Below are 59,024 nucleotides of genomic sequence, written 5' to 3' on the forward strand. Positions count from 1 at the left end.
ATAAAAGTGGTACCAACCTTATTGTGCTTGCTAATTTAAGACTCGGTTGAAACAAAATTAAGGATCGAATGCATTTTAGTGTCAAAAAAGGCAAAATTATCGTCAAAGTTCTGCGAAATCGGCACCCTTGCGAAGGGTTCAGAATTGAATCGGGAACGAAAATATCCGATCTTTGCGATCAAAACCACAAAATTACAACTTTAAACATACTATTGGCAAAAGACATTATTACCAAACAATATAGAATAGAAAATTTGACATCATTTTCTCAAAATATTGAAGAAATTTGCTCACTAGACATCGAAAAAGTACGCAATCCAATTCCCGTTCAAACGCGTGAGAAACTGAAAGTGCATAATCCCGACTAGGTAAAATTATCATGGCTTCATGCATGTGCAATATACTATAGTTTTCAGCAGAGAACTTCTGCGGTCTGCCAATTTAGGGAGCACGGTGGCCGAGCGGAACGGGCACTGACTCATAATCGGAAGGTTGCGGGTTCGAGCCCGGCGACGCCATCGTGTTGTGCCCTTGAGTAAGGCACTTTATCTCGATTACTCCTCTCCACCCAGGTGTTTAAAATGGGTACCGGCATTCTTAAATGCTGGGAAGGTAACAGACTCGCTGTAGAGGAGGTGTAGCGATCCCCCTATAGCAACACTACATGGAGGAGTCTGGCCCAATCGCCAATGAAAGAGAGATGGGCACTCCGATCACTGTTTGTACAGGATCGTCTCCTTTACCTTACCTGCCAATTTGGCGCAGTTTATGGCGTATACACAACCCGGATACACAAGTGTGCTTCAGATTGGCTAATTGAATCACGTCATCATCACATCGGCACCTCATTCGCTGGTCAAGCTGTGTAGCACTAGCAACCAGAGTTTTCTGTAAGCATTTTGCTGAAAGGGTTATTTTCAAATTTTTTGGACCCTTTCAATTGCAAATTTTTCCTCTGAAGGGGTCCAAAACATTGTCCATGGGGTATTTGTATAATATTATTTTTGAACACATTTTTACTATGTGTGTGTTTTTGGAGCAGTGGCGCACAGCGTCATCATCCCTATATCTTCGTGTCAAAAATTGCCGTGATAGTACGCCGAATCATCTCGTTTTTCAACAGCTACACATGGCGATTTTGTTCGAGATAGGCCGAGCGACTCAGGCTAAGCATACCATTTACACGATATGAGATACCACAGAGTCTGCCACAGAGTTTCTATTCTATGTTTTTACGATTTGCGCATGATCAGTACCTCATATGATATTGCCATTATAAGAAAATTTGATTTATTGTCAGGTAAAACCCAGGTTTTGTTTCCAATACACTAACTCGAAAAGCAATACACTAATAAGCGGCGATTGCTGTTTTTACTGCAAAATTGTGATATATTCAAGTGTTTGAGAATTACAATTATATATATAAAGGTGCTGTATAGAATATTAAATCACACTATGCCACTTTCTTTATCTGCGTCAATAATAGAATACTGATTTCAATCGAATTGAATACATCTCTCCATTTTGAGTTTGTACTTCCCCACTGAACGATCTAGCGATCGATTTCTAACCAATCAGATAGGACTCCTTTTCTTGCGTTCTGTGAAACACCAATCGCCCGTCGCTCACCAACGGAGTATTAAGTTTATATTTATAATACAGGGTGTCGACACTGTGTGGCGGATCTAGAGCAGTCAGAAGGGGGGGGGGGGGCAATTTTAGGAGAAAATAATAAAAATGTAAAAAAATGCCCCCTGAGAAGTATAAGAAACTTTTGCAAAATGAAGACCTAATTAATGCAATTTAGTGGACCATTTTGGCACTATTAATGTGTAAAATTTTAGTTTAAAGATGCTGAAAATTTGTGAAATGAGCAATCCATGGAGCCTTTCGTGTTTGGCACTATTAATATGTAAAATTTAAGTTTGAACAGTTGAAAAAGCCAAAAATTTGTGAAATGACGGTCCATGAAGCCTTTCGTTGTCACGTTTTCGTTTGCCCTATTATCGTAGGCCTATAAATTGTGTTAAATATAGGGCCTAAATTGGCAAATGTCGAAAGCAGAAGCAATAATGGCCACTTGTTTATCCACTACGCATGGGGTGTATGTGGGGATGATCCCTGAGTGGGAAAATTTTGCAAAATTTAAGTCCAATTGAAGCCATTTGGTGCATCATTTAAACAGAAAAAGGACCCGAACTCAATTTGCAAAATTTCAAACTGACACTTTTCGAGTCTTGAGACTCGCAATCGATGCTGACAAAGTGTGCTGGGCCCTGCATATTTGGGAGTAGGTCCAAAATGCCAAAAGCCGAAAATAAATTCACAATTTCGGGTGTTTCTCTATTCAAATCTTGCAATATTTGAATGCATACGTTTTCAAGATTTTATACGTGTTAGACTTTGGGACTTTGGATTTGAAGGGGTCTGCAAAGTGCCTGAACACGTAAATATGTGTGTTTTGTGCGTTAAAGTAAACCCTGGTAGCAACGCGTGACCCAAGTTCTTTTTCGCGATAATCAGACAGAAGTTGACAGAGCAGACGAACACCGCTGAAGTAATTCCATTCTATTCCATTTCCTATTTTAGAGCTAAAAGCAAAGGTAGGTAGGAAAAGTGAAAACCTAGGGAGGAAAATTTGAGGAAAACTTGGAACAACAATCCTCTTCAAAAGTGTTGGGACACTTTCAATAGGATGAATGTAAATGACCCCCCCCCCCTTTCCCCTGAAGAATAGGTTAGACTTAACACCAAAGAAAGCTGCGCATTTCAGCATGTTAAAAATAATGGAAATAAGGTCCCAACAACTATTGATAAGGATTGATTGAGGATTTTCAATGACTCCTTAGCATTAGTGTCAATCCATATTGAAATGTGTGTGTGTGGGGGGGGGGGGGCAATTAGCCTGAATGATCAAAAAGTGGCTAAAAGAGCAACAAATTGGTCATTTTGTCAAGGATTGATGCCCATGCTCCTTAGCACTACGCTTCTGTTCTGTGTTTGAAAGAAATTTATTTTGCATAAACTTTATGTGATGTTGCTTGGTGTTTTCCAGAGCCTTAAATTCATTCCATATAGCACAATCTTATTTACATTTTGGAAATGGGTGATCATGCAGATGAATGTTACAATTCTACTATTACAATGATGTTCAATAACCTATTTGAGAGGACAGGTTAGTGTAGTGGTCTTCTCACTCGCTTCTCACCGCTGCTTCCTGAGTTCATTTCCCAGCGTTGCCAAATGTGAGTTTGGTTGCTGATCCATGCTTGTCCTCACAGATTTTCTCCAGGTGCTCCGGTTTTCCAACTGCTTCCAAAAAAACTACCTCTTCCCATATCCCTGTCCCATCATATTCAGATTGCCTGGCTTTAGTGGAATGTTCTAAGGCCAAATTGAAAAAAAAAGGTTTGTCTCAAAGCTCTCCAACTCTGAAAAACTAATTCAAAATATATTTTGAAAAAACCTCCTATTCTACTGTATGAAGTGTTACTGAACAATTAAGTGATGCTGTTATTGTATTGAAGTGAAGTAATCTAAGAGCAGGGGTCTGTTGGTTCATCTCCATGTACTTTTCTCCCCCCACCAGACCCAAGTACAGGGATTAATAGAGGAGGACGTATTCAGTTGCATAGTAAAACAATAAATGAAATCCGGAGGTTTAAAAAATTGTCAAAATGGTATTTCGATCATATTTTTTACACATTTTCAGGAAAAAAATTAAAGGAAATTTTTTACTAACGCTGGTAAAAAAACTATGCGTGCGGGCGCTTTGAGACAAACCTTTTTTTAATTTGGCCCAAATAAAATTGATGTTTATATCTGGTCTCAATCTTACCAGGAGTACATTCACAGAGCTCACCGGATCCTACTATGACAATGTTTAGTACAATAACCAATCCTGTGACTGATACCAATCCAACTACAATGGAGACAACAGATAATGCTACAACCATTAATGCTACAACGGAGACAATTACAACAACCAAGCCTACAACCACAAAGCAACCAACCACAAAGCAACCAACTACAAAGCAACCAAGCACACCAACAAGGAGCCCCACACCTAATGATCCTATCAGGGAGCGTGAAAGTAAGTGTTAATTGGATGATATTTAGCTACTGTAGCTGCCAAAATTTGACATTATGTGATGTTGTGGATGTAAATTTACAGAACACTGTATTGTCTGTTTATTAACCTTAACAGTACCAGGTACTACAAAATACTACTTGATATATGCACTGCGCGTGCGGGCATCCCACAAGATGTGATAACACAATCACCCTAAGTGATACACACCGACATCGCCTGGTTAATAATTACATTGTACAGCAGAGACACTAAAATGAATACACGGGATCGATACACGTGAATGTGCTATGCACGATTTGATATTCAGGCGATAAATCTTTGGATACCGGGGTAGAAAATGATGAATATCTCCGTAATTTTTTGTTCTAAAGAAGCCATATTTATTTCCTTGCACCTGAACATATGTGTTGAAAGGATATGATAGTCGTTAGCTTACGTATTGAGAAAAAAGCGTGCGTCTTGAGCTCAAAAACTGACCAAAATTCTGATTTTATATGTGCCGAACTATAGTGCAGCGTAGGCTAGCTGTACTCACTCATGGAGGCAGTCTAAAAGCAGATGACCCCATGGCGTATACATGCTCACTCACACACAGAGAGGTCAATTGCCAGGCTATTTTGCCACAGGCGTTGGGCTTCGCTGGCCAGCGAAACTGTGCCTATATAGGGCGATTGCATCATCACACCACATGGCATGCACGCACAAACAGCGCATATATCAAATAGTATTTTGTAGTACCTGATACGGTTAGGGTTAAGTGGTGTGTCTAAGTAGTGACTTTTGGGGCTTCAGGACTGAGGTTTTCTGTAAAACTGTGTAAAATTATCCTTTGGGGGGGGGGGCACATGTCAGCCACTCAGCATACTGTAATATGGTTTATGAATATTGATGTCAAACTTTCCAATAAAATAAACAATAAAACATTTGTTTTACATGCAATGAGATCTTCTGTTGTTTAATTAACAGGGCTAATTGGGATCTATGATGATGAAGAGAGGGAGTATGAAGGCTACGATGGATGGTATAACAACTTAGCTCACCCAGATTGGGGAGGTGCTGGTAAGTACCAGTAATACCCAGGATTGACTCCTCAGGATTTGAACAAGGGGGAGCGATCGTGATTTTGGCCTCATACTTTGAGGCAGCTATTTAAAGTTTGTTTGGCTTATAATTGGCGAAAATTATTCAGTTTTGTTGCTGCGCACATCAATAAAGTCCCAACTCACACTTGCGTAAATTCACATAAGCATGCACCAGTCATGCAATATGCAACTAGCATAAGTACTGCACCCATCTATGTGCACGCCATTCTATATCAATACACAATTCTATATCAATACACCATTCTATATCAATATCATATATTTGTTTTTTCCACTTATAAGCCTAACAAACTTTAGCTCATGCATGGTTGCAACTTTAAATATAACATGTGTGTAGTGTACAGGGGATCCAGGTTTTTGACAGGGGTGTTACAGCAAGTATGACTATTGGCCATTGGGAGGGGGAACTTGAGGGGTGTACCACCCTCAGAGGTGGAATGTTTTCAAAGATATGCGAAATTGGGGGCAGGGGAAGTCCTAGTATACAGCTCTCCTTGGCTGTTACAGAGAGCAGCTCTCATGTACCTTGGGGACTCAAGGAGAGCTCTTTAAATGACAGAATAATCTTTTTACCAAATATTTTTACATAATTTCTCTGATAATGAGTGTTTTGTTCAAATTCACTGATTTTCCTCAATGTCAACGAGATGTTACATCAAAATGTGATTACCCAGCAAACACGTAAACGTTTTACAGAAAACATTTAAATATCAGGTTATATAAAGGGTATAAAGCATTTTAATAATGTTCATAAACCATATTTGAAACCTTATAATGCTATTAAGTGTTGACAGAAGATAGTTTGCAATAACATTTTGACATAATTTTTAAAATTTGTAGTGTTTTTTTCATATAAAAAGTTTTTAAAATGTTTTCATGACCTTCATATAACCTGGTTTTCATGACCTTCATATAACCTGGCATTTAAATGTTATTAAATGTTATTATAAAGTTTGACAAAACCAAAATGCATAAATGTAACTCGTTTATAACATTTTCAGAACATTTTTGTGTTTGCTGGAATGTAAAATAATAGTGGGAAAGTTCAACAGTTTAACATTGTAATTTCTATTTATAATGTAGATCTTCCTTTGACCAGACGTCTTCCAGTGGCCTATGCAGATGGCGTCTATGAAATTGCAGGACAGGATAGACCCAATCCATTTAACATTACCACCAAGACCATGAAAGGAATGACTGGCAAGCCATCTTTCCTCAATCGGACAGCTTTCATGACTTTCTTTGGTAAATCAAAATGAATTACATCTTTTAATTATGTTGCATTTTATGATTCAGACTTTGAAATTTGAATTATGTGTCATTGAAATCAATTATCATAATTTTACTTGATTCAGTCATGATTTAATTTTCTTTTTAGGTCAACAAGTTGTGGAAGAAATTCTTGATGCACAAAGAGGAGGATGTCCCAGAGAGTATGAGAATGTGCCCATCCCAGAGGGTCATGAGTTTAGAGATGTCCATCCTGAGCTAAAAGAGATGCCATTCATCAGGACTCGATATAGCTTTGATACTGGATTCTCGCCTAATGTACCTCGGGAACAGGTATGTAAGTTAGAACGGCGCCCTCAATCGTTAACATTTTGTGTTGGACTTTTCCCAGAATTTGGGGAACAGATTTGGCACAGTTGTGTTCAACTCAACCTTTTGACCACATTCATTTCTGTGTGACATTTATTTTAGAATATTCAGCCGGCAATCTTCTCGTAATAGCCTGTCAGTTGTCAAGCGGGACAGAGATAAAGTATGCTCCATTGTTCCCTGTTGTCAGTGGGAGAGCGTGGAGCAGTGGTTAGGGTACTTGCCTTTAGTGCATGAGGTCCCGGGTTCAATTCCCGGCGGTGGCGATTTGCTGGGATATTGACTTGGAAAAAAAAGTCTGAAATTAATTGGCAACCTCTGTAGATTAAATTCAGACTTCCGCTCTCCCCGTGGTTCATTTAGAATTGGGTAAATGAATCATGAAAGTACTCCGTCCTTCGGAGGTGACGTTAAGCCGTCGGTCCCGTGTGCAGAGAGCCATACCTGTACATGTATCTCGAAGCCAGTTTGGAAAAGAGTAGGGTGTTAACCCCTGACTGTTCCCAACCCGTCCCGGTGTTCAAATGGACCCCAATGGAAATAAGCTTCAATAGAGGCTTTCTTGGGTTATCCAGGGTTGTCAAAACCCGAACAAATCAAATCAAATCAAATCAAATAAACACCTACTTGGCAAATTTGTTTATACAGACTGTAAAGTTGTATAAAAGACTTTACTGGGACACTATAATCAAGTTGAATTTTGGTTTTAAAGAAGCCAAAAAAAAAGATGCACACTGCAATTTTGTTCAATTTCTGCCCCATAGAAGTTTCTGTAATATTGTTGTGATTTCTTGTATGCTAATATTTTCTTAGTGGTGGAAAAGTTCTCCAAGTTTCCATCATAAAACACCGAAAGTTTAAATCACATTACAGCTTCCTACATCAACTGACAAAGGTAATTTCTTGTTTTCAATACAGCTTAATGAGATCACACCATGGATCGATGGAGGCCTGATGTATGGTACAACTAAAGCTTGGGCTGATGCACTCCGATCATTTGAAGGAGGCAGATTAGCAGACAATGGTCAACCAGAATTTCCAGAGGAGAACACTATCGGCCTGCCCTTGGCTAATCCTCCTCCCCCTGTCAACCATTATCATAAAAATGCACGGAGATTTTTCAGTAAGTGAAAAAGTTTTAATGCTTTTAACACCCTGAGCACTACCTGCTGATCTAACATTGCCTCTGATTGGTCAATAAATGATATCTTCATTCTAATCACCAATCAGAATGGAGCTTTGCAAATAATTCACCCCAATTTTTTTGTGTTGTGAAATTATTCTAACAATGTTGCTGATTGGTCCAATTGATAATGAAAACTTCTTTTTGACCAAAAGGCAGATAGTTCTCATATGGAGTTTTTAAGCGATTTAATTAAATGGTGAAATTATAGTAAGGGCAAATATGCCCCCCCCCCTTCCCGGTTAGCTTCCAAATTGGAAACTGCTTGCTGCACTTGAATTTGCTGGGGTATTGACTGGGTAAAGAAATCTTGATATTTTCAGATTTATGCTTTTCTTATCTCATATGCTTCGGTACATGGTATATGGATGGGTCTTTTTTTCAAATTTTTTTTCTGCAAAATAGCCCAATTTTGCCTAACTGTAGCCAAGATTTACAGAAAATTTTGACAATTTACATGAAATTTGGCCAAAAAAATTGACTTTTGGTATAGCGATGGGTCAACATTTCTTGTAAAATTGGTATATGGATGGGTATACTTTCAAATTCTCAACAGCACATTCCTACTCAAAACAAATTTCAGACCCCTCCCAGGCTGACCAAGTCCATCCCAGTTGCATCCAAGAGACTAAATAGATATAAGTACAATGTACCGGTATTCATTCTTTCACCTAATTAATTTAATAATAAACAACAGTCAACCTCATTTTGTTGTTAAACATCTGACCAACTTTGCAGAACTGGGTAATCCCCGTGGCAACGAGAACCCATTTCTCCTGACATTCGGCATCTTGTGGTTCAGGTGGCATAACTACTGGGCTGATAAATTTCATGAGGAGAATCCGGAGTGGTCCGATGAAAAAGTATTCTTGGAAGCAAGGAAATGGGTGATAGGAACATACCAGGTGAGGTTTTTCAATATATTCAAATATAGAAGTTTCAGTTTTGGTAAATATTTATTATTAAAAGTCACATCATACAAACATCAGTGACCAGCCAAAAGTGATAAGCATTTATATCAATTTATTAAAAAGTAATCAAAGGCACATAATTATACATCAAAACGTTTCAACATAAAAAATGATGCACAAAAGACATTTTTATCAGAGGAAGCAAGTGCCAAAACGAATATTGCAAAACAAACAGAACAAAAAAAAAAAAAACCAATTGTCATAAAAGACACATGTTTCAAGTACAATATTATTTGATGCAATTGCTTTTCTTTGCAATATTACACACAAAATATTGTCTGTGCCACATATGTTGTGGGAAACTGCAGAGAAACTATAATGCATAGGCAGACTGCCAGTTTCGTGGAAGCATATAGCTGACTTATTGACAAAAACTACATGTATCATTTATTGATTTATGCTGGATTTTTTTTAATTCCAGAAAATTGTCTTCTATGATTGGCTACCTGCCTTCTTAGATATGACAGAGGATGAACGAGTTAAAAATATATATTCAGGTAGGTCAATTTAATAATAAAAACACAAAGCACTTAAGAAAATAAGCTGAAAAAACATAGATAAAACAACCACAATTTACAAGGTGAACACAATTTTATCATCAGGGTCTCATTAGTCCAACATGTTAACCTGTCATGACCAGGCTAAGGCAGGCAGTTTTCGGTCGGATTTTCGGTTACCCAGAAATTTTTAGTTTTAAAATTTTTTTAAGGTTAGGTTATTTGTATTTCGGGTTTGGAGTGTGCCTGGTTCCCTCAAACTAAAGCTAAATGCTAGGATCATTCATGGTTGACCAACAAAAAAATGTTTTTTAAATGTTTTTAATATTATTATATTTCAAAATGCATTGAATTTGTATCATTTTGAAAACATGAATAGAGTTATGACATGAACACAAATTATCACTTTGCATATTAAAAACACGAACATTTTTGTTTTTTGTAGGTCAACCATGAATGATCCTAGCATTTAGCTTTAGGTCCAGGGACACTCCAAACCCGAAAAAATAAATTACCTAAACTAAAAAAAAACACCCACAAATTTTTATGTTGCAATTTCGGGTACCCGATTACCTGCCCGAAAAAATGCATCAGGTACCCGGGTACAAAATTACCTGAAAATGCCTGCCTTAGACCAGGCAAAAGATAGTACATGAATTAGATGATACAAAATTATCAATTATAGTTTTTACCTTTTGATCAGTCATGTCATGTTACAATCATCATATTCAAGTTACACTAACCCTTAAACTTGGCCATGTTATCTTTTGTAGGTTATAAAAGTTATGTTCATCCAGGTATTACTCATGAGTTCCAGTCTGCTGCTATGAGATGGGGTCATACTTTGGTACCTCCAGGGGTTCTGAGAAGGTAAGGTACCAGAAACAAATTTGTTCGATCTTTGGATCGACCGCTGATGCTGTTTTGATGCTTGTTATTTATGAACTATCAACTAATCAATCAGAATTAACCCTAAATTTATATTGGTCAATATCACTACAGGCACAAATTACTATTTTATCCCAATTAACAATAGAAAATTAATTGATTTCATAAATAATAAGGATCGACCAAGCATTGATGGGCTATCGAAGGATCAAACTAATTTGTTTCTAATCCCCAAGCAATGTAATTCTCATCATAGTATAGAAAGGTAGAGATATCAAATTTGTTTGATCCCCACAACAATGTCAATTTGCTCGATCATGAAGAAAAATAGAAGCACCTCTATTCTTTTGGATAAAGAATTATTGCCCAGGTTAATACCAGGTTAATTTTTTTTGTCAAATATGGTTTAAAGACAGGTAGTTTTTCGGAGTCCTTGCTGCACATCCCACCCAAACCAAAGTTAAGACCCCCTTGGCTTCTGTATAAGCTGCAGAATATAGTGTGACAAAATTGGGTCACAAATCTGGCTACTATCAACAGAATTAGAGAAGGAGAGCCGGGACTCGATCGCCATCTTGATACAGGCATGGAGCAAAAATTGGGGGAATTTGGTTTGCCTCGGAATGCGCTTGAGGCATTCATTGTCATGCACGCGCGACATGGATGACGGACGCATTTGAGAGATGCACTTGATGCCACCTGCACGTGAGTACCAGATGCTTCAGATGAGATGCAGAATTGTCTCCGTGCACAGTCGGCAAGGACCCGAATACCCTCAATTTTCAACCCATAGCTGACGTCCCGGTTCTCCTTCTCTAATTCTGTGCTACTATCTCATTTTATTTTATTCAATATATGTGGCTTTTGTTTTGCAGGAATAACATGTGTGAATTCAGGAAGACTACCAACAATTCTAGTGACAATCCGGATGGAGCAGGTCACTATGGTGTCAGGACTTGCAACTCATTCTGGAATCCTCAGGTAATGTGTTTCTACACTATGTTAACCAAGGCATTATAACAGTAGTTATCTGTATAGGTAAGACTACAGACAGATTAAACATCTGCTTGAAGATCAGTGGCAGCACCAGACATTTTTCCGGGGGGCATGGAGGAAGGGGGGGGGGGGTTAAAGTAAAATTAAGGGGGGTCAAAAATCATAAAATTTCAGCAAAATTGCTTCACAAATTGTAAATTTCTGATTTTTTATATTTCTTTTTATTGGTGGACATGACCACTGAACAGAAAAGTGTAGTTTGAAATTGTATAAGACTTAATAAAATGGGAGTAAACCCACTGTTGTTGCTGTTTGTGTTGTTGTTGTTATTATTGTTTTTCTTCAAAGAAACATTGAAAGTTAAATTTGTGTGTTTTGATCTTTCACATAGCTACCTGTGGTAGAGTCTGGTATTGAAGAATTCCTGATGGGAATGGCATCACAGATTGCAGAGAGGAAGATAATATCATCACAGAAGATTTACAAAGTTAGTTTACATTTGATTTAAGTTCCCTAAGGATGTAATAATCAAAGCGCTAGTTATGTAGAGAATAAAAGTATTGTTTTGAGATGGAGCTGAGTATCTATCGCCTGATGGGAGAACATGGGAGATATCATTATTTTAAGTGGAACAACGAGGCAGAACGCCAAGTTAAAAAAAAAAAAATACTGGTATCTTGTGTTCTATCAGGTAATAGGTACACGGCTGGGTCTCAAAACAATACTTTTATCGTCATTCTTAAACTGATCAAGTGTAAAATCATGTTTGTTTGGATGTAATTTGAGTCAACTTTTTATGACATGTCACTCCCGTTGCACAGATGCGAATCCATCGAGTCCTTCATGCGCACGATAACTGTCAAATCATATTTATCATCTTCTTGTTGATCACAGGACGTGTATTTGGGCCTCTCGAGTTCTCTCGTCGTGACCTTATGGTACTGAATATTCAAGCGAGGTCGCGACCATGGTCTGCCAGATTATAACACTGCCCGTGAAGCATTGGGACTAAAGAGAAGAAATAGCTTCTTAGAAATCAACCCTTCTTATAATGACACTGAATTGTCAGATATTGATGAAGAAGTAAGTCACTTTATTTTATCGAAGGAACAGATATGTGACCCACTCTGACAAAACCAGGAACAAATCGCATTTTTGACATTTCATGATTTGAATAAAAATGTCAGCACTAGACAATAAGCTTTAAAATGATACCAAAATTATATAAATAGCATCAATACTTTTCAAGATATGGATAATTTTGTAAATGATACCTTGATATGTTTGCCAAATTCTGAGTAATGGGCCAATTAGTTTCCTGCCTTATGCAGGATTGAATAGGGATTATCATAGTTCAACTGTTATTTATTGATTAAATAAACCTCTTTTTAAAAGTACTTTCAAGGATTTGAAAGTCCCCTTAGTCCCACAGTCAAATACCATTAAATTAAGAATTCCAAAATTTCATTTTTATGGGAATGTCATCTTTAAAGGCCTATACCTAAAAACCATGTCTGGCGACTTGTTCCGGGGTTTGTTGGAGCTGGTCACATTTTTGTTTTTCTGAATTACATGAAACTTACATTATAAAACATTAAAATTACACTGGATTCACATCGACAAATTTACAATATTATGAAGATATTCAAATATAAAACATTAAAATGACTGAAAGGATATGAGAATTATTGGTCAATTTGAGAAATGTCGGCTTTGGAATACCCTTTACATAATGCAGACTTGCAATGACTCAACTCAAATAACTACTGGACTCGATATTTGGTGACTTGTGTACTTAACTCAAGAATTGCCCTTAAATGATTCAACTCAACTCTCAACTTGACTCATGACTTGGCCAGATTGATCCCTTGATGACTTGTGATTCAATGACTCTTTGATTTTGTGATACAACTGTATACTAACTTTATCTAGGGAGTTCACACTCCATGTGTAGCAAATTAAGGTCATGTCTTCCATTGGAGGTGTATGGATTTCAACAGGAATCACCTATTGTCTTGAATTGCAAAATTATGAAAATTTGTATATTTATGTGCATTTTTAGGTTCTTGCAAACTTGGAAGAAGTGTACAATGGTGACATTGATAAGGTAGACATCTGGGCAGGAGGATTGTTGGAGACTACTGCTGGAGGTCCGGGAGAACTCTTCAGATACATCATCTTAGATCAGTTTGTCAGGACCAGGGATGGGGATAGATTCTGGTTTGAAAATGAACGGAATGGGTGAGTTTCTGACCAAAGTAGTGGGCAAGTTTGCTCTGAGTCAGTAAGGTGCTATACTTTTATCGATATACCAAAATTCAAAATTTCGGCCAAATTTAACACAAATTGTCTTAATTATAACAACTTTTCCTTCAAATTTTATGAAAATATCAAAACTTTTTTGTTACAGTGATGCAAAATTGGGATATTTTCCGAAAAAATTGAGAATATTTTGGAAAAAAGACCAATCCATATACCAAAATTGGCAAAGAAAAAGGGCCATTGATACCAAAAGGCGAAAATATTACCCATGTTTTGCGGCATGTCCCCGTATGGTCATTTGTACTGAGTAACCCCCCCCCTCCCTGGGATTGTACATATACTTACAGTAGTGCAGTTGTGGTTACCACAATTCACCATGTTTTTGTTCACACCATCTAAATGAAACATATCTCAGGCATTTTATTTTACTGGGGAATTAAAAAAAAATGTGAGTTTCAGATACCAAAATACCAGTTTTTATGAAGCCAAAATGCTGTTGATCGGGTCATACCTCTTTATAGGGCAGTGGCCTTAATTACAAATTAAATTTATTGTATTGAATGCATGTTTATTTTAAATTTTCTTAACAGACTCTTTACCAAGGAGCAAATAAAATATATTCATGAACTAACAGTTTGGGACGTGATTGTTAGGTGCACAGATGTTCCAGAAGATGCCTTACAAAAAGATCCATTCCATTTTAATGAAGGTAAGATGCAATTTATATATCAACAACAATAAGTATTGTATTCTCTCTAATGAACGCTGCCCTCAAATAAACGCCCCTCCTGACATAGTGTTTTTAATATTAGTTACCGAAATACACAAATTGTCATGCCATAGTACATAGGTAAGCTTTTGTTGGACATCATTAATACAAATTAACTACTGCAAAAAAAATTATCCATCAATTTTATAAGCCTCAGGACCTTGCCACGGGGCATAAGGGGGGAATGGTCACCAGCCATTCTGCCCCCCTGGAATGCTGAATCATGAGTAATAAGACTTATGTTTAAACCCTGGGGGCACTCAACTTACTAAATTTGGTAAGGGTGTGTGGTGTGGAGCGCCGAACTTTGGGAACTAAGAACAGGCAAAATAGGAGCTTGATGAACTAAAATTTCAACATTTTTTTTTGGAGGGGGGGTCTAGCAAACTAAAATTGGGCCAAATTATAGGCTGTGGACTGTAGAGCTAAAAAAATTCAACTTTTTCCAAATTTGAGCTAAAGAGCTACAATTGTCTGAGTTTGAGGTTAAAAAACTTTAGGAACTGCCGGAGAGCTTGAAAGAGGGACCCTTGACTGCCGCACTTGCCCAAACCACCTCTACATGTAAGTGCCCCAGGTATAAACATACTCCTTTTTCAATTTTTATTTTTAGGTGACCCATGCTGGGAAGAAACACAAGATGAAGATATTGGTCATGGAAATCCAAACCGCACAGTGTCAGAGGACGATCTGGATAATTGCACCAACTTGGAAACCTATGATTATTTCAGGGGTAGCGAAGCATCTTTTGCAATTACTTTCCTGGCAGCTGGTCTATGGGCCGTGGGTAAGTGACTCTTCACTGATAGATATACGCCTAAGGAGAGAGGACCTTAAAATAGAATTGGGCTATTCCAGTTGAAGTCCATACACGCCCTGTGGAAGACATGACCTGAATCTCCCACACAGGGGTTTTGAATTTCAAATGTTATTACCTGAAAGGGTAACTCCATTTGAAATCTACACTCCCTGTGTGGGAGATAAAGTCATGCCTTCCACAGGGGGTGTATGGATTTCAACTGGAATAGCCCATTATACAGCTATGTTTCCACCATTTACTATAGTTACTTTTCACTGAAATCAGACCCATCTCGTAATTTTAGGTTTCTAAGGCAGATTCATTTGTTTGGTCTGGGAAGAGATAGTGGTACCAAAATTGCTAAAATGCACACCAAAACCTAGTCAAATCACTGTATACAGAGTATAAAACAGGAAGAGACACAGATACCCCCCATGACAAATAACTCTTTGCAACTCTATTTTTATCTGCCTGATTGTATTAACCATAAAAGAGGATCTTTTGATGGTGTATTCCTTCTTTGTGTGTCGGTGTTTGCCTGCATACGAGGACACACACAAGAATTTTCACTCTAAACTGTGGACTTACCTGCAACCAAGGACAGTCCTCAGCCTCAAACTACTGCAATAGACCTCAAATGCATGCTAAATGCATAAAAGCGATACTTGGTCAAAACTGTGGACCATGTGTGTAAAAATTCAGTCAGCAGTTGATGGCGAAAATTCCATTTTGTATCATACACACAAAAAATCTGCCATTTATTCCATGGTTAGGCAATGAAAACCCAGTTCCGAAAACCTGTCTACGCCACTGACCATGGGAGACCATGGGAGTATGGGAGATTAAGGTTCCAGGATTTCACCTGGAATAGCCCAGTCACTCACAACTTATCTATCTTCTATTCCAACAGGTTGTGTTATTATGCTGTTTGTGCTTGCACACAGACGATCACAGTATTCAGCAGAGAAACATAAACAACTGCACCAAAAATCACGAAGGGGCAAGCCAGACAAGCTGAAAACATACAGTGGTAAGGACTAATTAGAGTTTAACTCTCTCCATGCAGGTGTCGACTGCATGCATGCAGACGACAAGTTTCATTTTTTTTAAAGTTAAAAATTTCGGAATTGTAAATTTTCATGACCATATTTGGAATCAGCATAAAAAATGCATTAAAACAAGTACAAACAAGCCTGGTATTGGCTCAGTGGTTCTTAAGATAGTTCTTGATATTTTGAGAAAATATCTCAAAGCTTGGGACTTTTTATGTCGAAGGCTATGGCTAGCATGCAGAGTATTACTCCAAGCAAAAGGTGTAGAAAATGAAATGATAATGCTAACAAGTAATATTTGGGAAGACTGGTTAATGTAGTGGTCTTCTCACTCGTCTGTCACCACTGCAGCCTGGGTTCAATTCCCCACGTTGTCACATGTGAGTTTGGTTGCCGATCCATGCTCCCTGTCCCATCATATTCGGTTAGCATCCCTTTAATTTAGTACCCTCTGAGCACTATTGGGCTTTGCCTGACTTCGGATGTTATAAATAAATTCAAAATCAAGAAATCCTCGGCAAATCAATCTATAATTTTTCAAAATCTTATCAGTGGCGTAGCATGGGTCATCACATTGGGGGGGGGCACCGACCATGATTGGGGGGCACCAGGTCTGATTGGGGGCACAAGCCATTTTTTTGGCAATTTTCCTATGGGATTTTCTAAATTTTGAGATCGATTGGAGGCACATGCCTCCCTGTGCCCCTATGACGCTATGCCACTGAATCTTATACTCTTTTGCACTGATTTGAAAATAAATATTTGTGAAAAGATGACTAAATTTCCATGTTTAATTTGTTCTTGATCTTCTATGTGTTCATAGCTATTGAATGGTGTGGCAAAAAGGAAGCAAAGCGAGCAGTTCAAATCATGCTTGGACCTGGCAAGCAAATCAAAGTACAAAACGAGCGTGGTGATAAAAACTTCCGAACAATCGATCTGAAAATGGTCAACAAGCTGATGCTTCAGGTCGCACCTGATCGGGAACGCCGGTACTGCGCAGTGAAATTAGATCGTGAATATGATTTAGTGCTGAAATTTGATGATGAGGATTTGCGTACTGAATTCATCAGTGATTTTGAGAACTGGCTCGGAAGCCCTGAGGTTGGCATCGGCAGGGAGAGGCTTGAGGTTCGAGAGGGGGATTTGCTGAAGTGTGCCGTTACCAAGGGACAGCGGCAGAAAATGCTAGAAAGATTCTTCCGTGTTGCATTCGCTCGGGTAATTCATGTTTAACTTCCTATTTTTCTTTTCATATTTTCTATTCCATTTTCTATGCATATAAACATTTTTTAATATAGCAATAGTATAAAATGTGTTCAAAAACAGTTCAGGCCCATAAATTAGTCAGTGAGGTGCTAAGTATATAAATGTTAAACAATTACCACAAGAAACAAGCAGACATGTGCTTTATAATAATAATAATAACAATAGACCTGTTTAGCAGCTGATCTAAAATCTTCGCATATTAATTGTTCAGAAAGATGTTGTGTGCCAAAACATACTCAACCAATCAAATTTTAGGGATTTGAACACATATTCGACCTTGCAGTGGACATCCCATTCAATAAATTGCAACAAATAAGAGCAACGCAGTAAGTGATAAATCATACTACACTACGCAAAAAAAGTTTCTTTATGGTTAGGAAATTTATCCACTATTAAAATCTAGCGAATAATTTTGTACGTTTGCTCAATAATCGCATGCGGGTGATTGTCCTGCACATTTTAACACCTCAAACACTACTCTACGACACTCCTGAGAAAAGATATGAATGTTTAAGTAACACGAGGTCGAAAAATGAAAATTGCAAAGAGGCCTATTCAAGTTTTCAGCATAAAAGAACACAAAAATCAACAAAAATACAGATAACATTTTTTGTTTAATTGCTGAGTACATTTCAGGCATCATACTGCCGTTTCCAACTTCACTTGAGATTAATCTCTTTCTTTACCCGTCTTTGTGTGTCCACCGTTGGCTTCCCTTACAGCAGCCACGTATGGCCTCATGCTCCTAATGAGGCGCGTCGAATGTTACCTTGCTCAACCCCGTTCCACTCGTTGATAACGATGCGATTTAATCCCACCAGAGTTATATCTGCCTTTATCTTCTTGTTGACTCGTTTCTTGTGCTCATCCCAAAGGTTCTCCAAGGGATTAAGATCACGGCTTCTGGAGGGCCACTCTATGTTATGTTATGTTCTAGTGTCTCAATTCCTTCTGCTTCCAGGAATGCAGCTGTAATCATGACCTGTTTTGAATCCCTTTTCCAAATCCATCTCTCAAAACGTAAATGTCTTAGTACCCGCTCACCTTTGTCTTTGATCATTCATCTGCATAATAAGCAAAGGATTATCCAACATGCATCAAGGAAAATGCTTTAAATTTAAATTTAAAAGGCGGGAATAATGAAACCGTCTTGGATCAGTGAAGCAGCTCTAAAACCGCTGAATAGGCCTCTTTGCAATTTTCATTTTCGACCTCGTGTTACTTAAACATTCATATCTTTTCTCAGGAGTGTCGTAGAGTAGTGATTGAGGTGTCAAAATGCATGAGGACAATCACCCGCATGCGATTATTGAGCAAACGTACAAAATTGGTTGCTAGATTTTAATAGTGGGTAAATTTCCTAACCATAAAGAAACTTTTTTTGCGTAGTTTACATCACAAATTCCTTGAATGCTCTGGTACCAGTGTGTGTGATTTGTTGTGGTGTTTTTGTTTACCGTAGTCATGCATGATCAGTGTTTTTTCAAATCATCCTCAAGATATATTGTTTATGAATGCGCTCTGTGTACCTAAACCATGTGACTTGAGGATGATTTGAAGTGACCTCCACTTGAGATGAGTCTGGTATTTATTCCAAGCTGTTACATAAAACGAGACACATGTAGCACCCGAAAAGTGCATCCTTTTGATATGGATGTACACAAATGTTGAATTTCAAGCTTCTTTAATTTCAATATATTTTGCAGGCGTATGATTTAGATTTTGATCCTGATGACATCCATGAGTTAGAATCCTCCATTGCCAGAGATGTGTTGACTTGTGAGCTGACCAAGACAGAGTTTGCTGAAGTCCTCTCCATGAATCCTAGTAGTACTTTCATTACTAGCATGTTTGACTTGGTGGATAAGGATAAGAGCGGATCCATTTCCTTCAGAGAGTTTCTGGATATCATTGTGATATTTGCTAAAGGTATGAAGATTTGAAGTTTTAACCTTACATCTCTGCTTATAATATGATGCTTTGTATTTTCCCCAGCCCCCCCGTGTCAGTAAAAAAATCACAGAAAATCTACTATTATCATATTTTGGGTGAAAAAATCATCCTAGGCCTATTTGGGATGAAAATTGACCTAGATTGGGCAAAAATCCATAATTTTTGCTTTCCCCCTCCCAAATCTCACTTTACCCCCTTCCTCCATTGCCAACCTGAAAAAAAAGAAACAACAGTGGCTGCCCCTCCACTTGAACATTGGAATACTACATATGCAGACTACCCCCTCCATCAGGGGTCGCATATAAGGAGTCTGCGCGTCCAGAGACTCCTTACTTTTTTATTTTGGCCATTTTGGACTCCTTAAATCACAAGTTGAAAGTAACCAAAGGGTCAGGTAAAAACTGTATGGACTCCTTAATTTTACGATGCACAGAGGCATAAATCAGTATAAGAATCGTTGATTAAAAATTAAAAAAATAAAAGATCAGTAAATCTTGCGAATCGCCATAGGCGAATGACACTATTAATTTCACTGGAATATTTGATAAGTTCAAAGTTTAGAATTTTGGACAGATGGACTCCTTAAATTCTCATTGGACCCCTTAAATGTTGCTTTTGCAGGTACCAAAGGGTCCAGAAAAATTAAATTGAACCCCTTGATTTTTTGTGCTCGCGCTACCCTCCATAGCATGTCTTGGAACGATTCTAATGTATGTTTCCTTCAACTTTTTAATGGAAATTAATTGATAGAACTCTTTTTGGAGATTAGTTGACCAAAAGATTTGTGACATGATCAAGAGGAATGAGTCACATGTCGACCCTGGTTAAAAAGGGGTTTACACATGTTTCTAAAGAGGACATTTAGAGCTTTTATAAACTGAAAACCTCATGTTGATGCGACTTTTCTTTGCAAAGTTACGTCAATTTACCAATCGCTGAACAAAATATCAAACAAATGAATTTGAACACTTTTCTTTGCCAATATCTCAAAATCAATGTTAGCGACATCCGACTCATTTCCCTTGATCATGTCACATTTTTCTACATAGTTGTTTGTGACTATGGTTTATTGTTATTGTTATTTGTAGGTAAACCAGAAGACAAATTACGCCTGTTCTTCAATATGTATGACATCGATAAATCGGGACACTTGTCTAGGGATGAATTCAAATCAATGTTAAGGTAAGTATTAGGCCTGCTCTATACTTTTTTATTTGACATAGAATATTCTATGCAACATGTCTTCATTATTTAATCTATTTCCATTCTATTTCCTGTCATGTTTAACTTCTAACGAATGATGCCGTAAAATCGATAATATATTTCCACCAGAAATTCAACATAAAATGTAATTGATTTTCTGTCGACAAACATTCGTTAGGAGACTGATAAAAACTAAATTAGTTTAGAAAGATGTGGTGTGCGGCAAACAAAAATACTACAACCAATGTTTGATGTGCGCATGGCATGGTATGATTGCTTGCACCAATCATGTATCGCGTTGCTCTTACTAGGCACAGCGTGTTGAATGCGGTGTCCACTGTTTGGTTGAATGCACATTGAAAACACCAGAAATTGATTCGTTGGATCTGTGTAAGACTACAAGCCAAAATGTGATGCGATCAAGCTAAATGAGTCTGATGTCGATCAAAATGAAAATTTAGTTTTACATGTGTCATTCTCAAAGATATTTTTTGCTGTAAACTCCATCATTATCAAACTTTTGCTGTAAACTCCATCATCATAATCAGACTTGCAATTTTAGAGGTATGGCTATTTCAGTGTTGCTCAGAACAATAAAATACAAAGGAAGTTGTTATTGGCTATATCTCAAAATCAATATTCCCGCCATCCGACTCATTTTGCTTGATAACATCACAAATGGTCTCATTTCCAGTGTCAAAGTTCACTTATCCTCATAACACAAAAGTTGACCTCTAGTTGTACAGTAATAATTTTGTTCTCAACACATTCAAAGGTCATTTTATGTGTATACAATCATATTGGGGTTAATGAACTGATATGAATCTTTACAAATGGCGTAATAGTATATGATAGTGTCACAAAATGTGGACCAATATGACATCTGGTATTAGGATGCATTATGGGATAGTGTTTCATTCAATTCTTCATCATATTGGTGGTATTCTGTCCATTGTTTGCTGCTGTTTCTCTTATATACATGTATGCCCTAGATAAAAGTGTGCAGATGACCGTAATGTGCACCTACGTGCACAGCAGGTGCATATAGCAAGGTGACAAAAAATGGGGTGCCCAAAGTTACAAAACCAGAAAGCGAAATGAGTGAAGCTGCAAAAAGTGGGTTGCCTTGCTTGCGACACGCCTAGCACAGCCATAATTAAATTTGCTTCACTTTACGGTAAATCCCATAAGCCTTAGCGTTTTGACCACTGATGTCATCATCTGACGTCATACTGATGCACATCATTAGTGATTATTGTAACAACTGCACATTTCAATGCCAGTATGCATTGGGGTGACGACATTCTGGGTCCAATGCAAAGGCTTATGAGATTTACTGAGTGTAAGTTAGCCACAGTCTGTGGTCTTCACAGATTTGAATCAAGTGTGATGCACCTGTTTCCAGGGGAGGGGGGACTGGGGGAACTTGACTTTGGAAGTGACTGGGATGTGCGGACACCAGTTTGAAATAAGGATCTTTCGGTCTTTTATAATTGTAATAAAACTATTTTCATGATAGGTCTATGATGGATATGGTTCATGCATCAGAACCCACTGAGTTAGACCAACTCATTGATTCGTTGTTTGTGGCTGCCGGGTTTACAGATAAGAAAGATTTGTCGCTGCAAGATTTTATCAGGTTGATGAAGGATTATGAAGGAGAACTGGCAGAGTCAAAATTGCAATTTACAGGTAGGGAAATCACAAAATAACCTCAAAAAATATCTGCAATAATTTGTAACAAAGCCAACTCGTAATCTCTGTTCCAGTTTCAAATCACTTATTTATAAGACTCTACCATGTTTATGTGTGACACTCATGGCAGGCAAAATAGTGTACACATGGATTATTTCACCATGTCCAAAGCAATTTTTGGATCAAGTACATCCGCCAGGTAAAAAGATGAGAGAATGAAACAAAAAACAAACAAACAAAATAAAATAATTTGATTTTGACAGGTGTTGATATGCCAGACCCAGGCCCAGCTGCATCTTCAAAAGGGACAATGATGCGCCATGATAACGCCCCCACACGTGCACGCAAAACCATCATTCAAGCATACAGGTAAGAGGGAGTGCAGCAGATTTCTGTCAGTGTACAGGATAATTCTTGCATGTTTGCTGTGTTTGTATGTCACTAAATGAGGGGACGAATTTTGGCATGTGTTTGGTAAACTTGTCACAGAATTTAGCCACATGAGTAAGGATGTGGAAAATTAATTATGTCATAGTTGTGCCATGTATTGGTTAAAATATAGCAAGACTAAAATCAAACAATTCTAAAGTCTGATTCAGACTCCACATCGTAGCGCTATGCGATGCTTTTAAAACAACGCAGCATCGCGCGATTAAATTAAAATCTACATTTTAAGTTCATCACGCAATGCTGCAATGTTTTAAAAACATGTGGGGTCTGCATCTCCTTTTATGGTCATTCTACCACCTTGATTTTCCAGCAGCCAATAACAAGCATGCACGGCTGCGATATCGAAAAATTGAACAAAGTTCAAGTTTCACTGCAGACGAAATTTCCACCGCACGATGAGAATTTTCACCGCTGAGCTCTGAAAACATCTGGCTCAGATATCAGTTTTCATATGGACACAAGGCCCAAATTTGGAAAAGAATACAAAAAGTCCCAAAATTTCAGAATTGGAGAGTGTAGCGAGCAGAAAAAATAAGGTTTTTTTATGCTTTTTTGGACAAAAAAGGTCAAAATTTTATCCACTTTTCACAAAATTGCCCCCCCCTTGGGAAAAAAGTCCATTTTTCAAAATCAGCACCCCACCAAATGAAATCCTGCGTACGGGCCTGGATATGGAGTCTGAATTGGACTTAAAGGCTTTAAATAAATGCCCACATTTATTTAATTATGGATGTAAAGATGTTGTATTGAATTGAAATGAATTTGTCTATTTTCCATTTCAGTGACAAGGATCATGGCAAAGGCTCCAAGCGTCCAGTATCTCAGATTCAAGTTGAAACAATCAATAAATCATACGCTAAATCTCAGGTACACAAGCGATGGAAGGCGGCGCTACGCTATGTTGAGAACTATCGTCTACAGATATTCTGGTTTACTCTTTACAACCTTGTGCTTATTGGTATCTTTGCAGAGAGAGCTTACTGTGAGTTTGAAAAAATAATAGTGTACTATAGTACAGTTACAGCCTTCTTAAAAACATATTTGCAGTAGTGTAGCCAGCGCAGTGGTGTAGCATCATTCATAGGGGCATGGGGGCACATGCCCCCCAAACGACGATTACAAAATTTAGAAAATCCCATAGAAAAATTGCTAAAAAACTGCTTGTGCCCCCCAATCAGACCCAGTCGATGCCCCCCCCCCTAATACGATGATCCATGCTGCAACACTGAGCTGACATATAATGAAAGAGGAAAGTGCCTCTCCTTCATGTAATTTTACACAAAATTAGGGGTTATGGGGTTAGGATTAGGGGTTAGGATTAGAGTTAGGATTAGGATTAGCTTGCACAAAATAATTACATGAAGGATCGACCCAAAAAAGGAAAGAGAAAATCGAGAAGGCAAAGGAAAAGAAAAGGGGAAATGAGCCTGTTTCCCACCAAAATTCACAAATTAGTGTAAAATACCTAAATTTTGCACACTACATGCACACATTGGCCCAACAAAGCCTATTTTGGAAGCTTGAAGATTCTACATGTACAGTGTCTCTAAAAACAACCGGTATATGTATATATCCCACCGGTAATACCGGGTCAAAATGATGCAACTGTGAAATTTGTTAGTCTTTGCCCCCCACATCACCGAAACCAAGAAGATATTTTATTTTGTACTTTTATTCCTTTTTGTAGATTACTCCATTGAACGTGAGCACAGAGGTCTCTGACGATCGCAGGGTTCGGGGTCACCGTGATCATGTGCTAAGCGCTATGATGTTTACATACTCTAGTTTACTTGTGACCATGTGTCGTAATATCATCACCAAGTTGAGAGAGACGTTCTTGCATCGATACATTCCATTTGATTCTGCTCTTCCAATGCATAAATACATTGCATTTGTTGCTCTGTTCTATTCAGGTAATATAGACAATAACATTAATAATAGTAATAATTAAAAATTCCACACTGCCCCTGTGATGTGGAAGATATTGGATATGTCTTCCACAGGGGGGTTTGAATTTCAAATGGAATGAACACATTAAACAGCTCCATTTGAATTTCATACACCCTCTGAGAAAGATTCAACCTGAATCTTTCACAGAGGGAGGGGGATTTTCAAATGGAGCTGCTAATGTGTTCATTCCATTTGAAATTCATACTCCCCCTGAGAAAGATATTTCCAAAATCTCCCACAGGGGTAGTGTGGATTTTAAATGGAATAGCCCAATATAGCAAAAATGCAGTTGAAAAGTAGTCCTACCTACCGGGGTTGTAGTTTCTTCTATCCAGGTAATACAGGGCTTTAAATTTGGTAAGAATAAGAGAATCAATGCATTCTTGGAATGATCTTCTAAAATGGGGCCGTGATTATCAAAATTACAGAAACAAAATTGATTCTGCAAATTAAGATAATAAAAATAAGTAGTAAAACAATAAATTCTGCACACAGCATACAACAAAGAATCTGTAAATTTTCCTTGATTATCGCCAGATGAGTTTGTAAGAATTAAAATAGCAAGAAAAATGTGTTAATTTGAGAATTGGCTTTTAAACTTGGATAACTTTGTTTTTCTTTGTAGTTCTCCATTCTATTGGGCATGGAATCAACTTTTATCATATCAACACTCAGCCAACAGATGACTTAACATGCTATTTCAGAGACTTCTACCATGCGTAAGTAGCATTTTTTATCACCAGGCCTGTAACCAGGGGGAGCTTGGGGGCATACACCCCCACCCAAAATGCCCCAAAAGTCCCATTTGCGAGAGTAGAGAGCGAAAAAATAGGGGTCAAAAAGGTCAAAATTTTGGGGGAAAAAAGTCCATTTTTTCAAAATCCGCCACCAGTCCAAAAAGGTCCAAATTTTGAAGAAAAAAAAGTCCACTTTTTCCAAATCAGCCCCCAAATAAATCCTGGTTACGGGCCTGTTTATCACATCAACACTCAACCAACAGATGATTGAACATGCTATTTCAGAGACTTCTATCATTTGTAAGTTTCTTTCTTTTTCTTTTTCAGGTCCCACGAAGTACCTAAATTCAAGTATTGGTGCTGGCAAAAATCACCGGCTGGTGTTCTTTTAGTCTTGACCTGTGCTGTCATTTACACATTTTCTTTTTCTCTTTCTTTTTTAGGTCCCATGAAGTACCTAAATTCAAGTATTGGTGCTGGCAAACTATCACCGGCTTCACCGGCGTTCTATTAGTCTTGACCTGTGCTGTCATTTACACATTTTCTTTTTCTCTTCCTTTTTTAGGTCCCATGAAGTACCTAAATTCAAGTATTGGTGCTGGCAAACTATCACCGGCTTCACCGGCGTTCTATTAGTCTTGACCTGTGCTGTCATTTACACATTTTCTTTTTCTCTTTCTTTTTTAGGTCCCATGAAGTACCTAAATTCAAGTATTGGTGCTGGCAAACTATCACCGGCTTCACCGGCGTTCTTTTAGTCTTGACCTGTGCTGTCATTTACACATTTTCTTTTTCTCTTTCTTTTTTAGGTCCCATGAAGTACCTAAATTCAAGTATTGGTGCTGGCAAACTATCACCGGCTTCACCGGCGTTCTTTTAGTCTTGACCTGTGCTGTCATTTACACATTTTCTTTTCTCTTTCTTTTTAGGTCCCATGAAGTACCTAAATTCAAGTATTGGTGCTGGCAAACTATCACCGGCTTCACCGGCGTTCTTTTAGTCTTGACCTGTGCTGTCATTTACACATTTTCTTTTTTCTTTTTCTTTTTTTGGTCCCTTGAACTTCCTAAATTCAAGTATTGGTGCTGGCAAACTATCACCGGCTTCACCGGCGTTCTTTTAGTCTTGACCTGTGCTGTCATTTACACATTTTCTTTTTCTCTTTCTTTTTAGGTCCCATGAAGTACCTAAATTCAAGTATTGGTGCTGGCAAACTATCACCGGCTTCACCGGTGTTCTTTTAGTCTTGACCTGTGCTGTCATTTACACATTTGCTGTCCAATATGCCCGTCGTAAAGTCTTCAACCTCTTCTGGCTCACACACAACATGTATGTGATCTACTACGCCTTGATGATCTTCCACGGTAGTGGCCGTCTTGTGCAGCCTCCATTCCTGTGGTTTTTCTTCCTAGGACCAGCCATTTTGTTCACCTTGGATAAGCTTGTCAGTGTTAGTCGGAAGAAATCCGAGATATCAGTGGTGAAAGCAGAACTGCTTCCTTCAGGTATATATCATATTTTAAGGTGAAGATGGAAACAGATACGGCGGAAACATTAAAATTTAGGGGGACAAGCATATTTTGTGCAGGTTCTATTTGGACATTTGCGAGCGAAGCACATGAAAATTTAAATTCCAGACTATTTTAGCCCAATATGAAGGTGGATTTTAGTATTTAATGGGCCAGTGCATGCGAAGTGCACAAAATTGTGCAATATTTTTATCTTATCTTATTTTGGCCCAAAACACCATGTTTTCAGGCTAAAAAGGAAGATGTACAGGGAAAATATCGCTTTAATTTTAGGGGGCCATTCTGCTTGGAAAAATTTAGGGTGGACTTAGCCACTTGGTGTGCAGTCTTTTTGTTAAATTAGTTTTTGATTTATCCATACCGTTTCTGTTTTCAGATGTGACCATGTTGGAATTCAAACGACCTGTGACCTTTGACTACAAATCAGGTCAATGGGTGCGCATCTCATGCAAAGCGTTGGGAGGTGGTGAATATCATCCGTTTACAATCTCCTCTGCACCTCATGAAGAGAACCTCACCCTTCATATACGAGCTGTCGGCCCATGGACTATCAATTTACGTAGAACGTATGATCCTAATATTTTGAGAGATCACCCATACCCAAAGGTAAATGGTTTCCTGATAATGGGCTATTCCATTTAAAATCCACACTACCCCTGTGCCCGCCCCTGTGGAAGTCTTCCACAGTAGGAGTATGGGTTTCAAATAGAATAGACAATTAGGTGACTTCCATTTGAAATACTTACTCCAGTTGTGGAAGATATAGGTAAAGCCATAATACAGGGGGAGTATAGGTTTCAAAATGATTAACTCTGACCAATAATTTTTTAGAAAAACATACTCCTCCTGTGGAAGATATTTCCAAAATCTTCCACAGGGGTAGTGTGGATTTCAACTGGGGGGATAGCCCAAATTGATTGCACACTAGTTTTGAAAAATTTTGTATTCGTTACATAACATATAGAGCGACTTTACATGATCCTCTATCATTATGTACAAGATCCAACTACACATTTATCAAACACAGAACCATCTACACATAAAATTGTTAAGTGCCCTAGGTGGTTAATGGAATGAATACAGTACTTGAATCTTCTTGTATAGGGGTGTGACTAGGATTTTTTTAGGTAGGGGTGTGGAATGTCCAAAATGTGGTAAATATTGATATTTGGCGGTTATACTTAACAATTTAAAAATGAAAAAGCAGTTCTTTTGTTAATTTTTCTAATGGACCTTGGAGATATTTATCCTGATTTTTGCCCCCCTCCTGTTTTAACTGAACTCCAAATTTGGGCTTGTTTTTTACTCATTTTAATGTATTTTTTATGCTGATTCCAAATATGGTCATGAAAATGTACAATTTTGACATTTTTGAATTTTTAAAGAAATTTTGGAATTTGTCGTCTGCAGTTGACAGCTGTGTGGGGAGGGTTAATATTTGATGCGATCTAGCAAAATGAGTCGGATGTCAGGAATATTGATTTTGAGATATAGCCAATAATAGTATTCAACTTCCTTTGTATTTTATTGTTCTAAGCAATACCAAAATTGCTATTATCTCTGAAACCGTACATCAAATTATGATAGGCTTTTCAGCAAAGTAAAGCTCTGAGAATGCCTCATGTAATTAAACTGAATTTTGATTTTGATCGACATCACACTCATTTTGCTTGATCGTTTGTTTTTCATTATTTAACCAAGCACCTATATTTTTCCTATGGTAACATAGCTCTACTTGGATGGTCCATATGGTGAAGGCCATCAAGACTGGTACCAGTTTGAAGTAGCTGTGCTGGTAGGGGGCGGTATCGGAGTTACACCTTTTGCTTCCATTCTCAAGGATATTGCTCACAGATCATCTCAACAACAGCGTCTCAATTGCAAGAAGGTAAGATGATGACACAGCATTCTCAATATGAGAAATTAGAAGTTTCCCAATGTCAGACCAAATTGTATATAATTTGTCCCTTTATTAATTGATGGGAGGAGGTATTGCTGATTGCCTCAGATAAACCTTGAATGCAAAAGAATAATCATAGGGGGGGGTGATCATTGACAAGGGCCAGGGTTATGGTGTGTGACCAAAGATTCATGTAAAAGGGCTACTTTTCATGATCAAGCCCTGTACGGACATATGTGATGCTATCAAGCAAAATCAGTTGGAACTCGAAAATATAAAATTTTCAGTTTCTTATAGGATAGTAATAAACTTATACAAAGCTGCATTTTGCAGAAAACTCCATTGAAATTGAACAACCAGTTCCAAAGATATGAGCAATTAAAGAGTTCCCAAAACAAAAGGAAATATTTTCTTTGTTTGGCTGTATCTCAAAATCAATATTTCCGAGTTCCGACTGATTTTGCTTGATCGTATCACATATTGTGAATAGGGTATCTAAAACAAGGAAATTTAAGAAAATGAGTATACTTTGCACAATAAATCAGTGTTTAGGGTTCTTTGAGAAAATGTAGAATAAACAGCTCTGACTGCTTCATTTGTGTGTTTTCCCAGTGGTAATGCAGTGCATAGGTACTTGCTAAGGGGGCAAAATAGTAACACTATGCTAACAAGTCATGTATCCTTGATACACTTCCAGTGTGGCTCTTTAAAGATAATATTGATGTTTTGTGCAATGTCCTTACAGTCCTTGTTAACAAATCGTTCAGTAGTGGTGAGTTTCCACACGCATTGCGTGAGGCTGTAGTTTGTCCGGTCTTAAAAAAGCCTTCTCTTGACAAGAATGTCTTACAGAATTATCGTCCTGTCTCCAACTTAAGCTATTACTCCAAAATCATGGAGAAAATTGCTTCTGTTCAACCGAACACCTTCACTCTTTCTCCAGGAAGGCTTTCGGTCGGCGGACAGGGCTAGGCATAGTACCGAAACGGCACTGCTAAGGGTCAAAACAGACATATTGAAAGACATGGATTGCGGCAGAGCGGTGTTTGTAGTGCTTCTTGACCTCTCTGCCGCTTTCGACACGGTAGACCACGTCATCCTTCTAAACCGCTTGTCACGCACATTCAATATCACTGGTATGGCTCTTAACTGGATTAAAAGCTATCTACAGAGCAGAAACTTTCGCGTTTCAGTAGGTGCTGTATCATCTGAAAAATATGATCTGAATTACGGACTACCACAAGGATCGGTCCTTGGACCACTCTTCTTTGTTCTTTACACCTACTGCATTGGACATATTATCAGAGAGTTTGGGATTTGCTATCACATTTATGCTGACGACGTGCAGCTGTACTTTTCCTTTGACCCAAAGATTGCTGGTGCTGCTGAACTTGCCTTATCCAGATTATCGTCTTGTATCAATGCTATTCGGCAATGGATGATGACGAATTTGTTGAAGCTCAATGATTCCAAAACGGAGTTTTTTGTAGCAGGTTCGTCTCATAATCTAACGAAGTTACAGACTGTATCTATCAAAATTGGTAATATGGACATTAGACCCTCTTCGACCATTAAGAACCTTGGAGTTGTCTTCGATCAAACAATGTCCATGAATGCTCATGTGAAATCACTCACTAAATCAGTGAACTTTCATCTCAGAAACATGTACAGAATTCGGAGGTATATCACAACTGAAAGCTGTCACCATCTTGCTAGGTCTCTCATTTTGTCTAGACTCGACTATGCGAACTCACTTCTACTTGGCATTTCGGCAAAGGATAGGAAACAACTGCAGAGGCTTCAAAATAGAGCCGCCAAAGTTGTCTACAAATGCAATAGACTGGAACCATCTGCACCTTTGCTTAGAGACCTTCACTGGCTGCCAGTTGCCGAAAGGATCATCTTCAAAGTGCTGCTGCTAGTGTTCAAAGCTCTGCATGATGTAGCTCCGCCTACTTGTCGGATCACCTCGTCCTCACGTTCCTGGTAGAGATAACATGCGATCCAGCAATAACTATTTGCTTCATGTTCCGCGACTTCACGATCCATGGGTGACAACGCCTTCTGTTCGGCTGGCCCACGCCACTGGAACGCACTTCCAGGTCATCTTCGTTTTGCACCTTCTGTCAACGTGTTTAAGAAGCACCTAAAAACGCACCTCTTCCCACCTGTATAGGGATTTGTTTCTTAAATACGTTGACAGAAGGGGTTTGCCTCATTTTCCACAGGTTTCATGTTTATTTTGATTTTCTTGCCACACTCATTAGTTCTTTGGTTTTACTTAAATTTTTAATGTGTATTTTTCATGTGATTTTAATATGTATATCATGTATATTTCTTAATAATTATGTACTTTTTAAGATATAGTTTGATGTATATTCTTGTATCTGCATTTTAATGTTTTTTATTGTAAAGCGCTTTGACAATTTTAATATAGCGCTCTATAAGTGTCGTTTAATAATAATAATAATAATTAATAATAACACTACTTGTTTAGAGTAGGATAACATTGCACATGTCATACTTGCTTAGGGGGTGTATTTTCAGACCTCCCATATTATTGTACAGTGAGCTTTTTTTAGAATTTGTGGTCAAGCATGATACCCCTTTGTCAATGCCCTTCCCCTGGTTTAAACCCTCAAATGTTTCAATTTTGTGGATTTATTTTTTCAGGTTTATTTCATCTGGGTAACCAGGACTCAGAAGCACTTTGAATGGCTGACGGACATCATCCGTGAGGTAGAGGAGAAAGACGCTAACAACCTTGTCACCGTGCACTTGTTCATCACTCAATTCTTTCAGAAGTTTGACTTGCGGACTACTATGTTGGTAAGATGATGACTTAAAACTTGAAACAAAAGGACAATGGAAATGAGTTGTGACAAAGATAATCAAAATGGCAAATTGGAGGTGGTAAGGGGCTGGGTGGGTGAGGGGCAACAATTATGGTAGTCTACACATGCATGGCCCCATTTTTAACAACACCTTAAACAAGTTTCATCCTAGAAAAGTACCCTTTAAACAAGAAAAAATTTAACCAATTTTGACCCATAAGCAAGTGTTGGGCCAAAATAAAATACCCCTTTTGCATTCAATTTACAAAGTTTTAAAACTACCCTAAATAAATTGACCAGCTAAGGAAAATTACCCTTTATTTGAAAACTGTGTTTTTAAGCTCCTTTTCACTCATTTATGGTTTGGCGTTGATGTGTACAGTCACTACAGTCCACTTTTCGAGTGGAGTGGACCCCCATAAGGGGCAGACTTAGACCCATTAAACCAGTGTATCAGTCTGGGTGGAGGCACTCAACTTAATTGAAGTAGAGGGGTTTGGCGCAATCTTTGGGAACTGTAGTGACTGAATACCTGTGAAATGTAAAATGTCATCATTGTTGTGACAGCACACCCAAAACTGTTTTGGTTCCTACCGAATCTGTATTATCTTCCTACAACATCCTTGAGTTCCTATGGTACCGAATCTGTATTATCTTCCTACAACATCCTTGAGTTATCTTATACATCCTTGATAAAGATAGTTGGTTTAGATGACACATGAGTAATTGGCTTGTTGTAAAAGGATTAGATAATTCTTGAACTTAGGGCACACCTAATGGTACTCCAGTGCACACCCACTGCATTCCTGACTCATACAGAACCAGGATCTCTTCACAACATCCTGCTCACTGTTGATTTTAGAACAAATGTTATAAGTGAGAGAAGCATCACACCCATTGACAGATTATACTACAAAACAGGAGGTTAAGATAAATCCCAAACATGCAAATAAATGAATGTATCAGAATGACACGTAAAGTGAACGCCTAATTCATGTCCCGGATTCATGTCTATGTGAAACCTGGATCCCACATAAAATCAGTGATAATGAACATTGATGTCAAATGAATGATGTTCGTCTGTGTAAGAAAAGTAACACATGTACCCATGGTTTTATTTATTACAAAGCAGGAATTTAAAAAGAAAGCAATTTAAGAATGCACTTAATAGAAACTGACAGGTGGAATGAATTGGAATATTTCTTTACTTAATCACTTCATTCATGTTTTGAAATACTTAAGAAATGTTAAAAATCTTTTCAGAATGTATAACTTTTTCAGGAATTTCCTAAATTAGGATCGGAATTCTTTTGTACAGCAAAGACCCTTTTTCCAGATTTTTAAGCGTAGGTTGGGTGAGGTTAAGCAAAAATTTTGTTAGAATTAAAGTAACTAAAACTGGATGACACTTATAACATCTTCTAAACCTTGGGGGGGTACTCAAGTTTGGTTTTGGCAGGGACATGCCGCTGAGAATTTGAAAGTGGACCCAATTTTTCAAGAAATTTGGACCCATTGATATACCAAAAGTCAAAATTTTCGGCCGAATTTAACCAAAATTGTCTTAGTTTTTACAAATTTTCCCAAAATTTTGGGAAAATTTTGAAAATTTTGGCTAGATTAGGGAAAAATTGGGCTATTTTTCGAAAAAATTGAGAAAAATTTTGAAAAAAGGACCCATTCATATGCCAAAAGAGGCTTTGAAAAAGGGGTCATTGATATACCAAAAGGCTGAAAATGCTACCCATATTTGCGGCACGTCCCCTTATGGTCATTTGTACTGAGTACCCCCCCCCACCCCCGGGTTCTAAACATTAAGGTGTAAAATGATACCAAATGTACACTTGTATATATTCAGTACCTGCAGAACCCAGATCTTACTATTGAAAAATATAATAAAAGTTTACTTAAAATGGATGTTGTACATGAGCGAAGTATTCACCCACACATACACACCCATCTTGTTACAGCGGGGCAGTTACACATCAGGAAGTAAAACCACAATAATATTATCAAATGATACTCAAAATAATCAGCACATTGTGAAATATAGCTGTCATATTAAGATAATTTTGTTTGTTTATCTATCTGTGCAATTGATCAAAGTTCAGGCAGTTTCACAGTCTGTACCACATTGTAACATACATAGTCAATCTTTAGGGCAGGGTGCACTTGTTATTAATGTGTCATTCCATATTTGTTTAATGTCATTTATAGTTACTTTATCAACAGTAAGGTTTCACTGCATATTTGTCAAATGAAATGATTTTTTTATCCTTATTATTTTCTTGATTTGCTTTTGTTGATTTGTACATGCAACAAACCTTTGTTATGTCATGTACTGCATTCAACCTAACTAGCGCTCCTCCCCTAATAAACACCCCTGCAGAATTCAAGTGACATCTGTCTTACTCTTAGCACCCTCTTCAGTGCACCTGCTGTATAACTAAATCCCATCAAATGTCTGAATAAATTGTCTTCTAAACTCCAGTTTAGGATTATGCTGTTTGTGACTTAAAAGGGCATTTTGTGATCCACAGCATCATCCCACCACTTTTCTCCAAAAAAGTTGAGATTTTTTATACTACTGGAAACCTTTTGCAGATTAATTTGTTTAGCAAAAATATCGTGAAATTTGAATTACATTCTGGTACACCAGAACGAAATTACAACACATTGTCGTCTATGGAGCAGTGTAATACATATAATCATGCATAACTCACAAACACAAAATTAGAATCAACTGAAATTTTGGGAATAAGCTTTTTTTGTGGATATCTACTGAAAATTGTCATAAAAAGAGGATGCTAGATTCACAAAATCCTCCTTTAAGATACTGTATTTTGAATGTTTATATGCGTGTAAATTCCCATTTGTAACTTTTTCATTCATAATTTTAATAAGCGCCTCTTTAAAATGACTTGACGCGCCGCTAGGTGCTAATTTTGGTCATTTGTTGGAAGATTATACCAGTTGTGGAAGATATAGCTAAAGCTATGTACTGTGGGGTTATGGGTTTCAAAATAATTAACCCTTTGAAAAACTTACACCCTCTGTGGAAGACTTTTCTTACACCTTCAACAGGGGTATGGCAGATTTTAATTGGAATAACCCAATATTTGCTGTCATAACGAATATGCCATATGCCTTGGTTACTGGTTCATGCAAGTTGGTTTGTGCACCTGTTAACTACCCATTGAATATGTGTTGTGATCATTTTGATCATGGTTCCAAACACAGACGGCGAATTCAGGCTTTGCAAAACTTCACTTAGTATTAACATCATGTCTTTTTTTCTCTCCATGCAGTACATTTGTGAGCGTCACTTTCAGAAGATATCAGAGCGATCCTTGTTTACTGGTTTACGTTCCATCACTCATTTTGGCCGACCCAACTTTGTAAGCTTCCTGGATTCCTTGCAGAATGAACATCCAGAAGTAAGTCTGTAGTGATTCACTAGGATCCACAACATGCTCATCTATCAGGGGCACAGTTCTTAAACCCCAAAACATTTGTACATTCATTGAATGACCTTTGAAAATTTGGGTACAAAAACTCATGTAATTGAGGTTATTGGACTATGCCATTAGGATGAAGCTATTGTGGTCCATCCGCACATCCCTGTACCCTCATTTCCTCTAAAACCTTCCAGGTTTGAAGCATTGGATGAAACAAGCCTTAGCATGTTGTACAACTTCAATGTTTATGTAGTATTAAAAAAGTATTTAAAAAAACCAGCTTTTTTCTTCTGAGTGAAATATATGTCTTGCCTAGACTACATGTAGAATAGAATGTCATATTTTTAAGTTGTGTTTCTCCATTTTGTTTTCCCTCATTTAGGTTGGCAAGATTGGTGTGTTTAGCTGTGGCCCACCTGGCATGACCGGCAATGTTGAGAACGCATGCGTTGAGCTCAACAAGCATGATGGCGCTGCATTTATCCATCACTATGAAAACTTTTAGAACTACGTCAAGTCTTTCACAACAATCTGGATGTCAGGAGTTAAAAATTTGCCCAAATGTTAATACTCTGCATGCTGGTCATTGGTTTCAACATTAAACGTTTTGAGATATTTTCTCAAAATGTCAAGAGCTATCTCAAGAACCACTGAACCAATATTGGGCTTGTTTGTACTCATTTTAATGCATTTTTCATGCTGATTCCAAATATGATCATGGGAATGTTTAAATTTGATTTTTTAAAGAAAATATGACACTTTTAATCTACAGTCGACACCCATGTGAAGATGGCTAATGTTGAAACACTTGTATCTTGGGTATGCTATTTCTGTTCAACAAGTTATTTTATCATTAGTAGAACTTTCTTGTAAACAAATCCAAGTGGATATTGGGTAAAATGATATTAAACATACCTTCAATAACGTTTTGTGCACTTTCTCAAATCGACTGACCAATTCTCCCAATCCTCTTCGTCTGCTTATTGTTGGAGTTTGACGTTGGTGGAGCTGTTTTAGGCTTTAGAAGCTGGTCTAGGATTTAGGAGCTGGTCATACATCCTGGTAGTGCTGGTAGACTTCCAATAAGTTCATAGGATAGAAAATTGGCAAAATTTGGAATTTTAGGGTTGTATAACAGAAAGTAAAATGCAAAATGATATGTTGCAAGTTTAAAATTATGTGTAGAACTTCATTATTATGTTATTATATTGTACAGGATTTTGTAAAGTCAGTAATTGTTTTTCAATTTTATTTATTTGTATGTATAAATTGCCAATCGTCAGTAGTGACGGTGGCCTAAGAAGAAGAAGAAGAAATATGAAAAGGGGAAGGCTTGGGGCCAGTAAAACTACTATTGCTACTGTTTAGTTTGTGATAGTGTCCTCAAATTAGGCCCAAATGTTATTTGATTATCCTTATATCCAACTGACTTTAATTTAGTAGCCCCTGAGCCACTATTGCTAGGCTTCACAAATTTTTTTTCCGGTGACCCAAATTTCATAAGAAAAAATGTGGCGCAACCCACATTTGAATAATGCTGTTGCTTACCGAAACTATCAGCGGCTTACAGTGCAAAATTTCCAAAGGGGCACAATATCTCAGTTGTCCCGCTGACTGGCTCCCAGAAGTTCTGGCACAGAAATTTGCAATATTTATGCTAAAATGGGTCAAAATGGGGTTACATGACCAATGTGATGGTACCCTGCACTTCAATGCACAGAGTCTCATGACTCCTTTTGGAACAGGCTGGGACCTCCAAAGGATGATGACCCACAGATTGGGATCTGCAGCACTATTGGGTCAGTTTTTACATGGCTGAATGCTACATGAGGCCTTCCAGTTAAAACCCCTGCATCACTGTTTTGTCTTTCTTCTATTTTATACAAATATTTTGTGAATATATTTTGTGCAAAAATATGTAGGCGTATTTCATTGTAGCATAATGGGCCAATCCAGTTGAATTCCATACACCACCTTTGGAAGACTTGTCATTAATCTCCCACATAGGGGGTGTAGATTTGAAATGGAGTCACCTTTTCAGGTATCCCATGCAGTTTGAAATTCAGACTCCCTTTGAGAAAGTAGAGTCCGAAGTTTACCGTTTTCTAAAATCCATTTTCCGTGTTGTAATCCGTGTTGTAAAATGTGTAAATCCATGTCATAAATAAAGCTTAAAATGTATAAACAATGATATTATTGTCTGTCCAATTAACTTAGACACCCAGTTTTTGTTACTTATTTGAAAAAATATCCACTTTCAAAGAAAGTCATGAAAGAAAAGTGTTAACATTCGCTGAGACCTAACAGGATTTTTGTGTTTCCAAAGCATTGAGTGAGAGTTTACCAGAAATTCTATTGAAATTGGAAGGTTTTTCTCAACACTTTAAAAATAATCCGGTAGAAGTTGGGTACCACTATTTTGGAAGGTCTCATTATACAGATTTGTAGGTATTGTGATTTTGGATAGTGAATGGATGAATAGTAAATTAATTATACTCCTCACCAAAAACATTTTATAAAAATGAAAAATATAATTCAGTTCATAAAATGCAGACAGTGTTTCTAATTGGCATATTTATTCTTAGTGTATTAAATCAGTGATCCCAGCTGTCCTCAACCAATTACAACAATTGGGCGGTATTTGAATCTTGTTCTGTGCATGCTTTTGGCTTGGCCCAATTCCTAGAAAATACAAATTGTATGCCCTATGAATGTTCTGATGTTATTGGTGAGGAGTATAATTCACAATACACTCCAGACGCATAGTCACTTGCCCTATCATTTGTTATAATGCACCAACTGACATCTTTTGAGTTATAGAGGTTGTGCATGAAATTATTGATTGGCTCCAAACAAAGGATTTGAACCGGTGTCCTTCACCGAAATCATGGCACAGTGCAGTCCATTCAATCAAATATTGCCATCAACCTATTTGATCGTAGTGTATTTTGTTATGCGTGTGAGACGACCTCTCGCGGTAGATTGCAAACATGCTTTTGTTGAATGCATTTAAGTAGACCGCCATTATTGTGAATTAGTAAAAGGATCAAAGAAAAAAGGGTGGCATCACTGATCAATATGCATGATTACAATGTTCAAACACCCCTTACTGTAAATAGATTATCCCATCAAAAGTTTCAAGTCATTAGGAATATTCGGCTGGACCCAGATATATCGGTCAAAATTGAATAAAAGTAGACAAGGAAGAATATTTTTTCATCGCTTTACTAATAATTTCTGTTAGGTCTGACCGTGTTTAGCAACTTTTCTTTCATGACTTTTTGCCAAAGTAAAAACTTTTCGAAATATATCCTAAAAACCGGGTGTCTAAGTTATTTGGACAGACAATAGTATCACAATAAAGTGTTCAATATCGCGATCAATATGCTCTGATTGGAATATTCTGAAGTAAATATAATGGGCCGACTATTACGATGTTTGAAGGGATATAGGGGGTCATGTCTTGGTAATATACCTTTATTTTGGTATTATTAAACAGTATTTTTATCATAAAAATTGACATACACAACTCATGATTGTTTTTAACACTTATTTCTCTTATCTTTTGACAATTTTTGTCACATCATACAAAAATGTCATTTTCCGTGTTGTACCTCCGATTCCGTGATTTTCTTCCGTTTTCCGTAAAACGGATAACTTCGGACTCTAGTGTATGGATTTCAACTGGGATAGTAGCATATTATGATATTAGTTATAAAAAATAAAATGTTAAAAGAGAGAATATTAGATATATTATCAACAGACTTAAAGCCAAGGAACAACAAATTTAATGTAAGGCCTAGCCATCATAGCAAATAGTTACTTTATAAGTCACTCAGATCTCATTTTAAGAATTACAATTTGCTTATGAACTAAAATGGGTACTTTTGTGTATTACAAAACAGTTTATACCAAATGCCTTGAATGCTTATTTTGTTGAGGAGAGAAATCAACACAGGTATCACAAGAAATACTTAAGGTTATAAGAAAGATATATCCAACAACAAAAAAGTTAAAGGAGTATTTCATGATCCAAGCATCCTCTTTTTACGACATTTTTCAGTAGATATACAAAAAAAAAAGTTTATTCCCAAAATTTCAATTTTGTTCTGGTATACCAGAATGTAATTCAAATTTTGCAATATTTTTGCTAAACAAATTAATCTGCAAGAAATTTTTGTACATAAACATTATGCAGCCAGAGGTTTCCAGTGCCATAAAAATCTCAATTTTTTTTTGAGAAAAATGGAGGGGGATGATGCTGTGGATCACAAAATGCCCTTTTAAACTAAATTAAAATAAACCTTATGCAAAAGTATAGTTTGTGTTTCCCAGGCTCCCAGCAAACACAAAAATGTTTTTATAACACTATAAATCTGTTTTGATTTGGTTTGGTCAAAATGTTTTAATAACAAGTTTTGGCAAACATATTTTTGTGCAAAATATAATATGGTAGAATGTTTTGCTGCAAGTTTTCAAATTTTTTTGAATGTGATTAAAACTTGTAAAATTATACACTTTTATATAGCCCAATATTTACATGTTTTCTATAACATGTTTTGCGTTTGCTGGGTTCTTGTTTTTTTGTGTTTTTTTTCATTTCCAAAATTGCTTAAAGCCATATTATAACATTTCTGTAAAAATAGATTAGTATTTATTTTCCATTTTACTGTCAGATATGTCCCCTTTTAATTTTGAGCCGAACAAGTGAGGTAAAGCATAGCAAATTGGAATTTACTACTAGCGCCCATGCATGTTACTCCCGCGGTTGTAATACGGTACGATCCTCAGGGTGTGTGTGTACGTGTATCCCGCACGCTGTGTACGTACTGTGCATACGTATTCGACTAATATTTCCATCGTAATAATAAAACACCGGTTCCATCGTTTTATTCAAAATGTCGGATTTTGACAAAACTACAGCACCTAAAGTCTTAATTTTTGCAGAGTATCTTTATTGACTAAAGTACATTACAATCGTGTAAAACCAGAATTAAAATTTTTTTTTTTTTTTGAGGCGTTCTCCTCAGCAAATGTTATAATATGGCTTTAACAACCAATATTCAAACTGATTTCCTAGCATTTAGACCAAAGGGCTCTCAGATTTCTGGACACAATAGCACAGAAAAGATGTGACCATTAAAATGTTAAAATGTGGAGTTCTAATATCGAAAGCGGACTTTGTGGCATTTTTCATACTGAGGGACCCTCCCTTTGGTTATCCCTCCCTCTGATATTGCACCAATCATATCCTTTCAAAGAATGGGCTATTCCAGTTGAAATCCATACAGCCCCCTATGGAAGATGTGACCTTAATCTCCCATCGCATCATTATACTGGGCAGGAAAGACCTATAATTTTCACTGTTACTCATTTGGCAAAAGCTTACTCCAGTAGTTGTGGAACCATTTTTTTTACCAAATGAGTAATTCTACAAATTTACATACAAGGTTATTCCTGCCCAGCAATGCCATACAGGGGGTGTAAACTTCAAATGGAGTCACCCATTCAGTTAACCCCATTTGAAATTCACACTCCCTGTGTGAATGATTAAGGTTATTTCATCCAGAGGGTGTATGGATTTCAACTGGAATAGCCCAATTATGTCACCATTCAACCACCAAAACAAAGAAACCGAATGAAATTAGCCCTACCATAGGGCCTTTAAACACACTATATTCCGAGAACCGCTAATAACACAGTGACAGCTCCACCCGACAACTTTGTGGGGGAGGGGGGGGGGGGGGTCACTGGGTTTAACAGTTCTAGTTCTCTGGATATAACATGGGTGTTTTGGGATTACCACTGTCAAAAGGCACTCTAGTAGGGCTAGATGAAATTGGGATAAAGTCCCCAGTACTTTTGTTTGTACCTAAGCTGTCTTGTGTGATTGTATATACATTTTTATACAGGTTTATATCATATTTTGACTTCAGTTTGTGTGTGTTCGTTCATGTAAAAAATGTATCCAAAGAATGCGTTGCCCTTTTTTAGGGAACTACAAATATGTAAAGTTAGAATAACTCAAGTTATATGTGTATCCTCCAGGATGTAAAGAAGGTTTATTACATGGATTTACAGCTATTTATCATGTTTCAGGGTTTTCTTATTGGAAAATAGTGATTTCAAAGATAAATATAATATTAAAAATTTAATATATTTGATATATTTTCATTTAAATTTTATGTATGTATATTTGAGTTGCAAATATACCATTAATACTTGATTTGGAAGAGAATGTATTATATCATAAGTATCATTTTTATTGCAGTGTAAATCTTTTTAATTGAAATTGAAGATGAATAAAATGACCTATAGAAATGTGAAATGAAGTCTTTTCTTTCTTTCCTTGGGAGTGATATGGATTCCATCCCATGCACACATTGTCCCAAAATCCGTGTTCAATTTTAAAGGGGTACATTATGCAGTCATTTGATTAAAAGTACAAGACCAACTAAGCATTATTTTGATAGAATAATGGCCTAAGGGGGTCAAAAAGGCAAAAAGACCCCTGACCCTGCAATTGAATTTGATTTGAGTATTTTCATCATACCTTATGTTCAGTTAGACGCACCCACGATTTATGGCAGGCGTTAGAGGTCTTTTTGGGCCAACTTTTTACAAGACATTATTTTGATAGAAACTTGAGACCTATAAAGGGTTCAGTTGTGTAAAAATCTAAAACTGCTTGTTTTCTTGATACTAGGCACAGGAAATGATTTTTTTGATATTGTTCAAAACCGTTTTGGTGAGCAGTAGGCCTACCTTTTCTATACAGAGTAACCCTGGGGCATAGGCTTAACATGATTGGTCCACATGACCCCACGGGGGTGGGGTGAGGTTGGTAGTGCGGGCCCACACATCACCACACCCACCAGTGGCGAGCGTGTGTCTTCATATTGGGGGGGGGGGGCACCGACCGTGATGGGGGCAGCCTGCTCTGAGGGGAGGGGTGAACAAGCCGTTTTTCGGTAATTTTAGGATTGTTTTTAAATCGATGGGGAGGGGGCACGTACGCCCACCCCGTGCCCCTATGACGCTACGTCACTACACTCCACCCATCCCTGTAACCAACCATATAGTAACTTATTTCTCATTCCAAAACAAATTAAACAATTCACAAAAGTTTCCCACTTTTCCATATTTTATAAATTTAATTTCCTCCCAAATTCGGGCCCCTCCTCCCCTTTGATCTAGGGCCTTGGACACATGCCTATCGGGCCCTGTGGTAAATCCGGCCCGCTGCCCTAACCATGCTAGCCTCATGCTCAAAGTAAAACTGGTCTAATTGAAACCCCTATGGCCCGATCGTTCGTTCGGCAGATATTTTTTTCCGTATCGTAGTCTAGCATGATGCGACGTACGTCGTATATAAATTTGACGTATGATTCGAGCCATTAGTACACAAAACTTAGGTGTTACGGAAAAACACGGGTTCAAATGAACATTTTGTCGCTCGGCACCATTGGCGTTGATTCACCATTGAGGGGGTAAATACCTTTGTGATAACATAGTCCAGGCGGCATCTTATAATATTCTATCATCACCCCTGATCATCATTACAGACTGGGATTAAACAGATGCGTACAGGAGGTCAGGAGCCAAGGGGGCAACATTTCCAAATCGTTCTGCTGATCCGCTATGGCTGGACAAATGAGCGCGAAGCGCGAGAAAGTTGGCAAACAACGCGAAACTGTACGGTCAAAATTAGGATTGTGGCGTAAAACTGGGCCAAATGAAGATGCGCCGAACTTTTGGTTAATTTTGTCCTGGCATACTTCCCCTAGTGCCCCCGGTAGCTCCCGGTCGGAACTGGGATTATAGGGTAGTGGCTTCCTGGTGTGGCTTAACCAAATGGTCCCCTTCCCCGTTCCCCTACCACAACCCAACGCCGCAAAATAATCTTATACAGGTGTCCACCCGGTGAGATGTCCATGGCAAGTCCCCAATGTTGCCCATGCCATGTAAATAGTCAAGTTGAATTTCCCCCGGCCCGGCCCTCGATTTCGACTTGTCATAAATTCCCCTACATTCTAGTACTAGCATGGTCCTCAAGCCAGATATAGGCCTATTTGTGGCGTAACAACCATTCAAATTCAAAATGTTTATGTTATAAAAAAAGTTGCAACTTGGAACATTTTGTCACACAGGGAGCACCCTCAAGAAGAAAGGGTTCTCCAAGGTTTCTTTATATGTTCAAGAACCCAAAAAGGTTCTACACAGGGATTTAAAGAGAAAGACCCCTTTGATCCATTTGAAGAACTTTTAATGGTTCTTTGACAAACCTTTAAAGGTGCACGCTGGAGGACAGCTGACAGCCGAAGAGTGGTATATATTATGCTTCCTGAACTCTCCAGGCTTGAACTAACAAAAAGAAAATACAAAGATGCAACTATATACCAAATAGCATAATATGCGTAGATCCGGGGAGGTAAATCCCCCCAATATTTTGCCAGGGGGTGGTCCATACAATCACCCCCCCCCCCCCAATGTTGACACCTGAATATGGGTTTATGACCAAATTAGCCTCATATTTGGCCATTTTAGCCCCAAAAGTGCAAATTTTTGCGCCCATTTATTCCACTTTTGCACTATATTTCATCAGTTTAGCTACAAAATAGCCAATACCGATATAAAATAACTTCGAAGATGTACATTATTGTGCCCCGGTATCATGGTATTGCGGATTGTAAGGTTGGGTTCTAGATTTTAATTCATGACGACAGGTAGGTAAGAGGTAAACATAACTTTATTTCTTTAAGGCGCGGGGTATACGATAACCCAGCTGATAGGTTTATTTACATTGTGTCGCGGGGTTTTCCCAATCAGGAGCGCTACAAGTTAAAAATCCCGGTTTTGCCGGACTCTGCATTTCAGGTGATCATGATGATGCTGACCGTTGAGGCGCATACTGCAGTTACTGTCCGTTTTCCTATACACAATACACAGTGCTCTCACCATTGAGCTGTGACCTGTACAAATCGTGCCATGTTAGAAGAATAGGCATTTGTCTAGTTAACGTCAATGTGTGAAAATAACCGGCCAATATTAAAAGTACTCTCAAAACTTCTAGCAAATATATTCCTCTAACATGACCTAAAATTACAGCTAGGTTAGATGCTCAGAAATATTCGTACTTTGGTAAAATAGTGAGTGAGGGCAAGACATAGCTAGCCAACGTCCCGTGTTAATTGAATGGAGATTTGACCGAAAATTTTGGTAAACGGACCGCTCACTTCTGAAGAATGCCACACGAAAACGGTACAAGCTACATTTAAAGTACTCTCTGTTCGATCATCATGATGAGTTTCTTACATAGTATGCCGAAATTGGGTACTGTAGGTGGTTGACAAAGGGTCGTACTTCGCTGATGAGTAAGTGACAGTGAACATGAAATTCAGCGCCCATAACCCAAGTTAGTAGCTAGTTAGTGGAGGCCGTCACGGGACTGATTATTGATTATTGAAGTGCCTTATTAATAGATACGCACGATTTAGGGCAAGAAAAAAAACCCGGGACACTTTTGGAGACATCATCATCATCATCATCATCATCATCATCATCATCATCATCATCATCATCATCATCATCACTTTCTACATTTTTTCTAAACAACATACTGTTTTAATAAGATTTTTTTCTTAAAATGCATTTAACTATAATTATTGTTTAGGGCGTGGTGAAATAAAACATCACGATTTTCATCACAAAACAAATATAATGCATAAGAAATCGTTTGTTTTAGAGCGTGATGATGAAATAAAACATCACGGTTTTCATCACGAAACAAAGTAATACATAAGAAATCAATTTTTCGTGAGTGATGAAATAAAACATCATGATTTTCATCACGAAACAAAGTAATACATAAGAAATCGTTTGTTTTAGAGCGTGATGAAATAAAACATCACGATTTTCATCACAAAACAAAGTAATAGGCCTACAAAAGAAATACTTTTTTCGAGAGTGATTAAATAAAACATCACGATTTTCATCACGGAACAAAGTAATACATATAACATCGTTTGTTTGATTGCAATCAACCGCGACAGTTCGTCTCACACACATAACAATGCACTGCGATCAAATAGGTTGATGACAACATTTGATTGAATGGACTGCACTGCGACATGATTACGGTGCACCGGTTCAAATCCTTTGTTTGGAGCCAATCAATAATTTCACGTACAGCCTCTATGCAAATTAGAGTTTACACACGCTGCAGCTGGGGTAATCGACCGAAGCTGGTTGTCGTTAGTGATCGAATGCATGAGCTTATTTGCTTTACTGAATCGATTTACTGGATTAATATCCTGTTAACTGGGTTTAATGCCACAAAGGTCGAATCGGGCTTGCCATGGACCATAAGTGCATCATGGATGACACAGGGTTGAGCTGACCATTTCCACTAGTTCTAAACACCTTGATGTACCAAAACGTTAATTGTATAAATTGAATACTTATGCTAATAAAATTGCTGCAATTATTTAATTTATTGTAACCGTGGTAGAATTAAAACAGTTGTGCGCGGGGTTGTGCGGCACTAGTCAATATCACCTTAAGAAACCCGGAATTGCATTCATTGTGTAGGCCTACTTGTCATAAATTATTATGACCGGTAAAAGATAAAACTTAGGAAGCGTCTGATACTTGAAGTAAATTTACATTTAATCACCTTACAAATTGTCTAATTATGTCCGATGTATTTTAGGGACTTTCCCATTCAGTTCAACGACATTATGTGTCAAGTTACATGGAAAGGAAGATAAAATGTATTTTCTTTGTAATATTTATATAGATGTAAACAAATAAACTATATATTGATCGACAAACATGTTATTTCCTGTAACAACTCCCCATCATACATGTATCATGGGCCCGGATCATGGGGAGGGCCGGGTGAGGCTTTCCTTGTCCAAGGACACACCCAGTTTTTGCCGGTGCTCAGACCAAAACAAAAATACACTAAAGAACCCCAAAACAACAACAACAACAACAACAACAACAATCGCTCGCATGCAAAAAATGGACTTATTTTCTTTCCTAAAAATATACTTTTTGAGGCTATTTTGAACACTTTAACGTGAAATAGATGGGCCTGGGACCAATGGACATGCAATTGGATGGCTTGAAGATGGGAACATCTCAACAGTACTACTAAACTCCGGGACTAAACTGGTATATGAAGTTTTCAATGAGGATTATCAAGTGAAATCACAGCAAAATTGTTTAACATAGCCTATATGAATCATTATGTCGCATGTCGCCACCTAAACTCATATATTGATAGGATATCTCGCCTATCAGAGTTTTGACGCGTAGTTATCTCGTCCGGGATTCGACTGTATATTTAATTTCTCCATATTTGTTTATGCGTCTGTTTTGATATAGCCTAAAGTTCATGATACAGTGATAACTATGATAAAGTTAAACAATAAAGTTTGATGGTAATTGGTATATATCACTCCGCCGATGGCATACACTTATTAGCCTCTTACACAGGCCCTGAAACATGGGAGGAAAGGAGTGACGATCTCGGCAATGCAGATTTATCACATAGCTGCCATGTGCGATGGAAAAACCCGGTAACCTTTTGATATGTCATTGAGAACTTCTGTCAGACATTCAATATGACGGGTTTTTTACTGAAAAGGGAGAGGGACCACGGGGGTGCCTTAGGCCTGTAATGTGTAGGCCTATCTCTTTTCGCCCAAGTTTCAGATTCTTCACCGAAAATGCCAATAGCCTGAACAATTTTTCGATGTCTCGCTGTATTCAATCAATTTATCATTTGAATTATGTATTTCGGCACTTATTTAAAAAAGATCCGAAAAAGTTTTTTTTCTTCTTTTAATCTCAGCTAATAGATCAAAATGACTGCGTATCGGCGTATCGGGTTGGGTATACAAAGAGCCGGGACAAAGAGGCAAAGTTGTCCTTTTGCTGCTCGACTTATCTACAGCATTTGACACTATTGATCACTTTCCTTACCCTCTCCCCGAAACATGGGAATGGGATTGTGGGAAATACATATTGAATCTTTTATTTATAGAGATGTTGCGCCGAAACACGATCAATTTTGAAAGGCAATTTTGAACTTGAAATGGCATGCACATCGTCATTTCGGCAAAATAGGTCACTCGTCTTTCCTGATGTTAATATGGTACAGCTACATGGCAGCTATTACATATAGGTAGTTACTTCGTTATTGCAGACTGAAGTGAAACAGACAGCCTAGTATGTGTTAGAGTCTACTGACGAGGCTATACTTAACGCACCTTATAAAGTACGTATCTATTGATATACCTAAGGGTTAATTATTAATACTTCCTCATAGGATACCGTGACGAAACGGAAAATTCGCAAATGGACTCATTTTACCCAATATGTTTTGAGACTGTAAGATAAATTACGTGCATCAAATTTGTTTAAATTTTAAGACTCTTCAGAAAGTGAATCGAAATCACACAGAAAGTTGATCACTGTAGAAGCATTATGGTGTACGACGCATTCAGAGACAAGCCGTATCCGGCACGGTACCCGCCTCTCAAAACTGCGGTTCGTGTAGACGTGACCTATTCGGGCATCATATTCGCAATTGCGATTCTTGCATTTTCATTCTTGGTGGTGATTCCCGGTGTCCGAACGGCAAAAAAGGTAAGAAAAATGAGGGAAAAAAAGATTTACGAGATTTAGTTTTACATTGATGAAGACTCTAAGTTTGTCAGCAAGACAGGGTTCAACTCCCATCTATACTTGTATTAAACATTGGTGAGGATTGTTGACGAAGAATTAATGGTTCAACTCCCATTATACTTAAAACCCCAACCATTTCCGAAACGGTATAATGGAATAAATGCGGTTATCCGTTTATCCAGATCCAGAAGAGCTTCTGTTTAGTCATGATGGTAATGCTGACTTAAAAATTAATCGGTACGGTACGGAGAACACTGTACAACTGTCATTGCTGTGGGGTTTTTGTCAATTAAAGTAAGCGGTTCGACACCTGGATGATGACTTTAGCCTCTTTACTTCGATACAATTTTAGTTGTAAACAAATAATTATACGGAAGCTTTCATTTGGCGCAAGGAGTCAAAAAGAAAGAGTGCGTGGCACAGTTGCCAACGAATTATTTTGAAGGTACGCAAAGGAAGAACATGTGTATCAATGCTTTTATTAGAACCTTAAAAGGTGACACATACGGTGACAGTTCTAGAACCACTTTAAGCTCCTTGTTGTGGACGCTAATATTGTGTGATGTCCCCTCAGATGCCCTTTTGGGCAGAGTGAAGGTCAACACATTATTAATGCTGCCGTATATGGTGGATGATGGGTATCATTTTGGAGAAAAGTAGTTGGAAGAAATAATAATATATTTTTCGAAATTCAATCGGCACATCCACATCCACGCACAATTGATGAACCCCCCGAAGATTATGGGGAAAGGATTCAATTTAGCTCCGAACATGGACGTCAGCACCTTTCTTGATAAAGCCTAGGTAAAAAAATAGAACTGTGTAAAAGTGCTATTTTATTAGTCTTTTTCAAATTACTTTATGTTTCAGAGGCTCTTCGCTTTGACTAGGATTTTTCTGAGTTTGCTCATTTGTGCCTGTATTCTCCGTAAGTATATCTCATGTTCAAATCTACCATTTTGTCTTTCATCAAGAACTGTGTCTCGTCTCGGCAATACCGAAACATGAAACAAATGACTTTTTTTTTTATATGAGAGACAAACTTTTTTTTGCCTAATTTTAAAGCTTGCCTTCAAACACAGACATCAACACCCCAGCAAACACAAAACGTTTACAGAAATGTTTCAATGTTGCTGCAAAACATTCAAAGATAATATTAATTAGGCCTAATTGTTGACAAACTATTTTGCAAAAATGTTGTCAAAATATGTTACAATAACATTTTGACAGCATTTTAAAAATGTTATTGTAGTGTTTTTCATATAACCAGACATATAAATGTTCTTAAAACATCTTGACCAAAACCAACATAAGTTTATAACACGTTTATAACGTTTTGAAAACATTGTTGGGTTTGCTGGGACTCCCTGTCAAGCAAGATTCAGCATGTTCAGAATGTTTCCAAATTTTGAACATCCCATGTGACTTTTTGGTTTCTCAGACCAAATGTTGTCGATGATGACCACACCCACATACCGAGATGGTATACTTCGAAATTAAAGCAGGTATTTTTTTTTCAATTTAAATTCCAATTTCAAGAGTGGGAAGCTTATAGAATGAAATAACAGAACAACATTATTGTTTGAAATAACAGAACAACGTTAATTTTTCCCATTTTGAACCTCTCAGTTGACTTTTTGGTTTCTCGAACAAAATGTTGGCGATGACCACACCCATATACACAGAGGCTCGAAGACGGTAACTTCGAAATTAAATAAGCTATTTGCAACTTTTTTTTTCAGTTTCAATTCACGGTCAAGAGTGGGAAGTAGCTAGTATACACAATGTAACAACGGCATACAAGGCCTTCGTTCATCAAGAAATTCATGCCGACATCGGTGTCAATATTGGCCTCAAAAACGTCAATATCACGTTAAGAAGTAAGTAAAATTTTGTAAAGAATTGTTAAAATTAGTTAACAAGCTATAGGCTCAATAATGCATCATAAACATTTAGGCACGGGGGAGAGCCACTTCCGTCTTTGTTCTTACAACCTGAATATGGACTTACCTCGTATTACTAAGGTAGTCTTTCCTGATGTTGGATGCCCCATCTATGAATTTTGCAAATTTGTGATATTTCACCACCAATGTATCAGTTTAGATGAAAAAAACCAAACATCTTACCTTTGAAAATAATTGATATTTTTCTTTCAATTTCAGCCAATCCATATCGGCAAGAACATGGTGAACTTGAGGGTGAACGAATTGATTACAACGAACGATTCAATTTCGACGATGGACAAGGGCTCAATGGGTTTGGACGTTTTGGTAAGTCATACAAATGTGGATGAAGCTCCCCAAAATTACAAATGGTTGTTGGGTATTATAATAATGATATAGGCCTATTAATAATTTGCTTTTGTTTTTTCGCTTATTGTAGCTGGTCGCATTCAGCGTGAGTTTCGAGCAGCCCAGTGGAAAGGTTTACCATACCCCATACTCTGGATAGCTGAGTATTTTACTCTGGATGGTGAAGGAATACGATGGGGTCGTTACTACAGATGGGGTGGTTTTTACACGCTTATTGTTTTATGGTGAGTTTGAGTATACTCTTAACAGTCGCTTTGTGACAAGTCTTGCCCCACTCTTTCCCCCCTGTGGTATGCTGCTCGCACTAATACTTAAAAATTGTAGGCTTTTTTTTGTAAAGTTTTTAGCCCGTTTTTGATTTTTGACAATTTTCGTCAAATTTTGTCCCCTTGAAAGTTGCCTTGCATCCCCTCTGAAAAAGTACAGGCTACGCAGGGGCTATTTTAACGTGCCTCCTGACACGTTTGTGCAGTGAGATTAAAAATCCGTGCAGTGAGAATTACAAATCCGTGCTTAAAATATATCTCTATCGATTCAAGTTTCAACCTGTCAAATGACTAGGAAGTTCTTCCGCGAAATAAGATCGAGTCATAAATTCAACGTAAAAATGATATTTAGTATAGTTTTCCACTCCAGCGACACCGACATTTGCTCCGCCTCTCCCTGTATTTTTCGGTAGGGAATGCCTCGGGGCGAGAGCAGAGGCGTACCTATCGGGCAACTCAATACTACCCCCTCGACCCCTCCCTCCACTCCGGTGTAGGCACTGCGACAAAAGTAACTACATCATGGTTGCCAACGTGCAGTGACTTTTTCCGACTAAAATAACCCCCGAGGCTATACGCTACTGACTCTAAAACGCTCAGCAGGTTTGCTGGCTGTGGAAGGTGAAGAAAAATCAGACGGGACTCACTCAGGGTTTTATTTGTTTGATTGAGAATCTAGTAATTCAATGCTTTCGGTGGTGAAAAAAGTCAAGTTCCCAAACACCGCGGCATAGGCCTAGTGTTAAGGTAAGTTTGAGTATACCATGGATAGTTGAGTGGATGCATGGGCCTACCGTACTCTTGAATTCGAAATATCTGAACCCTAATTCTATAGGTTGTAGGTTGTAGTTTTGTAGGCTGTAAAGTGTGCTGAGGCTTGTGGATCAACGTCTAGGCGTTGTGCCTGTGCATAGCGCACTATAAATCACTGCGCTTTTTTTTTTTTGATAATGATGTCGCATTATTTATTTATTTTTTTAGGTTTTCGTTTCCGTTATTTCTTCTTTCCACCATTCTTCAATTCATGGTAATACGTTATGCTGGTATATTCTCTTGTATGACTGGTATATCTATGCTTGCTGGCAACGTCATTTATGCCGCCATGAAATATCTTGGTGCGGAGATGAAGATTCCGTTTGGTGCAGAACCGCATGAGATTTTGTCGTTCTCCAAAGGCGGGTCATTTATTCTGTGTCTGGTAGGAGGTGAGATAATTCTTATAGTTCTTAATTTACGCCAGTTGGGATAAAACTTGTAGTATTGTGCCAAAACAACTGTTTCCAGTAGCGCGCATTGCATTCAGGTGACCATTTTTGCGCATTGCAATTTCAATATTTGTTCTAAAATATCATTAAAGACAGAAAAAGGAGAAAGAAAAGAAAGTAACAAGCTGGAAATGGGACTAGAAATAATTACACGATCATCGAAAGCAACGAGGAACCCTTGAAAATATTTATAATCACAGGGATAACTAACATGGCAGCAACGTGAAAATTGACAAATCCTATTGCACATTGTAACATTTAGACTTGCTACTAGAAACAAATTATTATTGTCTTTAGCTTTAAATGATTCGTAAGTCTAATATAGGCCTAGGCCTATTTATCATATGAAATTTGTCCCTTCCCCTTAAAGCATCACCACCGGCAAACTCTAAAAGATAAATGTTCTAGAACCTTTTTGTCCTCTCAGGAGAACCCTCCCTCTTTAACCTCTCAAAAAGGTTCTTTAATTTTAGAGAACCCTTAAAGGTTCTCTGAAGATCCGAAAACGATTTTGTATCACATTTTTTGGGCCATTTCGACGGTTTTAGAACCATTTTTGGTTCTTTAGAGAACCTCCAAGGGTTCTCATGAGAGGACAACTTTAGAACCTTTTTAGAACCTTTATTTCTTAAAAAGATGCAGGCCGCAGTGATATGTCACTACTTTCAGCAGAATGCATGTCAGTGTGTACAACACATTTGACAATAATTTTGAGCGGTAATACAGAAAGTGGAAAAACCACCTTTGCACATATCACTAAATACGTTATAGCGCCCTCACTTTGAGGATTTGACAATAATTTTGAGCGGTAGAGGGCCTATTGCAGAAAGTGGAAATTCGGAAAAACCACCTTTTTCTACAGCTAGCTTTGCACATAATATCACTAATTACGTTATAGCGCCCTCAATTTGAGGATTTGACAATGATTTATTTTGAGCGGTATTGCAATAAGTGGAAAAAACACCTTTTTCTACAGCTAGCTTTGCACATAATATCACTAATTACGTTATAGCGCCCTCACTTTGAGGATTTGGCAATAATTTATTTTGAGCGGTATTGCAGTAGTGGAAAAACCACCTTTTTCTACAGCTTTGCTTTATCACTAAATACGTTATAGCGCCATCAATTTCAGAATTTATTTATTTGAAGCGTCGTGGCTGGGCATTTCAGTGTGCTCCAGAGCAGTACTTCTGATTTTAAGCAACGTTTAAAGAAATACACATTATCTCTATATTCTTCTTTGTTCTTTTCGAGATATGAAACTTACATAATATTAGGTCAAGAATATTGCCATTTCTTCTAAAACACTTTCAATCGGATGTTTTCCAAAATTAGGCCTACATTGTATTCAGAGTAACTGCCTGTACCAAAAAACCAACGTATATCTAGTAAGTAGGCTTCAAGTTGCAATGTCAAACCGATTCCAGGTTGACATATCAACTCGTCGATCATCAACCTGATTTCAACCTATGTCGAAATGTTGTTGAAATGTTCATCTTCAACCCAATTAACACCGACCGATCGATCCGACACATTTTCAACTAATTTAATCGTGAAGTAGATATCGGATCGAACTCGAAATCGAAATATGGTCGACACGAAGTTCAAATTTGGTCGACATCATGTTGGAAAATGCGGATGCATATACCACATCGATGCAACGTTAAAATGCGGATGCATATCGACATGTCGATGCAACGTTAATTGGCCGTCGATTTGACGTTGACGCAAACTTTTAAAACTCACCGTTATTTCAACCATCGATTGGACGTTGACATAATCACTTCTGTGCTCACTATGTTGTCATGACGTATAGGCCTATCGCCTATGTCTATAAAAATCTAAGAAAATTAATTAAATTTACAATGTAAATCATGTTCTTGCCTTTGCAGGGTTAGTGGCCCTTATCTACGGTGCAGCAATGTTATTGTGCGATGAATTTTTCCCCAACAAGACTGCTGACTTTTTCAACATCGATCCATTGATTGATTACCAAGATACGTATGTAGCTGACACATCGGGAGCAGGCGGCTCCGTACAAAATGGCGACCCTGTCAACGTCAATGTAAGTTGCAAGCTGACTTACGCCAGCGCTGATGTTTATTATAGTACATCATTATAAAATAGTTTACAAAGTGTTCACAAGAAAACAATGTAGGCCCTATTACCTTTTGCTAAAAAGATTTTAAAAAAGAGCATGGAGCAAATTTCCAAAAAGTTGCAGAGTAGCCGCTCCAAACTTATAACATGCCTGCGTGCCTATGCAAATTTCAAACATCTTAACTTTTTATTCAAGTGTTTTCTTTTTTAATTCAAATTATTTTCAGCTCAAACCTGAATATCGTAAGAGTAGAGCTCCGTTATTTCACAAGAGAAACGAACGTAAAACGGTTCGCAGTGGCGGCGTGCGGCATTCTACGGCCTCTATGGTCCCTGAAGATGCCGATGAGCATTCACAGGCCATTGAATTACAATCGCAAGACCATGATATTCGGTAAGAAAAACACAATGTCCATCCCAATCGATACAGTACTTCGGAAGGCCCATGACTGCATGGTTGAAGAAATTACGACGACTTTAATGTGACGAGAAGACGAGAATCTTTTCGAGCTATGTACCATTTTTTTCGGCCAATTTAAAAATGCGATGAGATTTTATGGACAATCATTACGTGGACAATGTCTTAAAAATCGAAGCAGAAAGACCGGTGAAAAAAACAAAATCACTGGTTATATTCGTCATCCTAATCTTTCACCTGTTTTAACCTGTCAATAGGGTTTGGTGCTAGTGCCCGATTAAAACAGGTGAATGATTAGGATGATGAATATATGACCTATGATTTTTGCTTTTCACGGGTCTTTCGGCTTCGATTTTTAAGGCAATGTTCACGTAATGTTTCATAATATTCTTCTTACGGTAAGTTAGAATATTTTCGGCATGCCGGCAACTTTGCTGTCGGCAATTTGATTGCTGCTTTGCAAATAGCAGTCTTCTTCATGTTAGGTCTTAAATTCAACCGCTCTGTACAAACGACTGGTTCTTTGTATGTTCCATGTATCGAGCCCATAGAAAGTACAAGGTCATTTTGTGACTTATTTTATCTGGTAAGATGTTTTAGCTTAAAAGCTTTCAGGAGATTCTATTTTGTCAAGAACTATTTTCAAACAGTTACATGCGCATACTCAAAGCTTCGTCAACATCGTCAAGCTTTGAATGCACGCCATAGTTGTAACATAGGGTTGTAGCTTAGGCATTCAAAGGTTGACGATGTTGACGAAGCATTGAAGTAGGACTATATACATGCAACTGTTTGAAAAAAGTTCTTGACAAAATATGAAAAATACACATATATGTCATATAATTGTTGAACTGTTGAACGCAATGCCATTCTGGGAGATCATGGAGACATTTTATAAAGCAGCAACCAATATAGTTATGTAGATTTATCGGTCTTTGTAATGCCTTTTATGACAGTCATGCTATGGTTCGTCTTTGCGAGACTGACCATCGCTACAATCATGATAATACGGTTACGGCGACGTGACACACATTTACGTTAATTATTTTATATCGTTTTCACCAATAAATAAACTAAGTTTGGTAGACCATTTAAATGATTTCAATTTTGCTTAACAATAAGCCAATATAGAGGCGCCGCCGTAGCGGGCGCCCAAAAAACAAAATAAACCAATAACACATGAAAGCATCTTTGTATGTGTGGATGGGGAGAGGTCAGGAGGTGAGTGAGTGGGTTCGTAATTGATGTGAAAGTCTTGACCGACAATTAGTGGGGTGTGGAGAATACGGTGTGTATGTCTGTGTGTAGGTATGCATGCACCCCCACGTGCATTGTTGATAAGTATCTTAATCATCATGTATTTCTACAGATTTCAAAATGCAAGTCGTGGCTTGAAGACTACTCCATCAGCCCGGGATTCTGTTGCTATAAATGACGACATAGATATTTCGCAAGGGGCCTATGTCAATAAAGCAGCGATGAAGATGGACGACGATGAATAGGATGGTGGACATACTTTATCCAACAGGTCCCATCAGGGCCCAAGCGGGTCTCCACACGGAGCAACTTGAAGGGTCAATCACGAAGTCCTGCTATTTTAATGTGTTGCATAGATTTGTTTTATTTTATGAATAATATATATGCTATTCCAGCTGACATCCATACACCCCATGGAAGACGGGGTATATTTCAAATGGAGTCATCAACCCCATTTGAAATTCACACTCCCCGTGTGGAAGATTAATGTCACGCCTTCCATAGGGGCCCGGTAGCCTGGTATGTGGATTTGAACTGGAGTAGCCCAACAGGCCTACAGGGTGTCGAATTAACGTTTTCCTGTAGCCGGCCCAAGAACTTAACCCCGGCCAAGAACAACAGCAAGTTTTGTACAAAATATAAGTTGAGAGTGGGTAATAATGTACATATACACAGCCGCGTTTAGCAATTCAGTGGCGGCGCCAGCGATGGAGAGGGTGGGGCCTGGGTGGGGCATCCCTCCAACTTGGGTTATGCGCCAGTCCCCCTACGTCGTTGCTCCCCAGTAAAAACAAAATATTACCGAAAGTTTCGCTATTTTGGCAAGAAAATGGCAAATATTCCGATTTTTGCCCCTCCCCTGATTTTACTTTGCCTCCCCGGAAAAAAATCCTGGCGCTATCACTGATATATTTTACCCAAAATAGAATTAAAAAGGAGGTACAATTTTGCTGCATTGTCTAGGAACGGGATCAATTGTGGCAGATGTTGGCCATTATGTGACCGATTGCATGTAGTAGCATGATGCCAAGACGGCCGTGACAAGATAGGAGAAACATGCAGGTAAAGTGATCGATGAAGGCCTACTACTGGCACACTTTTTGTACCATTCCTGTCACAACTGAATTAAAAGTACCAAAGCTACCAATAAATATTTCATGCACACAAATACTTTTTTATAATAAGGATATTGCCATAACAAATTCTAAATTATCCAACACGAGCCTAATTTTATTTGCGTTGGCTCGCATAAATGGCTCGCAATGAAGGTTTCCCTTTTAATGCAGCAGCACCTATAATAGCGAGCTATACACAAAATATCATTCTTCGTGAAATTATAGGCCTACGAGTCAAGCCAGTGTTAATCTTGGTTGGTTAATGCTTAATGTATATAGCAGGTTACAATTTTTTTAAATATAATATTTATAGTGGTATATAAATGTCGGGTTATATAGAGGGCATGAAATGTTTTCAAAACATTAAGAAACATTTTTTGATAACCTACTGCAAATATTTTAACATGATGTTAGGGCCTATATACGTGTTGACAATATATTTGGCAAAAATGTTTGTAAAAAATAGTTTACAATAATAATTTTGAGAACAATTTGAAAATATTGTTGCAGTGTGTTTTCATACAAAACGTTTTAAAACGTTTTCATGACCTTTATATAACCCGACATTTAATTTTTATATTAAAACGTTTTTGAACTATTGTGTTTTGGTTTGCTATATTTTGTTCGAAATCAATCAAATGACTGCAGGGCTTTTCTTTTAGTACACTAAACAGCTAAACGAATAAGAATATGCATATAAAACATGATCTTAAATAAGCCCAGTATTGGGTCAGTGGCTCTTGAAACATTTTGTGAGAAAATATCTCAAATTCAATTATTTTATATGAGACCAGCTACACTCAACGCTTACACGAGATCCGAGTATCCTTGACAGATGAAAGCGTGTCCAATTATAGCTCAAAACTTCCTGATACAAGCAATTGAAAGTTCTGCAGGTTCAAGTTCGGATTCCTGAGTTCGGATGCTAAAATAAGCTTAAATAGGACAAACGACGCTTTCCTGGTGGATAGTGCATTTGTGATTCCGTATGGTGTGATTCCGTGATGTTTCATTCATTTATTTGCATTTCCAAGCTTTTTCCTGGAAAAACGGCAACAGGAATGTTCCAATCGTTTTCAGAAAAGTAAACTTGGAAATCCAGACATTTCTTTTATTGAAAAGTTACTTCTCTATAGGGGATGTGCACTTATTTTCTGGAATAACCGGAGTGTCAAAATTGAAATATATTTTGCTGGCAAAATGACTATAGCTTTTATTTTTACGAGTGAGATTGGTTTCTCATATTATCATGTAACAGGTTACTTATGCAGTTTTGTACATAACCTTTTAATATATATATTGCTATGAGGTCTGTGGACAGGGCATGCATGATGTGTTTATTGGGCGTGTAGGGTTCATGAACACACACCCACTCAACCAAGTATAGGCCCTACACTGTAAATAAAAATGTTAAAGTTTTAAACACTTCAATATATTTATTAGTGTTTGTCACAGTTGAGGTGGTGGAGGAGGTAAATACTAAATTAACACCTTAATGATTTACCTTACTTGGATTTATTTACTAAATTAACACATTTATACACGCACCCCCTCATACACATGTAACGATAAACACATTAAAAGTATTTAGATATCAAGCATATATAGACACACAAATAACATCCTGTTTATGAACTAAACATCTTTGAACACTCCCTATATTTAGTTCATAAACAGGGCGTTAGTTCTTAAAGCAAATGTGTATTATCCTAACATACACAAAACGTTTTGGACATCATTCGCAAAAGGTTAGAAAAGGTTGCCAGAAAACCGTTTAAATGTCGGGTTATATAAAGGGTATTTATATAAAACATTTTCATAACATTCAAAAACATTTGTTGATAACTTACTGCAAATATTCTAACATAATGTTATTTAAGTGTTGACAAAATGTTTAGCAAAAAATGTTTGCAAAAATATTTTACAATAACATTATGAAAACATTAAAAAATATTGTTGTAGTGTGTTTTCATACAAAACGTTTTAATGACCTTTGTATAACCCGACAATTAATGTTATTAAAATGTTTTACCAAAACCAAAACCCAAAATATAACCTGTTTAAAATAAAATGTTTATAAAAACGTTTTGTGTTTATTGGGATGATTAATATCTCAATATAGTTAGATGTGTTTATCGATAAGTGTTTAGGAGTGTTTATGTGTTTAAATTGGTTAATTTAGTGTTTTCCTCTTGTATTAGCACAAGTGTTACAAACTATACTAGTATATTGAAGTGTTTAAAGAAGTGTTTAAATAAATGCTTAAAACCTAAACATATACGCTCGCAAACTGTAATCGTACACACGCATTTTTCACGATTTTGTAATTTTATAAACGAAATAAAGAATAAACTTGAGATATTTGTTAAGTTTATCATGTACAGAAGAAGTGTAACGAGTTTATT

At 37.6% G+C, this 59,024-nt stretch overlaps 2 protein-coding genes across 2 annotated transcripts; both read left to right on the plus strand.

The window, feature by feature from the left end:
• The first annotated feature begins 3,846 nt into the window (after positions 1-3,846).
• Positions 3,847-36,668, plus strand: LOC140159230 (dual oxidase 2-like). Its single transcript, XM_072182637.1, is given in 33 exon segments — positions 3,847-4,093; positions 5,060-5,152; positions 6,280-6,441; positions 6,575-6,759; positions 7,714-7,918; positions 8,717-8,883; positions 9,371-9,446; positions 10,220-10,316; positions 11,210-11,315; positions 11,722-11,782; positions 11,785-11,817; positions 12,225-12,283; positions 12,285-12,413; positions 13,393-13,571; positions 14,183-14,301; positions 14,975-15,148; positions 16,071-16,190; positions 17,036-17,433; positions 19,188-19,410; positions 20,523-20,616; positions 22,157-22,329; positions 22,596-22,701; positions 23,565-23,764; positions 24,470-24,499; positions 24,502-24,531; positions 24,534-24,695; positions 25,358-25,451; positions 26,643-26,974; positions 27,375-27,604; positions 28,728-28,886; positions 31,572-31,727; positions 35,041-35,169; positions 35,573-36,668. Coding segments are annotated over 33 exon segments (4,824 nt in total). The 5' UTR covers positions 3,847-3,873; the 3' UTR covers positions 35,696-36,668.
• Positions 36,669-47,685: 11,017 nt separating this feature from the next.
• Positions 47,686-55,923, plus strand: LOC140159609 (dual oxidase maturation factor 1-like). Its single transcript, XM_072183104.1, has 9 exons — positions 47,686-47,847; positions 48,757-48,814; positions 49,629-49,766; positions 50,049-50,156; positions 50,269-50,422; positions 51,446-51,669; positions 53,622-53,794; positions 54,057-54,223; positions 55,617-55,923. Exons 1-9 carry the CDS (start codon positions 47,686-47,688, stop codon positions 55,747-55,749), a joined length of 1,317 nt encoding a protein of 438 aa, XP_072039205.1. The 3' UTR covers positions 55,750-55,923.
• Positions 55,924-59,024: the final 3,101 nt, after the last annotated feature.

Source organism: Amphiura filiformis, chromosome 8 (assembly GCF_039555335.1).
Source record: "Amphiura filiformis chromosome 8, Afil_fr2py, whole genome shotgun sequence".
NCBI classification, from domain to species: Eukaryota; Metazoa; Echinodermata; class Ophiuroidea; order Amphilepidida; family Amphiuridae; genus Amphiura; species Amphiura filiformis.

What these genes read in the sequence shown, in the direction of transcription:
- LOC140159609 (XM_072183104.1), top strand. Translation starts at nt 47,686, where the DNA reads ATGGTGTACGACGCATTCAGAGACAAGCCGTATCCGGCACGGTACCCG. An exon ending in CAATGGGTTTGGACGTTTTG is followed by an intron (nt 50,157 to 50,268) that starts GTAAGTCATACA and finishes CGCTTATTGTAG; the next exon opens with CTGGTCGCATTCAGCGTGAG. An exon ending in TCGCAAGACCATGATATTCG is followed by an intron (nt 54,224 to 55,616) that starts GTAAGAAAAACA and finishes GTATTTCTACAG; the next exon opens with ATTTCAAAATGCAAGTCGTG.